The 72,089-nt window shown below is 37.0% G+C and overlaps 2 protein-coding genes across 2 annotated transcripts; both read right to left on the reverse strand.

The window, feature by feature from the left end:
- Positions 1 to 20,019: 20,019 nt before the first annotated feature.
- LOC107780108 (pyrophosphate--fructose 6-phosphate 1-phosphotransferase subunit beta) lies at positions 20,020 to 28,476 on the reverse strand. Its single transcript, XM_016600630.2, has 16 exons — positions 28,132 to 28,476; positions 25,014 to 25,175; positions 24,808 to 24,929; positions 24,625 to 24,678; positions 23,944 to 24,050; positions 23,722 to 23,827; positions 23,078 to 23,141; positions 22,475 to 22,563; positions 21,842 to 21,973; positions 21,527 to 21,697; positions 21,335 to 21,450; positions 21,112 to 21,223; positions 20,914 to 20,998; positions 20,776 to 20,820; positions 20,554 to 20,622; positions 20,020 to 20,377 (listed from the first exon to the last, which is right to left on the reverse strand). The coding sequence occupies exons 1-16, from the start codon at positions 28,328 to 28,330 to the stop codon at positions 20,301 to 20,303; spliced, it is 1,710 nt and encodes a 569-aa protein (XP_016456116.1). The 5' UTR covers positions 28,331 to 28,476; the 3' UTR covers positions 20,020 to 20,300.
- A 4,242-nt stretch (positions 28,477 to 32,718) lies between these two features.
- On the reverse strand, positions 32,719 to 35,315 carry LOC107800124 (light-induced protein, chloroplastic). Its single transcript, XM_075250380.1, has 3 exons — positions 34,746 to 35,315; positions 33,361 to 33,556; positions 32,719 to 33,265 (listed from the first exon to the last, which is right to left on the reverse strand). Exons 1-3 carry the CDS (start codon positions 35,198 to 35,200, stop codon positions 32,951 to 32,953), a joined length of 966 nt encoding a protein of 321 aa, XP_075106481.1. The 5' UTR covers positions 35,201 to 35,315; the 3' UTR covers positions 32,719 to 32,950.
- Positions 35,316 to 72,089: the final 36,774 nt, after the last annotated feature.

Consider the following 72,089-nt stretch of genomic DNA (forward strand, 5'->3'; position numbering starts at 1 on the left):
TCCGGAAGTTCAACATCTGGTTGAATGCAGAGGTCCTCATAATTCAACCCCTCTATACCTTTGTTTCCTTCCATGCCCTGGACTCAGCTGGTCAATTTTTTGAGTTCTGCTGCCAAGTTTCTAATAAGAGAGTCCTTGTCATCAGACTCAGGTGCACTTGAGATTGGTTGAGTGTAGTGGGGTATGGTATCTACGTAGATGGGAGCGTTGTGGAGGTGGTCGTTTGTGGTGTTCAGTGGTTCAGGAATGAGTAATGGAGTGTGGTATGTGTTGCAATGTTGAGCATAGGTGGGTTGCATCTGTGGTTGCGGGGTGTTCTGTGGAGGTGCGGGATTTTGAGCATTTGGGAAGCTGACATCAGGAGCAGTGAGAGTGAATGATAAATTTGCCAAGTTCCGAACTTGATCCAGTTCTTCTTGGAACTTCAACAGTTTCTGCTCAAGTTGGGCAGCAGTTTCCTTAGCATCCGGGGTACCCTGAGGAATCTCAATTCTTTCAATTTCCTTTCTGGCACTTGAATCTCCCATTCTACCTTTGCTCTTTTTCCTGATAGGACTCGGAGGAGGAGGAGGTGGAGGGCCCTTGGATCTCGTACTGTATGATGATGGTGCCAGAATGTACGAACTAACCTTTGGGGAGGGGAATAAAAATAAAGAAAAACAAAAAGGTAACAAGTTAGTGCAGGTTATGAGAAGAAAATGTTGCAATATTTAAACACATTGTGCAAGAATATAAATCGCGTCCTAATTTAGGTGCCTCGTTGTGCCTGAGGTAGGCCTAGCAACAAATTAACTTGGAGAACTTATAATGCTAAATGCCTCATTTTATTGATAAGAAATAAGACGAATCCAAAGCGACGCTAAATAACGGAAAATAAAATGTCACTAGTGGCCATCGGCCTTATTACATCATTAGAACAAAATAAAAGACTCCTAACTACTTGGTCCCAGACGGACCTTCCCCAGATTCGGTATCCCCCTCGAACAGATTCACCAGCTCGCACAGTCCTAGCAACACATAAGCTAGCGCCAAATGTCCACCTGCATTCCCTTTAGCGTTTCGACAATCTTCAATCCTCTTGAGGAACTTTCCTTCTAGCTCCACTAGACCTCGCTCCAAATACCCTAGTCGCTTGTTGGCGCTGACAGCCATATCCTTCCATTCCTCGATCAATTTCTGATGGGCTTCTTGTATTTCCCGATGCTCACTTTCACACTCTCGAATCCTCTTGCGCAGTTGATTGTACTTAACCCGTGCTTCAGCTTTCTCGTCAATGATTCTGTGTTCGTGAATGAACCCGGGCTGACCCATACCATTGTGATTATCTTCCAACCAACCCGAATAGTGCGGCAGGCAACCAGCGTGATATCTGTCTGGCTCAATAGATTCTTTCCCCAAAACGAGCTTGCAATGCCACATGTGTTGAGCTTGGCATTTGTGAGGGCTATCATCGTCCTGGAAATCGTCCCTAAAGTGACTCATTTTATCGACCCTTGGTATGATTTGCTTTCTTCCAGCCTGCCTCATGGCTCGGAGGGGAACTTAAAGATAAGTTCCTCTTAGACCAATGAGTATGAGAAATGGTGCGTCTCGGGATCGAACAATGAATTCTTCCGTAGGGAACCATTCGACCATCCACTGTACCTAGTCTTCTTTTAGATTCTCAAATAGCTCCACCCATCTTCCAGCGTCCTCTGGCTGAGCGAACATGTTAGGCATATAATTTATACGCCTTGGCTGGTGGAAGGCAATGTGATCATCCCAGTCTCTACGTAAGATCTCTTGTCGGTATTCTCCTTTCTGAAGGTGCTCCATGAGCCAGAGCTGAAGTAATAAATTGCATCCCTCAAAATGACTGGCCTGTCGCTGACAGTTGTCCAGAGCCCGGTATATCTCAGCAACAATCATGGGCACTATGCTGAAAGGCTGTTCGCCGATTCCTTCCATTAGAGTCTTGGTTACCATGGCCAATCTGGTGTGGATCCTAGCCTTCTTCATAGGGAACATTATCATCCCCAGGAAACAAAACATGAATACGAAGACCCTTCTGTGAATATGCCCAAGTAAGGTGAGGGAAAATTCATCTGAGTAGGTGCGGTATGACTTGCTATGGCCGTACCTCTCGTACAGATGTAGGAGTCTTTCAAACAGGTCAAGTCTGGGTTCTTCTTCAGTCTCATCATCTTAAGGAAACCCCTACCCTTACGATTCTCTAACATAAGCAAACCCGGAGTCTCCCAAGGAATACCAGCTAAGCCTCCTATTTCTTCGAGCAAATGAGTCATTTCAAGGTTCCCGAAGCGGAATATGGACCTGTCACTATCCAGAACAGAGTTGCAGCCTCTATGATTTTGTTGTCAGGCTGGATTTCTAAAAGAGAAGGCAGATTCCCTAAGTATTTGCGGACGAGTGTCTGATCACTGGAGTGGAGATCTTCCCACCAATTCAGCAGCCTTGGATGAATGTTGGTTACCATGCCAAATCTGGGGACTTCGTACCTCATTTTCTGCAAAACAGAGTGTTAGACCCTTACCCCACCAAACTCGACTATTTAAACCAATAATTATCATAGCAAGCATTTAGTTCTCCAAATAAATGCATAGAACATGTAGGTGTCCGTTTGGGTTTCAGGGAAACCCGATGGACTTTGGACAAGGCTATCTTAATGAGTCATTATGTGGATAACATAACTGACTCGGCTAGGTTTGACCATGATGCATGCACAGTTAGACAGAGTAAGGTTTCTATTGGGGTATTAGACAGGTACCCTTGAGTGGACAACTCAAGAGGGAAAGGCACGGAACTGTCGACTGCACCGCTGATCGACTGGTTTTACCGCAAATACGCCTTTGCCAAATTTAAAGGGTAATAATATTGGAAGAGCGCAACCACTCATTATAAGCGTTGCTATGGTGTTTGTTTGGCACAAGTGGAATATGATGTTGAAGATGCAATTTACAAGAATGAAACAAATTGACATGTATTTTCACGTTCATAAGATAAATGATTACAATAATTGCGGTAATTACAACAACATTGAAATAAAGTAGTAAAGGAAAGCAGCTAAAGGAAAGAAAAGACATGAAGAGCCAAGTCAGTTTCGTAGTGAAAGAATAAAAGACAGTAAATAAAGCAATTAATGAGATAATAAAGTCACAAACAACATGCATGGTAAAAACCTAAAGAAACTCCCAGCAGAGTCGCCATGCTGTCGATGCCCCGTTTTTCTCTAACCATGGGCTCAGAAATCGGGTATACAACATTGGGAAGACAACTCTATTCCCTTTCGAGAATTGGGTGAAGTTGAAGAGTCACCACCTAATGATTATAGTGCATTAGGACACTGTAAGAAGGGTTTGAGATGAAGAGACCAGAGATTAGGGTAAGGGCTAGAAATTATCCCGAGGGGAAGGTGTTAGGCATCCCTCAAGATCCACTAGTGTGGTTCCCGGCCATGTTGCAATTGTGACTTTACAAGTAAACAATCAAGGCTCAAATAAGGATTTGCACATAACATTGCGACCAAGTTGAAAATTTTCGAAGGTAAGTAGAGAGGGTAGAAATTCATGAAAAAGAGATTTGAACAGTTTTACAAGAAGAGATGAAAGCAAATAAAGGGAGGGGAGTCCTAAGTTTATAATTAATATGGATCACTTCAATGCAATACCCAACGATCACTCCTCAGAAGAGGGGTCGCACGTGATATTAGCGCATCGGTCATCATATCCATATTCTACCCTTCCCACCCCGTTAAGGTATTTAAACGCGATCAGTCTCGTTTACTTATTGCATGCTAGTACCCGTCCCAACCTATCAGTCCCGGGGTATCAGGACTTCTAATCCTAAAGGGGAAGGAAAGGGGTATAGGCATATATGGAGTTCAAAGGTTAAAATTCTAATTGCGACATACAAAACAAGTAACAAATATAAGGATGAACAAAACAAATAGGTAAGGCTCAAGTAAACCCCTTAATCAAACAAACACTTAGTTTAGCATGTCTTGGTACATACTGATTTGGTCTTTAAATTAAACTTAAACAGCGAACGGACGGGTTCAACCCATATGTTTAGATAGAAAGTCTGCATTAGGAAACTTGGATCCAATTGTCAGAAATTAAGGTATTTCAAGCGAGTGATTTAAAAGGTACTGGTTACAGGAAAAAGTAGTCTAATGCAGAGGAGTTTTGAAAAGAAAGTATAGACTGCAGTAAAAATAAAACACAGAAATGGTTGTGAAAGAGTTTCAGAGATAGAAATATCTAAGGAAAGGGTAAGTTGCAACTGTTTTAAATGACAATTTCAGGGTCTGAGTAAAATGTTTAGGCAGAATGTTTAGAAAGAAACTGTTTCAGAAAAAGATACCGATTTGAGGGATTTAAAAGCATACTGAGTCAAGAGAGTTTTTGCCAAAGAATTAAGACTTCTGAAATCGTTGCTGTATTAAGACGTTAAGGACCAGTTAATAGATCATTATTACTTTAAGCGAATCAGACGAGTTTGATGCAAATCCTGTAGGCATGATATCTATTTTGATTTTTAAAACATGTTATTGAACTTGTAAAAGATGATTATGTTAATTAACCCTACAGTTTGCCAATGCATATGCATTCCTTATAGGCATGATCTCTATATGCATTGATTACATGAACGTTAAGTCCTATAGGCATGATTTCTATGTGATTTGTAGCACAATGAAGCGTTGACCCTATAGGCATGGTCTCTAGGTGATGTGGAATCAGAAACATTGAACAATCCTATAGGCAGGATTTCTAAAAAAAAAATTAAAATCCTAAAGCATGGTTTCTACCCTTACTGATGCAAGAATGTAAAACCCCTCCCACACCCTTTTACCATATTCCCCAAATTCTTTATACAAATTATTACAGACCAAAAGAAAGAAAATAAATACATTAAAAACTAACAGCTAGATCCAAGCAGCCTAATTCAATCTTAATGTCCAATAACATGTGATTAACCAATTCTGGATTTCCAAAGCCTTCTCTTTATCCAAAGTGTTTCAAAGTTCCAAGGATTTTCAAGGATTCCCGGCATTGCTTACACTCAGGATACCATTTAGAATTAGAATAGTGCAGTGCGGAATAGCCAGCCCTCAGGCATCCAAGTTCAATGGGAGCTCAAGGGTCCCAAAGCATGGCTTGCAGGAGAGGGGCAGAACTTAGAGCTAGGAGTAAGTGCAAAGTGAAAAGGAATTGGGGAGCCATAACAAATGGTGGTCATACCCAGCCACAGGTGCAAACTGGCACACCCCTGACCATTTGTTTGGTCAAACAAGTTAGGAGCAGACCCTTGAGGGTCAAACCTAGGTCTGGATGGTGATTAGGACACCACCAGACTCAGGTCCAGGCTCAAGCACATAAAGGGGAGAAGGGAGTGGGAATTGATTTAGTTAGGAGGTTCAAAGAACCCAGTTCAGAGTCATAGACAGCAATATCAAAGTGTTGTTATGGCTGGAACTATACTCACATACAAAGGGGAAAAGGGAAAGGGGGTTCACATAAGAAAAGCACAACAGGGTTGAGACTAGGAAGTAAACACATAATGAAGAAGCATTATTCAACTAAGAATAACGTACCAGTTGCAAAGTAAGAACAAGCAGAACAATAGAGCAATCGCGACAAGTAAACACAGCAGGAGCAGACTTAAGTTCAGCAGAACACTTGAGAGTTTTAGAGAGAAGGCTCAAAATTGTTTCAGAAAGCACGAAGTAGAAGAAGAGAGTAGAATTTTTTTTGTGAAAGAGCTCAGTATTCGAATGTGTAAAAGCCTGTGTTTTTGTGCAGAAAAGTCTGTGAAAGCATGTGAAAACCCCTCTTTAGTGCAAAAGAGCAGTCTCTTTTATAGTGCAGAAGGTGAGTAAAAAGGGTAAGAGAATAGTTTTGAAATCAATCACAAGTTGTTTCTTTGGTTAAGGGATTTGATTCAAACGGGCAAAATAAATAAGAAAAGGATTTGTTTTAAACAATCTTTTCTGAGGCAGTATAACAGGGGAAAATACACAGAAACCTATTTAAGGGAACAGTTTAGTAGTACACGGTTTAGGTCAAACAAGGAAAGACAATCAATCAACCAGCCAGTAAAATCAGGATTCGAATCTTAGTGTGAATGAATCCAACCAGAAAAAGGTAAGAAGGGTTTAATTTAAAGAAAATCAACAACACACAATCAAACCTTTTAAAAAAGGAACTCGGAATCAATCACAAGCTGGCCAAAGGCCTTTTGAAAGAAGAGAATTTGTCATATAAAAAGCATACAGACATGTGAGACAAGAGAGAGTTGTTGTAAAACTAGCAAGAAATCAGAGTACCCAAGAAGGTTAGGTTCACAGACTCAGAATGAGTCTGAAAGAGAGTCAGGGTTCTGAATGGAACCCTAGTCCAAACACAAAGTCAAGCTTGCCAAAAAACCCCCAAATACTAGGGTTTCTGACTCGAATCAGATGCATAGATGAGAAAACAACAAATAGAACAGGCTCAGTAGTCTCTTTCAGAGACTTATGAGAAACAAACAAAGAGAACAACAAGTTTGAAACACAGGGAATACATTTAGGCAAAGCTTGTCACTCAAACAAATTCAGAAAAGAAAAAGCGATACAGGTTTAGGAAAATAGTAGATGAAACATGCTTAGGGTTCAAACAAAGTCCAGTAAAGGCAAGCAAGGAGCAAAAGCTCAGTAAAAAATACAGTAGAGGAACATACGAGATAGACATGTAAAGCATGCTTATAGAACCCAGTAGAGGGAAAAACAGAACACAAAAATAGAAGAACATACATCGTATAGCAAACATAAGAACACAAGAGAAAAACTCATAAGAACGTGGTACAGACAAATTCACACAAAGAAAAGAAGAAGAAGAATAAGAGTTAGAAGTTATTTTGAGATTTTTTCGAAAATCCTAAATTGAAAGCGAACTAATTTTGAAAAGAAAATTGGGGAAAAGCTTTAAAACGTTGAATATAGCACGGATTCACCACAGATCTAAGTAAATAAAAGAGGAAGGAACCTCGAATAGCTTTAAGGTTTCTCTGAAACCTTAGAAATGAGAAGGCTTGGAAGAGGTCTGGTCTTGAGTCGGAGATGGCCATGGCTAGGCTTCTAAAGCTCGAATACGTCGGAGCAAGGTCGGAGAGGCCATAGAAACACAGATCTAAGAAGATCTGAACGAACGCCGTTGAGGTCAAACCTCGAAATCTCGAACACCCATGGCTTAGGAGTGAAGGAAGGTGAGCACGGGTCGTCCATGGCCTGAAAAGCCATGGACTCTGGCGAAATAATGGTCGGAGAAGACGAGGGAGGCGATTAGGGTTTCGAGTGCTTGAGAGCGTTTTGAGAGAGAAGAGGTTTCAGAGGCGGCTGTCTAAGAGAAATGAGGGTTAGGGTTGGGGGGTTGATAGAATTAAAAAGGAAAGGGTCGTTTGTTTTGATCAACGGCCTGGATTAAAAGAATTTCCGAGCGGGTTGGATTAAATGGGTCAAGGGGCTGGGTTTGAATGAATTGGGCTGGTCCAATTAAGTTCGAAATTGGGCTGATTTCAGGCTGAAATTGAAATGGAATTTCGGTTATAATTGAAATGAATTGAGGCTACAATTGAAATAGCCAATTTTTCCTTTTATTATTTTATAAAAATAGTAAAAATGTTTTAAAAGTAAATTAAATGCACTGAGTCAACTAATAATATATAAATATTAATTCAAAAATATTGGGATCAATTTTGTAATTATAAAATGCTATTAAATCTTAAAGAGGCTAGTATTGCAATTATATGCAATTTGGCTTTAAAAATACCAAGCGAATTTGCAAAAAATGTGCAAAAATCATGCTGGATATATTTTGGTGTAAATATGAGAATAAAATAATTATTCTCCAAAATGGCAAGCTTTGGGAATAATTATTGGATTTTATGGTGTAAAAATAGGCCATAAATTGGTTTAAAAATCATTAAAATGCCAAAACCTTTTGGTGTGTTTATATATGCACATATATGTTATTTTGGAAGTATTTTGGGTATAAAAATACATAGGGAAAAATTGGATATCAACAGTTAGGGAGTGCCATGGCAGGCTGGTGGTCATGCCTAGCCATAGGATAGGCTGGCACACCCCTGACCAGGCCTGTTCAGCCAACACAGAAGAGCACAGACCTATTGAAGGTCAGACTATGGTTTGGATAGTGATTAGGACACTGCCATACCAAAGTCTCAGGCTCAGAATACACATAAAGGGAAAGGGGAATGGGAATTGAAAGAGTTTAGGACTCAGGGAGTCCAGTCCATATACATGAATAACAATGTCAAGGGTTGTCATGTTTTCTGAACCATAACTCAGCATACAAAGGGTTTAGGGATGGGGATTCATATAGGAGCAGGAATAAACAAACTTGCAAAAAGCAGTAAAATAAACAAAGAGAAGACTGAAGCATAAACACATAAGAGAGAGGCAGAATTTAAACAAGAAGAGACATACCAGTTGCAGAAAAGTAAGCAGGAAGAAAAGCAGAATACTTGCAGCCAAAGCACAATCAGAGAAGAGGACTCTAGCTTATGAGTTCAGAGAAAAACTCGAATGCTTTTAAGAAAAACTAAGAGTATTTGAGAGAAGAAGTAGTGACTTATGTTGTGTGTGTTCGTGTCTTTGAAAGAGAAGAGTATAGGTATTTATAGTTTTGAAAACGAGTAAAGAATAAGGTAACAAGTATAGCTTTAACACAAATATGGGCATGATCACAATCAGAATCAATTAACACAAGACTTCCCTTTAATCAAGGGATTATTGTTCAAACGGATACTAACAGGATCAAAATAAGGAAAGAAAATCAGTCTGTAAGCAAAATGGTTGTTGCCATAAAAGGAGCAGTAAAATCATACAATAGGTATTTAAGTCCAAGTACAGGATTGTATTTATTTTTGGAAAGGGTTTAGTAAGGCCAAACCAAGAAAGAGAATCAATTAACCCTTAACAGGCGAGTAAGAGGGAAAAGTTTTGAAATCAGTTATGAGTTTGAAAATCAATCACAAAAGGGACTCAGTATATAAAGGAATGCACAAGTAATAGACATGTGAGGACAAGCTATGACAAAAGAAACAACATACAGTAGTAGCATAGCGCAATCATTCGAAGCATGATAGTCAGGTTTCAGTGGTTTAGTAATAGAGAAAAGGATCAGAGGCATGCAAAGAGTCGAGTGAAAATCATAGTCGAGTTTGACAGGTAGCAAGAACTCAGAACCAAAAGAGTCACATAAAGAAAAAGAGAGTTGAAGTAAAGGAATCATATTGAGCAATTTCAACAGACGAAGAACTTCATGAACTCAAATAGACCCCTAAAGAACTAGGGTTTTCAAAATTAGTCAGGTTTAGAGGCGATAAACAAGTGAAACAAGCAAACAAATTCAGAATCTCGAATAAACCCCAAAAATTAGGGTTTTCAACATGCTAACTCAGATAGAAAAACAAGGTAAACGAATGTTAACAAACAGACTAAGAAACTCAAACAAAATCTCAAGAATTAGGGTTTTAAACATGCTAACTCAGATAGAAAACAACACAAGTAAAACACAGTAAAACATGTCGAGAATCAGAGAAGAGATTCAAAATACCTTAACATAAAACCCTAATTAAAGAATAAAGAGTTTTGAAAGCAAAAAATTAAAGAAACTTTAAGAAAGATGCTTAGAAAGTTCAAACACATATAGATATGGGGCAGATCTGAAATAAAATCGAAGGAACCTTAGAGATTAGGATTTCGTAAGAAACCCAGGAGATGAGAAAGGCTTTGAAAACCATCGATCTAAGCAGGAAAGTCGAAGATCGAACTCGAAAAGCCATGGATGGCCTGGACAAAGGTTGAAGACGACCGGGGAACAGTCATCAAGCAAAGGCTTGGTCGAAACCCCTTCAAGATCTGGTCATAGGACCTCAAAGACGAGCACGTAGAGGCCATGAGAGGCTGGTACGGGTCTCCGATGAGTCTGGGAAGCCATGGATTAGGGTTTCAGTGAGAGGCGGTGGCTAGGGTTTAAGGTGGGTTAAGAGAGAGTTGAGAGAAATAAGGGATTCAAAGGCGGCGTCTCTGAAGGAATGGGGTAGGTTTAGGGGTCGTTTGAAATTAAAAAGGAAAGAATCAATGGTGGTCGTTGATCTAAGTGATCAATAGCCGAGATTGAACGGGGTTATGGGCTAGGTCGGTTGAGTAGGTGCTGGGTCGGGTTAAAGGGGTGCCAAATTGGCTGAAATTGAAATACAATTGAGGCTAGATTGTAAATAGCCACTTTTCCCATTTTATTTTATAAAAAATAGCAATAACGATTTTAAGAACAAATTAAAAGTACTGGGTAAACAAATATCATACAAATATTAATTAAAAAATACTAGGGTTAATCTTATAATTATAAGACGCTATCAATTACAAAATAGGCTATAATTGCAATTATATGCAATTTAGCTTTTAAAAATGCCAAATAAAATTGTAAAAATGTGCAAAAATTGCCTTAATTGTATTTTGGTGTATAAAATAAGTTATTCACCAAAAATAATAATTTTGGGAACAATTATTGTATTTATGGTATTAAAATAGGCAATAACTTGGTTTTAAAAATCATTAAAAATACCAAAACTCTTGGGTGTGCTGATATATGCACATATATGCTATTTTGAAAATATATTGGGTATAAAATTACCTAGGGAAAAATTGGGTATCAACAGCCAGAAGGTAAAATTGCCATAGGGTGCAAATGGATATACAAAATCAAATATAAGGCTATAGGAGAGATAGAAAGATTCAAAGCTAGACTTGTAGCTAAAGGCTACAGTCAAAGAGAAGGTATAGATTATCAAGAAACCTTCTCTCCAGTTGTTAAAATGGTAACAGTCAGAACTGTGTTAGCAATTGCAGCCTCTAGAAAATGGCATGTACATCAGATGGATGTCTATAATGCATTTTTACAGGGTGATATTCATGATGAGATTTACATGGATCTTCCACAAGTATTTAAGAGTCAGGGGGAGTATAAACCTGTGTACTGACTCAAAAAATCCTTGTATGGACTTAAACAAGCACCAAGGCAGTGGAACTCAAAGCTGACAGAAGCTTTATTGAAATTTCAATTCAAGCAGAGCCCATATGATCATTCTTTATTTGTTAAGAAAACTGAAAGTGGAACCATTGTTGTGTTAGTATATGCAGATTATATGCTTCTAGCAGGAGACAATCTGAAACTGATACAAGATACAAAAGAAGCTCTTCAACAGACTTTCATAATGAAGGATCTAGGAGAACAAAAGTATTTTCTTGGAATAGAATTTGCAAGGTCAAAACAAGGAATTCTGATGCATCAGAGAAAGTATTCTTTGGAACTAATATCTGAACTTGGATTAGCAGCATCTAAACCTGCTAGCACACCTATGGACACAAACATAGAACTCACTACAAGAGAATTTGATGAACACTTTTGTCAAGACAAACTAGCAGAGGATGATATACTAGCAGATCACGGCAGCTATCAAAGACTCATAGGTAAACTATTATACTTAGCTATTACTAGACCTGATATATCCTATAGTGTTCAAACACTCAGTCAGTATCTACAACGGCCAAAAAGGTCTCACATGGAACTTGCATTACGAATTGTGAAATATATCAAAAGCCAACCAGGACAAGGTACTAGCAACAACAATGAAACAATCACAGCCTATTGTGATGCTGATTGGGAAGCATGTTCACACTCCAGAAAATCAGTTACTGGCTATTTAATCAAGCTAGGAGAATCACCGATTTCATGAAAATCTAAGAAACAAACTACAATTTCAAGAAGTTCTACTGAAGCAGAATACAGAAGTCTAGAATCTACTGTTGCTGAATTAACACGATTACTAGGATTACTGAAGGAGATTGATGTGAAAAATGATCAACCAGTTACCATTTTTTGTGATAGTAAAGCTACCATTCAAATAGCAGCTAACCCAGTCTATCATGAAAGAACAAAACACATTGAGATAGACTGTCACTTTATAAGGGAAAAGATTCAACAAGGCATGGTCAAAACTGAGTATATTTCTACAAAGGAACAACCTGCAGATATATTCACAGAAGGACTGAGCAAATTTCAGCATCAATATCTGATTTCCAAGCTAGGGACATTTTATGTTTTTATGCCCTCTAGCTTGAGGGGGAGTGTTAAGAAAATATAGCTCAAAGCTCATAAGGGCAATCTTGTAATTTCACCATGTTAGTTAGTTATTCTGTTAAGTCATTGTTAACAGAATTAGTTAGCTAATTGATTAAGGTTAGTTAGCTTAAGCTAGTGATCTAGTATAATAATGTTGTAATCTTTTATTCAAATTAAGTTCAATAATACAGAATCAATACTTCTCTCTCTACACTCTTCTCTCTCGTTTTCTTCTTTCTACTCTACAATATCTTCTTCTCTTAAGTCACTAATTTTGTGACTATCATTTCTTCAATCAATTAAGTTCACATTTACTTGGACTAGGAGAAGATATCCTATTTATATTATGCGTATCGATTAATAGTTACTGGAACTTAAATGAGAAGATTTAAATCTCAAGGGGTTGTGTATAAGCAAGCGTAAACTTGTATATATGTTTCGTTTATATTCTTACGGAATCAATTTTTTCCAGTTGGTATTACCAGTTTCGTGCTAAGCTTGCGAGAAAGAACTTCTTACCAACTTGAAACATTGAATGAATTAAAAATCTCCGATGAGTATACCAAAATTAATCTATAATTTTCATATTTGACCATAAGAAGAAAGAGAACAAAATTGATCAGCCAACAATAAAACAAAAGATCGGAGGAGTAAAGAAAGTAAAAGAATTATTAAATTTCTTATTGACTTACTTTTTTATACTGCGTGTGAAAATACCAGAATCACATCGTTCTTAAAAATCTGAAAAAGAATTAAGACTTCAAATATTGCAACAAGAACCTTAAAACTTACGGCAAGTATTTGTTAAGAAAAAAATAAACAATCTAGTAATTTAAAAGTGGGAAGTTCTAAACCAAGAAGTTAAAAGATGAAAATATACTTGTCTTTCATTAAAAGGTGTGGTAGAAATTTTTTAACTCCTTATAAATATTAAATTATTAAGCAATTTCTAGCACTTCAAACTTTCAATTCCAACGTCAAAAAGTTTTAAGCGCTTAGAGAAATTTCAACACTAGAAAATTCCAACGAATATTAACATTGTGATAAGAATGGACCTTGGGCCTAACTTAATCCCAAAAGCTAGCTTGTGAGGTGAGGCTGCACAAGACCATATAAGGAGACCAAGATACTCATAACCCACAGACGCGGGACACAACTCAACACACTAAAGTTTGAATTGAAGAGATTTTTATTTTCCGGTCCAAGTGACTCGCTCAAAGCAAGATACACTTCGAACCGTATGAGTTTATTTAAGCAAAAGAATTACCGTTCGATTGCCAATTTTGTTTATCTTTTCATAAACATACTACTAATATATTTTGCAAGGTAACTATTACTTATTCAAGGAAGCTTTTAACAAGTAACCTAGATTATTTTGTTGGTGTAAAATAGTGTGGTTAAAATTTTATTTTGACCTCCCAATACTATATAAAATAATATAACTAGTTTAGTGTACGTGCGGTGCATGTGTGCCTCGTGTCAAGTAAATATATGCGCAAGAACAATATGTTTGACTACAGATACTTCATCCCAATTTTTTTTTTTTATCAATTTAGCATTGATATATTTGTGATAATTTTCATATACACTTACCTTAGTTTGTATTACATTTTCAATTGTTGTAATTTCAAGGGGGCAAAAATTTAGAAAATAATATAAAAAATTAGAGTTTTTGAATAAGAAAAATGAATCTAGTCATCTAAAAAAAATTAGGGTTATTCTCACCATTTCAATCCCTTATTATTTCCTTCTTTTGAGTCGTGCCTTATTCTGATCTCAAAAAAGTTTATATAACCAAATTTGGCATGAGAGCAATATATAAATAAATATAAAATATGTGAATAAAGTTACAGACGAACATATATAAAAAATATTAAGCAATACATGGCACATTAATAGGTAATTTGTCCTGGTGACTTCAAATTGTAATTCTACGGGTACTCAATATGTACCTATTGTATTTTTTTTCTCCAACTTGTCGGTCAAATAAAATTTACTATATTGGAATGTTAGAAATTACAATTATACCAACATATTTTCTTAAGAAAATCAATTCAAATCATTCGATCTTGATAAATAGTGGGATTAAATTTACATTCAGTTTTCCTTCTTTGTCCATGAATTAGAGCTTTGTGTAGTTGCTATTTATGTATTTTCGTAAGAATATCTTTTAAATAGGTTTACCACTTTCTGAATTGTGAATGAATAGACTTACCACTGAATAGTAAATATTTTGTGAAAGGATAGCCGTTCAAATGCCTACCACAAAGTGCTAAGGAGTTTCGTATCTAATGTATAAATCAACACTTATTTAAATAATTTAACTAAGAAAGAGTTTTGTATTAACAAAATTTTAGTTAATTTTAAATTTTTAAAATTTTTAGAATTCGTACATAGTTCAGATAAGAAAAAATTTATAGCCAAAAATTTGGTTGACTCTAAGGTCCTAAATATTAGGATATAACTTAAATTACAGTTTTGTCTAGTATGATCTCTATTTTTAAAGGGTAAAAAAGACAAACGATATTTCGCTAACGCTTTTATACTTTTAAATAGTACTAGTTTCTATGTACATGCGTTGCATGTATATTTCTCTCTAATTATTAAAAGATAAGGTAAAAAATGTTGTCTTCCTCCAGCTTTATATTAAAGATCAACCTTTTGCTCTAACTTTAAATAATATACAAAGTTCACGTCATGTATCAAAATTGTGTTAATTATGATGACTTTAGAAAGACATCGTAATTGTCAATCAAGCGATGATTTTAGATAGACAATGTCATTTTGCTCTTCTTTGTCAAGTCTTCTTCTATGTCAAATTTCTTTTTTATGATATTTTTATTTGTCTTTCTGAATAAAAGCAGAAAAATCGAAGTTTATATTAAAAAAACAACTTAATTACTATCTAACTTTAAACAATATATAAGCGTTTTTTCATGGCATGTATCAAAATATGCCAATTAAGCATTGATCTTAGAAAGGTGGTCATGTCACTTTACCCTTTTGATTATTAAGTTATTCTCTCATATGTCTGATGTATATATATATATAGCGAGCCAAAAGTTCAATTTCATACAACTTATGTTAGTTGCGAACGTATACTATTTGAGAGATTGCGACAAAAAGTGAGGAAAGAGACGATTTAAATGTATATAGAATTCTAAACTTATCGAAAATTTAAAAAGAAAGAAGAACTATGAATCCAATATAAAACATTTGACCTTATATATCAAGTGAGAAAATATTCATAACCTTAAGAATAAAAGGAAAAAAAAGTAAGAAAATCAAACAAAAGAAAGTTCGACAGTCTGACACATTTACTAAGTTGAAGTAAGCTTCATACACAGTTGATAAGAGCACGAATGCTCTTACCTTGAGAATTATCCTGTGGTCCAAACAAGTTAAAAGGTTTTAGAAAATCACGTTCTCTTGTATAAATTACGAAGCAAAATTTAATAAACTCATACTTAAGTGATAAATATAACTTAAAGCTTCTCCTTAGAATTTAATTGGGCCAATAAATATACTCACGAGACAATGCTATGAATTCCTATCCAAATTGAGAGTCATTAGCAAAAAGTTTCCTTTGCAAACAATAAAAAGAAAGTAGAATATATAACAGCTCATAAGGATATGATGTGAGAATAAACGATGTTGGAATCCAATTCATGTCTTATATTAGTAAAATTTTACTAATAGAGACATTCATATAGTTACCAATTAACGAAATATTGTGCTAAAACACAAGGTGTATATCAAGAACCAATACAATATAAATAAATAACATCAATAATCTATAAAAGAGAATTTATCATACTTTTCATACTTCTGAGTACCCTTAACTGCATGCTCTCAATAACCTATAGATTTTAAGAAGTTGAGATAGTCCAAAATTGTTATCTTAACGGACATTATTTGGAAAGAAATTGCTATAATTTGGGAGTATGCAAATACAGTGACAATATAAAAAATATCAGCAAACTTTGATTCAGACATATCCTGCACCGATAAAAAAGAAGAAGAAACTTATATAATGACACACATTTTCTTATATTCTAAAGATTTAAAACATAAATACTTTTAAAAGAAAGTTTAAGGGTCCTACCTTCATTGAGATTCAAGAAGATGAAAAAAAAGTTTGGTTTCTGCATTTGTTCAAGCTGGGAAGGCCTAGAATTCTCTCATACGCTTTATAGTCAAATACACAGTTAATTGATCAATTACGCATATTTAATTCATATTACAATTAGAACTAAAGCAACTTCGTAGGAGTTTAAGCATTTTTGTATGTTTACGGCCTTGCTATTTAACTCATCTTACAATTAGAACTAATATTGTAGTTTAACCGAAAAAGAATTTTGGGTAATATTATTTTGAATATTTACAATTACATCTACCTTTAACTTGCTTCATTATACAAATATTTTAGGGTATAAAAGTCAAACAATATTTTAGGAATATTTTTATCGTTAAACATTTAACATAAATTATTCGTGCTTTTATAATAATATAGATAGATATAGATAATAACTGTATGGCAACTCAAGTTTGTTCAGACATACTTAAAAAATATGCGCTCTTATCAGTAAATGTGTGATATTTATCATCCATGAGTGCAAAATATTATTTTCGATGTATTGATCATAATATAACTATATATTTTATATTCATTAAAAATAGATATAGCTTTTGTTATTGCAGTTATAATCGGTGAAATTTTAGATTTACCATTCCATGATGTCATGGTTGTGATAAAAAAAAAGATTTAAAAAAACAGTTGTATCTTCTTAGAGCTACAGCTTGTGACATTTATAGCTTGTTTGGCCAAGTTTTTTTTTTGGTCAAAAATGTTTTTTTTTCGCCAAAAGTACTTTTGTCCAAAAATTGAGGTGTTTGGCCAAGCTCTTGGAAGAAAAAAAAAAGTATTTTTTAGGAGAAGCAGAAGTATTTTTGGAGAAGCAGAAAAAAGTAGTTTCTCTCCAAAAGCACTTTTTTGAGAAGCACTTTTGAGAAAAATACACTTAGAAGCAGTTTTTTAAAGCTTGGCCAAACACTAATTGCTTCTCAAAAGTGTTTTTCAAACTAATTAGCCAAACACAAACGGCAAGTACTTTTGAGAAAAACACTTTTGAAAAAAAATACTTCTCAAAATAAGCTGATTTTTGAATCTTGGCCAAACGGGCTATTAACTTAGCATTTTCAAGTTCACTAAAAAGGTGTAAATATCATAAATTGAAGGGGCTAAATACTAATGCAATAAGTGTGAATACAAGTCAATACATAGTTCTACTCTTTGGGAACCGTTCTTTTTTGGTGTTGGGTATTCTATTAAGTTAGCTAAATATGATCAACATTCATTATTTTTAAGATTATATATTTTTTTCTTTAATTAATTTTTTTACTCAAACATATTTTTAAAAGATATATAAATTTTATTAATATGGGATATACGCGCAATGCATTAAAAAATTTGGGCATCAGAGGTAACTGTTGCGCTTTTAAAAGCTGTAGCAAAGCATGGTTCAAAATGGAAAGTTATGTTCAAGGATCATAAAAGTGAACATAGTGCAAAATGATGGAATAAAAAGGGTTGATTGCTAATGAGGTTGAGAGAGATGTACCAGCTGGTATTGAAGTTGAAGGAGATGTAGGTGTTTCAGGTGATTCCGAGCGTAAACCTCCTCTTTGGTCACAGCTGCGGAGATTAACAAAAAGTTTAACACATTTGAAGATCAAAAGTACAGAGCAATCCAGCAAAAGCCTTAAAGTTGTTGTCCAAGTATATGGTAGTTGTAATGATGTTCATGTGGTGTGAGCTGCTGAAAGAGTTGTTTTGGAGTTTGTAGCAAAGGCAGAGGTGGTGGGGAATCTTTTCATTGAAGTTGCAACGGCTGTTGTGAATCGTCGAAAGTAATTCTGCATAGTGAGCTTCTTGTTGGACAACATCTCTAATTCCTACGAATAATACTCTTTATCAATTATGATTTTTCAATATTGTGAAATGCTCATTTCAAATTTGCCACTAATTTTTTCTTATTGTTGCAATTTTATGAAACATGGGATCTGATTGATTTCTGGACACTTTTTGCCTTCTATATTGTTGGAGCACAACTAGTATAGTAAAATGTGACGAAAGCTCCTCCTAGTAGTAGATCAACTGAATTTAGTATATACACTTATGAGCTTTTTCTTTTCCTTGTTTTAAAGATATGGATAGATATTGAAATATATCCGGATTAAAAGAAATGACTATCGAAGATTCATATACCGAGTTTGAATTAAAAGTGCAGTCGACATTTATATTGATTGATATAAGGATGCTTATATAACCAATCCGATTGCTCAAAGATAAAATCGTGGGAAAAGGGATGTCTATTTAATTGAAACTTAACCAGAGAATGTTATTATCTGTATTAACGTTGTGAAAGGGACATAAGACAAAGAAAGAAAAGCAAGGATTTAAGTTATGTATATTGACAATATAAAGAATTTTAAATAATATATACTCCTATCATATTTCTAGGATTCCACTAATTAAAATAGGTTACTTACTTTATTTTTAAAACTATCATATAAATTTCATTATAAACTATTGGCCGACCCTAATTTATTTGAAATTAATGCGTAACAGATGGTATCAATAGTTGTTATAGATCACTTTAATTTGACAGTGTAAAAACATGGCCGTGCACATAAATTAAGCTCGGCAAAGGAGAAATTGACGGAAAAGTGAAAGAAGTGAAGTGAGTAGAGCATGTGGATCTTAGGAATTCTGATGTAAAGTAGAGCCTTTTTGCATGGATTCTGCTGAAAGATGATACAAAGATGATAAAGGTTAGATCACTTTTTGGCATTCTTATAAGCACTGTCTAATACTAAACTAGAACAATTGACTCTCTGTGTGCTTATAAAGTTCTGATTCGTGTGTTTTTAGCACAATCTCATGCCAAATATGGTTGGCCAAAAACCATCCAAATTTACTAATAGCCACAAATATTTGAAACACTAAAATTATTTCAAAATGCAATGAAACATAGTACTCCATCCGTTTTAATATATGAGAAGCAATTTGACTGTACATAAGATTTGAAAACAAAATGAAAATTTTGAAACTTATAATCTTAGACATGATATAACATTCGAGTGAACGTAAAATAAGAAACTTATGGCTTCAAACTATGCCATCACTCCTTTTTGAAAGGGACTAAAAAGAAACCAAGGGGAGTAATAAGATAATTAGACGAAACGAATTTATGTGAATATGTAAACCAAAATAGATAAAGTTGAAAATGCCAATGCTAAAAGCATCTAGTTTAGGTATCAAGCTTCTTTTCCTTTTTTTTTTTTTTTTTTTTTTGAGCAAAAGGGTTCAAACATCAATTACTTAGTATTTTCAAATACAATTTATGTATTTAAACTTTCATAACAATACCTAAGTTAAAAATTCTTTATTTCTAAAATGTTTGAAATAACCACACTCAGAAGAACAAATTTTTATCAGCAAATTATAAATTCTTGATCCAAACACAAATCAATTGACAGGTGGGTGCAAGATTCGTCAAACGAAATCCATTAACGAAAAACAAAAGACCCTATGGAGATTATACTGTGAGCCTGTGACTCGTCTACTTAATAAAACGACTAATATTTTGTGTTCGTTTATCTTACAACTATTTTGCTCGAACTCTCTAAAAAGGACACTCCAACTGAGGGGCATCCTTAAAAAAAAACTATTTTTGAGAATTACATGGATGCAGTAGTATTTTTGAAGGATCTAAGCAACATAAATATTCTGGAAAAAAAGAAGAGAGCTTTGCCCTCAAAGAACACATCTCAATTTCGTAAGACCAATAAAACCTGACCCCCAAAAGAAGAGGTTATATTATTCAAATTGCACACAAAATTGATATCTATAATCAAGTATATGTTAAATCAAAGATAAAAACAACTACCATGATAGGCTGCAACAATAAGTGCAAGCTACCAATTCTTTCTCAACTCAACCTGCCTACCACAAAGATAATCCGCGGAGTAAAACTCAAACATAAGCGCTAATTGCTTACGTAAAAATAACCACAGTACAAGAACTAGAATTCACAATGATTCATATCTCTTCTCTTAAGCATCTATTCCCAACTCCAGAAGTAAAGTGTGGTTTAGTTTATTAGCCACCGGACCAACAAATTGAATGGGACCTGTAATCACAAACCACTAGAGATGGTGAGATAGAATGCTCCAATTTTCCCTAAACTTGTGTAGTATTAGGTGGAGCAAGTTATTGATGATAACCACTAAATCATGCTTCATAAACTACATTCATAAGACCATAACAAAACCAGTTAAGCAAAAGTAGTTGTTACAAAGAATATACCTGGGTTAATGTATCGGTTGTTAAGAGCCCACTCTTCCCGCTTTGAAGCAAATTTCTTGAATGGAGCACCTGAATGTACATTCCAAATTAGTCCTCAACTTGGTTGCACATGAGTACGGTTGCATTCAGTAAGAGAAACAGTTTTGATAACTTTAGCATTGTAATAAAACATAGTAATTAGTTTCCCTGAGAAAGGAGGAAACAAATCTGCCAAGTTCTAACCTTCAAGCTCCACCATAGCCTTCTTGATCACCGGCTTGAACTTGCCTGTAGAATTGAATGCATTTTCAGCATTAAGAGGAAAATTTTGAAATGTTATATCAGGGTGAAAATTGATGAAGGGAAGAACAAGAATTGTACCATGTCTCCTCTCTACATCCATCAATGCAGTAAGTGCTGTTCCACCAACGGTCCATTCTTCAACTGGAGCAGCCAAGTTGCCGACCTGATACAAGGATAATTAAGAGCAACTCCAATATAATAGCTGATGTGTGAATTACAGGATATTCTAAAATGAGTCGCATAGGTACACATTTAAATAGTACAAGAAGCACACACCGATGATATCAACCCTGTCTTCCCACTTTGCAGCAGCGCTCCTGCACCGTATCCCAACGCATAACAGTATGTGGAATCAAAATTGGATGGCAAACCACACCTTCCTTCATAACTGGGAAGTGGGACCAATTGTCAATCCTAAGACCTCATTTTGTATAATCTGATGTTCATGGAATGACGTAGACAGAAAGTAAAGCATTGAAATCACATGCAGAAAGTGTACCCGAAAAAGTGGGATTGTCCTTTAAATTGAGCATTATATCCACCCTTCTGCTTCCTCTGACCCAATTCAGTTTCAACCATTTGAATAAGCATTTTCTCAGTTTCAATTTTAGCTACCTGCAGAAGTACCACTTAGATTTTACCACATTGTGTAACACAGAGTAGAATGACTTTAACCATGATGAATAAATACCTGGACATTTCCGTGTGGATCTCTTTCAAGCAACAGTTGTTCCTGAATTGCTAGGGGCAGCAACTCAAAGAGCTCAAGACACTGGGGAGTAAGCTTCTTTTTCCAAACACCAGCTTCATCCACAACATCATGTGCCAATATTTCGTTTAGTTCCGCAATGAGTTGCTGAATCTGCACAGCGCCACTAGAATGTCAGAACACATACGATCTGTTTCCAAAAGGTTTACAGTACAAGGAAATAGAATACTTTGACCAGGAAACGTTAGAGAAAAACTTCAATTTGATGAGATTAGGTTTGCTTATATGCTGTTTTACCTCAGGAATGAAATCTATAAGTCCTTCAGGAATGAGGATCACTCCATAATTGTAACCTGACTCTGCACGCTTGCAGATCACATCAGCAATGTAGTCCGTAACATTCTTAAGAGTCAGTTTCTTTGCAAATACCTGCCAAATATGACAAGTTTGAAATATAGCTGCTTTGGAAGTTTGTTAAACTAACAGAACGTGATATAAGTATTGTATAACTACAAATTAGTGATCAAAGATTTCTTCACTTTCTCAAGGATGCATGCCAAAACAATTAGACTGTATTGACTGGCTTCACGTGCACCTTAAATAACCTTGGTTCCTTTAAAGTAAAAGAGTAGACCAAAATCCCCCTTAACCCCCCACCCTCCCCCCCCCTAAAAAAACAGATCTTTTCTCTACAATAATTAGCTTCAATTGTGCACTCTTGGATCGAGAATGTATTTGAAAGCAAAGTGTAAACCTTTACAAATCAGACCAAGTTAATTAAATATACAACGTAGAGCAACACTTCCTATAAGGTGATCCCATTTTTATTCGAGATAAACAGTCATATTTTGCTTATTGACAAGAAACAAAGGTTTATATTTTCTCCAGCGATATTGGTGTGGCACAAGAGTGTTAAATTAAGAAAGATACCTCTTCTCCAATCAAAGTAATGTTTGGATGAGTTTGCAAAGCACACTCTAGAGTAATGTGTGAAGCAGCACGCCCCATGAGCCGCACAACTGTTACGAGTAAAGGGACAATGTTATGATATTTGAGATGTATGCAAAAGCAAATAGAGATAAATGAGCAGACAATGCTATTTCCTGCACGGGGTTAACTAGTTCAAAATGTGCGAATTTATCATGGTGCAGGAAGGTATGCTTTTATCACTGTTCAGGCTAGTTTATTTTTTTCTTTTTTTTTGTTGGTTGTGGTGGTGGGGGGGGGGGGGAGGATAAAAATGGGTAACCAATTTCTAAGGCTGTTTTGGAAGAATGGAGCACATGGGTCAACACAATGCAGTCTAAACTCAAGTAGACTAGAAACGAACATGGCTTATGTGATTCAATTTCTTAGGGAAGCATATAGTTTGAAAAAGATTGATTTCCAAAAGAATTGTGATGTCGGTAGGAGAAAGTATAGTGCTTTTTCAGTTATTGATTACACAAGTATCCTATCCTGGAATAAGGAGACATGTGATAAGAAGTGCTACATGGAGTTCATCCTTCCATATGATAGGGTTAGTGAGCTTACAATGATAGTATTTTCCTGTTGATCGAGCATCTATCATGACATTTCCAATCATTTCGGCATATATCTGTAGATTAAAATTGGATTTAGTACATGTGAACCTTCACAGGATAATATGCGACTATAAGATAATGAAATATTAGGTTTAAAACTTCGAGCAGAATAATGAGGAAATCAGACTATATGGAATATTATTGCTTAAACAAATTCAAAAAAGGTAGCATTTAGAAACAAAGTGCTGAAGTTTTTCAAAATTCCTAGTACTGAGCTTGTTACGCAATGAGAAAATTGTTCTTCAAAGAGAAACTGATCTTCTGTTGGCCAACCAAAATCAAATATATAACAAATATGAGGAAAATGGTCATGCCAACCACCAGAAGAAAAAGCATCAGGTACATGCCCAACAGCAAGGTTTCAGTTCACAAGTATATTGTGTTCAAGAGTCTAATATTCTTTTTTTAGAGAGTCTAGTACATATAAATTAGTCTACGTGACTGTACAACTAAGACTAGTTGATAGTAAGACTGAATTCTGAAATATTAATGTCATAGTCCAGATCATATTCCATGCAGCTTCACTTTCTCTACTTTGTTAGGCCTTCCTTTAATACAGATGGAAAGAAAAAAGTGCCACTCGGAGAGAATTACCTTGCATGCCGTATCAAAGCCAAAACTTGTGGGAACCTCTTTGGATTTCAAGTCACCATCTATGGTTTTTGGGCATCCAATGACCCGAGTTTTCAAATTTTTACTTCTGAAAAACACAACTACTTATTTAGCCACAGCAATAGGACTGATTAAAACATAAAAGTATGATCATTTCACCAGCTAAATTTTTATTTTTCATTTTATTTTGGGCACAAATGTTACCTGAAGTTCTCAGCGAGAAGACAAGCATTTGTATTGGAGTCATCTCCACCAATTACGACAAGCCCATCTAAGTCGAGCTTCTTTGCTGTTTCTTCAGCTTGCTTAAACTGAAATAATGATATGATGAAATTGGTCATCGACTAAAATTGGTCATCGAGAAGAAGTAGAGAGCGGCCTAAGAAGTATTGGGGCGAAGTGATCAGACAGGACATGGCGCGGCTCCAGATTGGAAGGTGTGGAGGTCAAGCATTCGGGTTGTAAGTTAAAGGGTAGTCGAGCGGTTTTCTTCTTTGTCCCGGTTTCCCTCTTTGTACCGACGAGTATGATAGTGTTTTGTCTAGCACTACTAGTAATTTATGTTGTGTTTCACACTTTTGCATAATATTTGTGTTACTGCTTTTCCATTTATTTGTTGTCTCTCACGTTGCTGATATTATTTTTCGGGTTTTGTTGTCACAGATCTATTGTCTCTGGACCGAGGGTCTCTCGGAAACAGCCTCTCTACCCCTCTCTGGGATAAGGGTAAGGTCTGGGTACACTCTACCCTCCCCAGACCCCACTGGTGGGCTGTTTCTTCAGCTTGCTTAAACTAAAAAAAATGATTTGGAATTGGTCATCGATGTAATATTCATAGCTAGAAAGATCATAGAAGGTACAAAAATTATAGAATCTGGCAAGTACCTGCTCTGGAGTCTCAATCTTGTCCCTGCCACTGCAGATCATATCAAATCCACCCTGGAAGAAAAATATGTAAACTCTTACTGACTTACTGTTACTCCTGAATAATGTGACCGATGTAACTGCGAAAAAGCATTGAAGTTCTAGAATGTCTTGTTAGCAGAAAAAAGTTACAAGGAAACATACCTGGTTTCTGTATGGGTAAATATACTCTGGGGTCAACACCACATACTTGCACTTCATGATCCCAGCTGGTCCACCCCTGAATCCATACAATGTGCTTCCCTTGCAATGAGTCTGCAAGAAATCTACCAACCGAATATACAAAATTGATTAAAAACGAAAAATCCGCAAGAATTAAACTGACATAAATTTCTTTAGAGTGATCTAACCAAATATTCCTGAAATAACATTATGCCCTCCGGGAGCTTGGCCTCCAGATAACACCACCCCAATTTTCAAACTCTGATTCATCGCAACATCCCCAGAATCATCGGGCACCAATGATACAGATGGTTGTCCGAATAGGGAAGGAAAAAGCTTTCCAATCTCCTCTGCAATAACCAAATCATATTCAAATTTGTCATACACACCACTTTCCCATTCGACAAGCCAAAAAGTATACAGAGTCCTCCGACAGTTCTCAGTTATAAATCGATAATTAATCGCAAAACATTTACAAAAATATCAAATATTTGACATTAATAATCATTGTACACCATTTAAGCTGACTACAAAAAGTCATAAACAACATCATGCTCCCAAAGAAGGCTCTATAAAGCTTATTCAGTGAAAGGGTGCAGGAAGACTTGCAACATTAAACTTCTAGCTTTATAATTTATAAACTTCCTAAATCTAACTTTTTCAAGATTCGCTCCTCCTTAGTTGGTGTTTGCATAGTATTTGGTTGAAGTTGAAAAAGGAGTATTTGTAAGTTGAAGTAATGTTTGGACATGCAGTTGAAAATCGCAATGGAGACCATTACTTGACTTGAAATACTTCTCAGACCAATATTTTGGATAATTCTGAAATTCAATATTTGGAAACATTGTTGGTTAAACTACTAGTATTTTTATTTCTTCCACAAACTGAGAAATCTCCAAGGGCCGGTGACGCACGGTTCAAAACTCATGCAGCCATGCAATGAGCACAGAGCGAACTATTCTTTCACCTTTTACTGAAGTTCAGTATTTGATATTCTGAAAAGAAATTTGAAGCTCACACAGGCCCTTAATAATCTTAAACTATGCATTCAACTCCCAAACACAACACAGGGATCCAACATGATGCTAAGTTCTTGATCTCTCAAAAAATTGAACAACATGTTCGCTCTAATCCCAATCTAGTTAGGGTATCCATCCTATTCTATTTAGACCCATACGCATAGGCGGACCCAGAATTTTAGCACGACGAGGGCACCACTGTATGCTAATCACTAGCAATAAAATTCGGCGTGTAACTCTTTGAAAACTTAACGATTATGATGATTTATCATCCAAGTATAAACAAAAAGAAGTTCTAAAGAAAAAGAAAGCATCAAACAGAGAGAGATATTTCTTCGCAAAATGGGTGCTATGTGAAGGGAAGGTGTTTGATTAAGCATGGTTCACACTTTAAAATTTCTGAGTTTTCAATTAAAAAAGGGGTCAGCGATCAAAAGGACGTTCAAACTTTAAATTATCAAAAACTTACTAAAGAAATCAAGATCAAGGGTATGTTGATAGTCAAAGAATTAGTTGTTAGTGTGTCAAAGTAAGGTTGTTGCAGAAAGATTTGTTTTTTTCTATTTGCAGAGCGATAAGTTGCAATTTGAGACTTTTAATTTTAAAGAGATATTTGAAAAAGAATAAAACAAAGTTGACTATTATGTATTAGTGCTAAACTATAACTGAAATTAGAAATGAAGAAGATAAAAGTAAAAAGTAAAGCAATTTGCTATTAAGTATAAATTACGTTATATAAAAATAAAACGAAGAGAACAACTAAAATCAAAAAGGAGGAGCACAAGCTGAAGAGGGGTTCGAACCTACATCTTCCGACAAAGGAGGGATTTCGAGCGACTAAAGCAACCATCTCTTCTTTCTGATCTTTTGTGTTTGGGGTCACAAGTAAAATATTTAAGGGGTCTCATATATGTGTACAAATATATATAACATATATATATACATGGTTTTTGCCGAGGCTAACGGGGTCCCGTGACCCCTCCACCAACGACAAGGTCCGCTTCTACCCATACGTCCTAATAATCATGTGTTATGCATTTTTTCATCTCTAAGACACACAAAGTATTATGTATATGTTTTATTCAAATACAGGTGCAAACATTTCAGTTTAACAACTGATGAATCGATTATACAGACAAGAGATCATGCAGTACATCATAGTAACTTGATCTATGACACAAATACTGCAACTCAAGAATTTACACTGCCAGATGTGTAGAGATCCCGTGCTTTTTGCAGAAAAAAGACATACCTTCAGTTTTTTTATAAGATAAGTGAAGATAAAGACACAAACTTTCAGTATAATAACTGATGAATTGAACTCAAAGACTACAGATCACGTAAAACACCATAGTAACTCCCTCTATCAAGGAAAAACATTGTTTACCAGGAATATACAGTTTAAGAAAAATACAGAACAGTACCGTAACATGATGAATTGCAGTAAAAACATGGTTATTCAACAATACACAGGAAAAAACAGAATATGAAACTGTATATAACTTAACATTTTCTTTTTAAGAAGAAAAAGATATTATTAAATATGCAAAATAGAGCACTGTGTACGTCCTAATACAAAAGAGAGCTTGCTAGCTCTGTTACAAATAATCCTATGCTAAGGATAGGGAGCTAACAAAATCCAAGAACAGCAAGATAAAGGCGCAAACTTCCAGTTGAATAACTGAGATTCGAACAAAAAGACAACAGATCATGCAAATCAAATTACACAAAATCAATGTAACCAACAAACATACAGTTAAAACGACTGCAGAACAGTACAGTAACTTGATCTACTACAATACAAGCATTGTCATATAGGAACATACTTTAAAAAGCCGCAAAAACAGCAAAGTAAATTGATCTTATTACAGTAAAAACATTATTACCCAATAATAGACAACTACAACAATAACAACCTAGTATAATCCCACGTGTGGGGTGTGGGGAGTATAGTGTGTACGCAGACCTTACCCCTACCTCAGGGGTAGAGAGGCTGATTCCAAAAGACCTTCCCCAGTAGCTTTATAGTAGCTTGATCTATTACGGTTAAAAAATTGTAAACTAAAAGTATACATATAAAAAGAATGCAGAACAGCACACTAACTTGATCTATTACAGTAAAAATACTGTTACCCAAGAACATACACTCTAAAAAGAATGTAGAACAGTACAGTAACTTGATCTAAGAATATACAGTCAAAACGAATGCAGAACAGTACAGCAACTTGATTTATTAAGGTAAAAAGAACTTGATCTATAACTGTAAAAAAAGATGTAGAAAGATTACCGGGGTGGCCGGCGGCAGAAGAAGGAGGGCCATCAACGACTTTGAAAGGACTACCGAGGACAGAAGGGAGAGGGAGAGGGTGATCTAAACGGCTATTTTGAACTTCACTATAAACGGAAGCATAACGGCCGGTACCCTGAGACTTGACGGAAGAAGCTAAATCCCCGTTGAAAAGTAAAGAAATTGTGGCGGCGGCCATTGATTTCGCCGGAAAAAAAATAGTAGTTGTTGGGGTTAGGGAGTGAGCAGTAGTGAAGAAGTTGAGAGGCAAATATCAGATCTTTCGGAGCTTCCTATTTTATTGCTCTTCTGTCCCTATTTGAACTGCCAAAGGGCAAAATTGTCCTTGGAAACTCCGTCCACTGAGTAGGACAGGGGTATTTTAGTATATTGGCTTACAATACTCACGTGCCCACCATGCGACTTCATAAGGGATTTACCAAACCAAGTGCAGTATTATTTTTTTTTTCCTTTTTTTTTTTTAGTTTTTAGGTGGAAGTGGTTGGTGGAAAGGTGAAAAAGCATATTCCGCTATTTTGTGATTTTATTCGAGATATATTTGGCACTTTGTTATTTCTTTTATTGAATGGGGTGAGGGGTTATTACCTTGGAGGCTTTTGGGCAATAATGAATTGTGCTTTTCTTTTATTGAATGGGGTGATGGGTTATTACCTTAGTAGATTTTGGGCGATAATGAATTGTAATTTCGACCACAAGGGTGTGTACAGTACAAATGATTGAAATCACTTTTTCTTACCTTCTTACTAGTATTAGCACCCGCACGGATGCGCGGACATTAATCATATCAAATATTTAAATTATTTGGATTGTATGTAAATAATTTTAAAATGTACACTTTCTCAGTAAATATAGATAATCATTGAATATTAACTACATGAAAAAAGTTAACCATTTCTTCTATTTTTCTTTTTTGATATCATTCTTGCCGGTGTCATTGGATCCTAAAAATAGTCAGGAAGCAAAATAGTAACTCATTATGACAAAACAATCAAATGTTGAGACAATGAATGACTCTTTGGATAAGACTTAACTCTTTTACTACTACTTGAACTCTTATTTGGTGTGTTGATATCTCTTAAAAAATATTTCTGTCTTAAAATTTCAGTTTCTAAAACATTATTTTTCAATAAAAAATATTTTTATAATAATATTATTAAAAATATTATTCTTAATTCAAAACTCATTTTAGTTGGCTATCTAAAAATATAAAAAATTCTTTAGCTAGTGAATTTTCTTTTACTCCATTTTGATATTTGACATTAACTATGTTAAATATCTGAGTTATTCAAATTATATGTAAATAACCTTAACATTTAAACCTTATAAATAATTATAGATAAACGTCAAATATTACTTAAGAAACACCACGTGAAAAAAAGACTAACATTTTCTCAATTCTCGTAGTGATAATTTTATTTTTGCACTATTCTCATATGTGTTATTGGAACCTAAAAATATCCACAAAGTGAAATAATAACTCATATTTATGGCAATGCACAAAGGTTGACAAGATATAAATGATTATTTGATTACGACGTGACTCTTATACTACGACTTGAACTCTTATTTGGTATGATTTTATCTTTCAAAAATATTTCTATTTTGAAATTTCAATTTCTAAAACTTTATATATATTATAATAATGATTATCTTTATAATGATGCGAGTGAAGATATTATCCTGAATTTGAAATTCACTTTAATCGGCTATTTAAAAATTTAAATAATTCTTTGGCCGGATTTATTTCAGTATGACTCCACTTTAATTTTATCGATATCTCTAGCCCCATAATTTGAATTTTTAATAGCCTATACATACAAATATTTTGTTCTTTGAATCATCAAATTTAAATTAGTTTATTATTATTATAAAACATTGCATATATTGTCTTAAAATTGTCAAGTAGTTTATGTTTTGACACTATACTTGGCTTAACCTCAATGCAAACTACTCAAATTGCATTCCAATTCAAATTCGAATATCATATCAGTTTGTTGGTAATAGTGATTTTTTAAAAACGACACATAATGTAAATTAAAAAAAAATTCGAAGATATCCTTATCTTATAATCTATGTATTTGAGTTGAAAAAAATAATATTTGAAATCGATGAGATTAACTTTCAAATTTTTATACTCAACAAAGATGAAACATAAGAAGAAATTTGTTGTCATCTTTTATTTTTTGTTTTTAGATCTTTCTAACTTTTTTCAATATTTATTTTCTTTTATCTTATTTTTATGTCATTATTTGTTTTGTTACAAAAAATAAATTTATTTCACTATAAAAGGATTAGTTTTAATAAAACTCGTGTACATATGAACTTTAATTATATTTTTAGTCTTTGATTGAAATTATTTCATATTTTTTTTGGCTTTATCTAATCAGCCTAAATAGGTGCTCACTCGACCACTTAAATTAAAGAATTGAATGATGTATAATTTATATATAATCCATATATAATATGTGTATAAAGTTTCCGGTATATCGTCTATTTATATTAGCTACAAAAAGTAAATAATAAATATGGAAGGATATTATGTAAATATTCCATAAGATTTCGGTTTTTTGAGTTTATCCATGATATAACTTCTATTATAATAATTTTAAAACTCCCTATTAATGTTCAAAAATATCTTATTTGTGAATTGAAAAAAAAAAGTAAAGAGTTTTTTCGAAATAATTTGTTTAGATTTTTAAAAAAATTCACGTCATACCAATTGTTTCTTTAAATGTACTCTTTTTTTACACTTAAAAACCTCTATAGAAACTATTAATTAGAAACCAATTTATCTCTTGTTGAGTTTGAAAAAAAAACCTTTCATATAATCTAATGACTCAAAATTAATATTCTTCAATGAAAAAAATATTATACCCTTGCAATATTGGCTTGACTACAACTAAATGAAGAGGTTTCAGCTTATACCCTTCAATTCCTTAAATGTGCTAAATTAAAATTAATGATAACAATTGTATAGCCAAAGTTTGTTATTTGGTTGATGTCCATTTGTGCAAATTGACTCTTCAAACAAATATTCTTCAATAAGAAAAAGAAACAACCTTTTTTTCTTTTTAATTATTGACTGATTTTGTGATGTTTCTTTCTCCAACATGTATGTTTACTTTATTATATATGTAAGTAAACTTTTATTTAATTTTGTAAACTCTTTTTGTTATTTAGATACACATAGACGTGTACCCTATATATTACATTTATTTTAAAAGAATTACTTTTTATTCAAATCTAGCTACAGTGTTTCAAAGAACTATACTTATAGAATTTTAAAAAGAATTTTATAGTTATATGGAGTAGTTTTTTTTTTTGCTAGAGGCGAAGTAGTATTTAAATAATTATAAAAAATAACAAAAGTTCCTAACATGATTGTACATGATCATTAACCAAATTAAGTATGATAACAAGATAAAATTATATTATATTATATTATATTATATTATATTATATTATATTATATTATATTATATTATATTATATTATATTATATTATATTATATTATATTATATTATATTATATTATATTATATTATATTATATTATATTATATTATATTATATTATATTATATTATATTATATTATATTATATTATATTATATTATATTATATATATAGATTGAACTTACTTGATAAAAATTCACATTTTTGTTAATTAAGCTATTTTTTATTAATTTTCCATGGGACATCCCGAAGCGATTCGTTTTTGCTTAATCAATTTTTAAAATTTAAATACTATGATGTGGTTCTCACAAACAATATTAACTTTTTCAAGCATAATAATATATGTTTTTCAACTCCACTTCTAAGGTTCTTCTAAGGTTAATACTTAATAAAAAAAATTAACCATGCATTGAAAAGATTGGAAACATCTCTCCCGAACAAATTCTACTCGCTTCAACTTTAAGTCTTCCAACATGCTAATATAACAACAACAACATGCTAATATAAGAGTTACCAAAAAAAATGCTAGTATAATCTTCCAACATTCTATTCTTTCTATTAAAATATCAACATTTTGTTTGTGACAGAATTTAAACTCCTATGTCTTAACTCTCACATAACGTGTTACATTCTTATAAGTACACTCTTACCACTATACTAATAGCATATTTTGCAAAACTTCTAAAATCCGCTTATATTAAAAAGTGTTTTTCTCAAAAGTATCTTTCATAAAAGTGTTTTTGGTGAGAAACAGCTTATGTTTGGCTTATTAATTTGAAAAACAATTTTTAGCAGTAATTAGAATTTGACCAAGCTTTTAAAAACTGCTTCTAAGTATATTTTTCTCAAAAGTGTTTCTCAAAAGAGTGTTCTTGAAGAGAAACTACTTTTTTCTGCTTCTTCTAAAAAACACTTTTTTCCTTCTAAAAGCTTGGCCAAACACCTCAATTTTAGGAAAAAAAATACTTTTGACCCAAATAAGTACTTGTGGCCAAAAAAAAGCTTGGCCAAACAGGCTATATAATCCTTTAAGGCCCCAAACCAACTTTGGAATTCAATCAACTATTTTAATGGTTCACTCAAAGTAAATCGCCATAAAAAGGCTTCCAAAGTTGATTGAATTCCAGCGTAGTTCATATGCTAATTCTTTCAAGCCATATATTTCCAATATTTGATACACCAGGAAACCTCAATAGTTACAAATCATGAGGTCAAGCAGATCTATAGATTTATCTTTCAATGTAAATACATATTTTTAGTTTACATCATCTTTTATTTTTTCCTTTCTATATTTTGCTCTTCTATACTAGCTAGCATCATACACAACTTCAAGAAAATGTCTTTTTAAGGCTTCAAGAGGGGACTGCCTTCCTTGATCAACACAAATACACTGCCTCCATCTCCTCTGGAAATCCTAAGCTCATCATCCAGGTATGTTGTCAGCAGCCAAGATTGTGCATTGCTGTTGGAAATAGGAAACTTAATTGGTGGTTGACTGGAAATAGACTTGGCTACTGAAGAAGCTGTGTCTTGGACTGAATTAATCAAGCCTTTGAAAGGGCTTAGATCAATTTTTTGTCCCAAGAATTCGACGTTCTCAGGCAGCTCAATAGAATCCGTCAACTGGGGTGTTCCAATTATGCCTTCATCAAATTTAATCTGAACCACGAAACACAGTATAACATGAGACCAAAATGATGATCAAGTATGAGGGATGATGACTAGACTAGAAAAATGTGGAAGAAGAAAATGACCTGGACACGCTTAGGACTTCTGACTTCGAATTTGGCGTTGGTAGTAATGGAAGTTGTAGCTAAAGGTCCAGCAAAGACGACACAGTTCTGAACAGCGAAAGTCTCAGAATCGATGGTCTGGGAAATCTCCTCGATGCGAACCAGAGGCAGTGTGCCCCTTGACAACAAGGGGAACAGACCAGAAAAAGATGTGTACCTGCAGTTTTTCAGTATACAATTCCAAGTGTTCATGCCAACAAGCGCGAGTATATTACATTTACAATGAAGAAAGAACATTTAACATTCTTAGTGCACTAAAGAATGTTCATCAAAAGATAATGATTAGCTACAAATCAACAAGCCAGCAGTGATGGTGGTGAAAAGATCCACCCTTAGAAAGTGATTCTCAAAGAAAATTAGTCTCTTCACATCAAACTATTATAATCTCCTTCAACTTTGCTGCATCTCAAAAACACTCTAAAATTAGGGGTGGATGTATGTTTGATTTGATGTATGGTCATGGCAACAAATATGGTCGCAGTAATATCTTTAGTAGGTATATTTAGCCGGTGGTATTTAGCACCCATAAATCAAAAACTTCTAAGTAACCTTTGTCGAACAAGGCAGTGAAGGGATATCACTAAAATCGTGATATGTATTAGGGATACTTCTAGTTTTCTGGTGCACAAAGCATCCCGCGTTCAGCAGGGACCGGTGAAGGGCTGCACCCCGAGGGGGTGTATGTAGGCAGTTTATCCTGATGCAAGCATCAAACACTAATTCCATGGCTCGAACCCATGACCTGTAGGTCACGCGGAGACAACTTGACTGTTTCTCTAAGGCTCCGGATACTTCTAGTTTTCAAGGTACCAAAACCTTTTATTATCTTTCCTTTGTGTTCCAGATAGGCAGATAGGCAGACAGGCAGGAATGTTAACTCAAATTCCATTGCTGAATAAATGAACTATGATAGTTTTTATTTAACAAAAGAATCCGATTGCTTAGAGCACAATAATCAACATACACAACATGTAATAACTAAAAAAAAATTGCAAGCTAGTGAAACAGTTAGTCATGTGAGTCAATCCTTACTACTAAAGTAATTCATCCAAAAGATTCATCAGCCTTAAACTACCCCTTCATTTAAGCGAGAATTTTTCATAAAATCAACAAAAGTTGATAAAAAAGTTATTCTCCGTTTTCCCAAAAGAATTACAGATTTCAGCTTAACAAAGAAAAAAGAAATTAATTTTTGGTATCAATTCGGAATATTAATTCATTTCTTTCTGACAATATTGTAGTTTGAGAAATTATTTTTGTTCATTTCACACATAGCAATATGGACCACATAAATAAATGGAAAAAAAAGTATATTTTTCATGGTGCAGGTGAAAACAGGAACTTACGCAAGAATCCATTTTCCATTGAGAAGAGGCAACGCCTCGGTAGGAGCAGGAGTTGGGTTCATGGATTCAAGCTTAGTGATGAGTTCCACGATCTCAGCACGAGTTTCACTGCTAGCACTCAAACCCCTATTGGTTCCATAAAATGAATCAACCAACTGTTTCTTCAGCAATTCGATTTCGCTCGGCTCCTTTGGTGGTTCTTCCTCTGCTACCGCTACTCCTCCTCCACTTGGCTTTATTTGCTCCACTTCTGGACCCCACTCGTCGTCCTTGTCGTAGTTCTTGGCTTGTGCTGTGAATTTTGGTTTTGGGTTTGTGAATTCTTTGACTGAAATTGATGGGAAATTTGTGGAGGTGATGGGAAAAGTTGAGATTTTTGAGGTGGGTTTTGAATATTGGGATGTAATTTGCAGAGTTTTGCAAGGAATTTGATTTAGAGAAGAGATGGAAGCCATTATTTTGAGGAAAATTGAGAGAACAAATGAGTGATGAAAACAGGGGAAGGTCGATGGAAAGAGTGTTACTTTAGCTACTGTATGATGCGGTTTATATCAGTCTCGGGCCTTTGGTTATGCTGTTGTGAAGAGACGTATCTGCCCTCCTTAAATAATTTTATTTTGTTTTACACTTTCTCAGCCAGTGTAAAATTAATTGAGATATATTTGTGTTTTTTCACTCTGATATCTGTTTCGTAAATAAGTATTGTGTAAATTTTAGACTCTGTTAATATGACAAGTTTTTAGTATTAGTTCAGACAGAAGTACAGTACAAAAAAAGAATATCCATATAGGTTTTGAAAGACATTAGGTGCCAATCTCAAATTGTATATACTTAGATAATTCTCCCAAAAAAATTTGTAACTAAATTATTTTATTCATCACCAAAGAGAGAATTACAAAACTGTAGCTAGATCATATCTCAGTCCGATGTTACCTCTAAACAATCACAGAACCTCATACTAACAAAAGACGGACTTACTTGGTACTTAATGTGCAAACCAAATTTGGTAAATATAATATTAAGGGTCAATAATAAATAATTAAAAGAATATCTTTATAGGTAATATAAACCTTTAAAATAATTACATTACTCCATCCATATCAATTTAAGAAATACAATTCAAACTTTGAGAGTCAAGATTTTAGTTTTAACTGTGAATTCGAACATAGAATTCTTAAGTTTTTAAAGTAAAATTTATATATTTGAAAACTACATAAAAATACTTTAAATTATATTAATTAATAATTTAAAAATATTGAATGACAGATTAAAGAATTATGATCAAAGAAAAACTCATTTGACTCTCGAAATTTGAACTACATTACACAAATAGGGACAACTAAAGTATTTTATATGTTATTCTTTCACATCACATTTATAAGATTAAGATTTTACATGTATTTCTTTTATTGATGGTGAACTCATACTCTAAATAATATTTTAAAGTATTTGATTCCGATAATAATTTATATATTATTCTATCATTATTAAATCATAATTTCTTTGTGAAAAAAAATATTATATGCATTTATTAGTTTGGTATGATTGTGGTAATTTTTCCTAGTTTTAATATTCTGAATCTCTGATATTATCAAGCGATGTATTTTAGGGTTCCAAGACAACAAGGTGATGGAATGATAGTTAGACACGTAACTGTGCTCTTCTAGAGTCAGATGAAAACAGTTTTCTGTGTGTTTGGCAGAAATGCGAGCATGAAAATAACAAGTAAAGCGATGTGAGCAAGATGGAAATTTTGTCTAATGGCAGCAAACCAAACATTGATATCCAACAAAAAAGAAAATACTAGAAGTTTCTCTTCTTTTATTTTCCTCTCCTTTATTTTTTTCAATAATTTATTTTACTTTTATGTCTCTCAATTTGGCCTCTTCTTATTTTATTTAATTTTGGTTTTATTTATCCCATAAAGTTGGACATTTTAGGTGGCGGAGAAGATGAATTGCACAGGATATTTTAACTCATGTGGTGGCCGAAAATCTTATTAATAGCATGACAGGATTTAGGATTTAAGAGTATAATTTTTTCTCGTAATATGAATGCAAACGACATATTAATATAGCGTTTAAATTACATCATGAAAGTGTAAAATATACATTATTAATGTAAAACAACCGGTATCTATATTTCAAAACTATCAAACTATTAAGTATGATTCAAATATAAGATACTGAATGGCAATCATTCATTGTAATAGTTCGAACCGTCTAAGTGAATTAACAATCACGTGATGCATGATCATTGATTTACTAGATATGGAGTTAATTCCTCTTAATCCACTTAGGGCGTTTATAATAAATAAATAAAAAACGAGAGAGGGGGGGGCATGATTGAAACGCTTGTTAAAATTCCGTTTTTATCCTTTCAAACAAGCAACTCAAGTTCCATGTTCCAACATTTTTAATATCTTGAAAGCTTAAGAAATTAAAACCCCATGCATCCTCCTTATTCATCCTCACGCCATGAATATAATCCTTGAGGATATGTTTAATATTTATCAATATCCCTTGTAGTTGGATATACTTTGTTGAATCTCTTATTTTGATTATATTCTTGTAATTGGTGTCACTGGAGGCCTATGTTTAGAGATGATAAAACTTGTATAATATATCAGAGAGAAAATACATAAAGACCCCATTAAACTTGTTCGGAAAAATCATTTACACACATTAACTTTACGGGTGTCCTAACACCCCACTATTCTTATCTAAATTAAATTTATACCTCCTTCAAAATACCAAACCAGTCTTGTGGTGGGTTGTGTTAACACGCGCTATGGATCAAATACTGCACTATTTTCTTTTTTTATTTTTACTTTTTCTTTCCTTTTTCCACTCTTTTTTTCATTTCATCTTCTCCAGCTTCCTTCATCATTATTTTCGCACCCAACCACCATGGAAGGCAGTCACATCCATAACCTTCCTTAAACCCATTAATTCTATCTCTGAAAAATCAGAACCACCTCCCCTACCACTGCACTTTAGCACCTTTAATTTGACCATTTTTCCTTCATATCAATCTCACAAAAGAATACCCACACATCCAGATCTAAGAGAAAAAAAAAAAGAAAATTTCTTGTATGAAAAATGATATTTCAAGCTCTCCAATCAAGTATTAAAATTATTCCAACTTAAATCCATGACTCAATTTCTAAATCCACATCCCAAATATTATATAGTAAAAAAAAGATGGGAGAAAAAGAAAAATGTGTGGAGAATAGGTAATCAAAAAAGAGAAAATGGATCGCCACTCATCAATAATTACCATTAACCAAATCACCACAGGGATCTTCCGTGTACGGCGATTCCGAAATTTTTTTCCGTTATCTCCTTCTATCTCTGTATTTATATAAAATTAACCACAATATATAACATTCTTCTTTATCTTCTTCAAATACTATTTAAAAAAATTCTAATCCCTATTATTGCATAGCAGTTAATTTTCTGAACCGGAATGTGTCAGATTTGTGCGCAGGGAAGCCGATGTTAAGGCCAGTACTAGCGGTAGCCACCGAAGCGCAGGTAGGTGAATATGGCGGAGGAAACAAAGGAGTGGGAATAGTGATTCAACAAGGAAAAAAAAAAGAGCAACAAAAAATAAATCATGACTTATTTTCAAAAAATGGGGAGGAAGAGGGTGACGATGGTTCTGTTAAAATGAAGAAAGAGAAAAAGAAACAAAAAAGAAAAGAAAAATGAATAAGAAAAGAGAAAAAATTAATATGAAGTTTAATTAGTTAGAGTATCTAATAGGAAAGTGACACCTCGACAAGTAAATTAGTTTTCAGCTATTTGTTTTGCCTCACGCGCATCTACGAAATGAACTACACTTTTCATGATAGGTCATCACTCAATGGGGTATTAAATTTAGTATAGATAAGAATAGTAGATGTTAGGAAACTCGTAAAGTTTTGGTGTGTAAATGATTTTTCCTGACAAGTTTAATGAGTACTTTATGCATTTCTCTAATTAAAAAATAAAAATATACCTATACAAGATGCATATTTTGCATTCGTGCTTTGCCGTAAACACCGACTAATTTTTTACCTCCAACTAGAAAGAGCCATGCAACAAATGTGGATAATAAAGTTCCGTGAGAATTGCCATTTATAACTTGTTTCTAGTATTTCTAACGCAACTTAGAGAAATATATATAAACAGAAAAACTACTAACTCAGAGACGTAAAACTCCACTCAATGCACAAACTCTATTTAATAACTTGTTAGACACTCATCTTAAAAATTAAAATATAAAATAATTTTGTGATTGTTTCTTTTAATAATATCAACCAAAAAATACCCAAAAGAAAGGAAAAAAGAAGAAGAAAGTAAAACCAAACCTTAGCACTCTGTGCCTGGAATATATTTGGAAGCATAGACTTCAATGTGGTATACAACCTACAATACAATGGGAAAGTAAAAATAGCACGATATAGCCAGTTTTCGAACTAGTCATTCAAAAATAGTCAACGTTTACGAAGTCAATGAAAAATAGTCACTATTTTGCTGCAACAGAGACCGGTCCAGCATAATATACTGGAGTTCGGTGCACCTGTGTATGAACTCCAGCATATTATGTTGGACCGGTATACTTTGCTGACTCTAGTATAATATACTGGAGACTGGAGCACCGGTGCTCCAGACTCCAGTATATTATACTGGACAATTATACTTGCTGGAACTCCAGTATATTATGCTGGAGTTCTGGTGTACTTATGCTGGAACTCCATCATATTATGCTGGAGTTCCAACATACTGTAACGACCCGATCGGTCGTTTTGAGCTCCGGCGCGTCATTCAGTAGTTTGAGGCCATGATCAGCTTCATCTCAGGTATATTGACTTGTGTGTATGGTCAAAATTAAAATTCAGGAAGTTTGGAGTCAAATCTAAATGGAAATTTTCATTTTGAAAGCTTAAAATTGAAGAAATGAACTAGGATTGGAATTTTGAGTAAACGACCTCGGAATTGGGATCCGAAGGTTCCAGCAGGTTCGTATGATGATTTCGGACTTGGGCGTATGCCCGGATCGGGTTTTGGATAACCCGGGAGCATTTTGGCGCCTATTGTGGAAGATAGCATTTTAGAAGAAATTGCATCAGTTTGGCTTAAAATGCATTTCAGTGTTATTGATGTCCGTTTGGAATTCCGAGACTGGGAGTAGCTATGTATGGTGATTCTGGATTTGGGAGCGCGATCGGAAGTGAATTCGGAGGTCATTTTGGAGCCGTTTGGCTAAATATAGAAATTTGAAGGTTTTTGAGAAAATTCGACCGGAAATGGAAATTTTGATATCGGGGTCGGAATGCGATTCCGAAAGTTGGGGCAAGTCCGTAATGTCGAATGTGACTTGTGTGCAAAATTTGAAGTCATTCCTGAATGATTTTGGTAAGGTTTGAGACACTTAGTCTCTTTTAAGGAAGCTTAAGTTGGAAAAGTCAACCAGATATTGACTTATGTGTTAGAGCGTTCGAAATGCAAATTTTATGGTCCGGATAGCCTTGTTAGGTGATTTGGGACTTAGGAGTGTGTCCGAAATATTTTTGTGATGACCGGTGTAGAATTAAGCTTGAATCGGCAAAGTTAGTATTTTGGCGAATTCCGGTTAATAGGTAAGATTTTGATCCGAGGCTTGGAATGGAATTCCGAGAGTTTCTGTAGCTTTGTTATGTCATTTTGGACTTGTCTGCAAAATTTGAGATCATTCGGACTAGTTTTGATGTGTTTCGACATCGGATGTGAAAATTAGAAGTTTCAAAGTTCATAGGCTTGAATCCGAGGTGAATTTAGTATTTTTGCGTTGTTTTTGGTGATTCGAAGAAACAACTAAGTTTGTGTCATATTATGGGACTTGTTAGTATACTTTGTTGGGATCCCATGAGGCTCGGACAAATTTTGGAGGAGTTTTTGGAAGATTTTTGCCGTTTTGAGCATAAATGTAATGATCTAAAGGTTCATTTTTAGTTCTAGAGATCCAAATTTGATTCCGAGACTTCCAAAATTTTGATAATGAATTATAGGACTGATCTGGAAATTTTGGTCTAATTTCATCAAGTCGCAATTGGATTTTTGACGCGAAATATGAGTAATTATTTAACGAGCGAAATGGATATCGCACTGGACAAATGAGCTCTGAATTGGGTTTCGATTGAAGGTTTGTGTAAGTATTATTATTTGTGACTCATAGGAATAAGAATCGTCTAATTCCAAGTTCGTATGAAGGAGTTAGAGCCTTTTTAGTGAAATTAAAGAGTGCTGGTGCATCAGGTCTGGTGTGGCACTTTTAGCGACCAGATTAGCACCTTTAGCAACCAGATTTGGGTCTTTAGTAACTAGATTTGCTTATTAAAAGCTGCTGCATTTCTGCTCGTTTTTTTTACCTATTTTCTTGCAAAATAACACGGTTTGGGGCGATTTTTGATCAAGAAATCATGAGAAATCTTGAGGTAAGTCACTTGTGATTATTTTTACTCCATAATATTGAATTATCATCGAATAATCCGACTAGATTACATGTTTTTGAGGTGTAAATTGGAGATTTTGGACCTAGGGATTTGAAAATAAGATTTGAAGATTTGAGGGGTCATTTGAACTCCGATTTTGGTAAATTTTATATGTACGGACTCATGGTGAGACGAGGAATCCGGTGATGTGACTTTCGTAATTTTTCGAGAAGTGAGCCCGGGGCTCGGGTTTTGCCAACTTCGTGATTTTAGCATTTTTCGAGTATTTTCGATTGGGTATTGTTCCCTTAGCATATTGTGATGTATTCGCTCTGATTTTGGTTAGATTCGACGCACGTGGAGGCCGATTTGAGGGGCAAAGGCGTCGCAAGCTATAGATTTTACCGGTTCGAGGTGAGTAATAATTTTAAATGATGCACTGAGGGTTTGAAACCCCGGATTGCACAACATACTGCTATGTTGAGATGAGACACGCGTTGTATGACGAGCGCGGGGTCATTTACTATTGGGGATTGTGACTTGGTCCATTCCAGTTGATATTTTTACCGCGTAATTGATAAAGATTTATTGTTTTTCACTATGATTGGGCTTATTGCCATATTTGGGCTTCGTGCCAATTATCTGAAATCTTTTGTGAATTTACATCACTATTTTCCTCATGAATTGAAATATTATTTGAACTCAGTCCAATTGAATTATATTATTTTGTGAACTCAGCTACATTTATACTCAACTCGAGATTTAATGATATTTATAATGCTGTTGAGCTGAGCACTATTGTTTTACTGATGCCCAAGAGGCTTATGATTATTTTCTGGACTGATTGAGGCCGAGGGCCATACGTGAGGATATGGTTAGTGATGTGAGGAGACTTTCAGGCCTCGAGTGTTATATGAGGAGGTTTTCAGGCCTCGTGTGTGATGTGTGAAGGCTTTCAGGCCTATTGATATTGTGCTTGGGCTATAGGAGCCCCTCCGGAGTCTATACACACCCCCAGTGAGCGCAGGGTACCCAGGTGAGTTGGGAGTGGGCCCGAGAGGCCGTTGCTTGTGTGTGGTGAGTTGGGAATGTAACGACCCGAACCGTCGTTTCCTGTAGTTACGTCCCGTATTCCCCGTTAAATGCTTATTCATGTTTCAATATGTGTACTTGGTGAATTTGAGTCAATTCGGATCGAGTTTGGTATGAAATGGGACAATTAGTCTCTTTAAGGAAGAATTAGTTTGGAAAAGTCAACCGGACGTTGACTTGTGAGTTAGAGGGCTCGGAATTGAATTCCGATGATTCGGTTAGTTTCGGGGGATGATTTAAGGCCTAGGAGCGTAATCGGAATTAATTTTGGAGGTCCGGTGAAGAAATTAGCTCATTTTGGCGAAGTTAGTATTTTGGCGATTTCCGATTGATAGGTAAAATTTTGATCCGACGGTCGGAATGGAGTTCCGAGAATTTCTGTAGCTTCGTTATGCCATTTTGGATATGTGTGCAAAATTTCAAGTCATTCAGACATGTTTTGGTTGAGTTTTGATCGAAAGCGCGTTTTGGAAGTTTTAAAGGAACTTAGACTTGAATTCGGTGTAATTCGATAATTTTGGTATTAGTCGAGGTCTTTTGATAATTGGAACAAGTTTGAATAATATTATAAGATTTATTGGTATTTTTGGTTGAGGTCCCGAGGACCTCGGGATGATTTCGGATGGCTAACGGGAACTTTTGAAGTTGGAAATTTCATAATAGACGAAAGTTGTAAATGAGTGCGCACAAGGCCTCACTTTGAACGATAATATCTCTCGTTATATAAGGAGTTGTGTGAGATACAACCTATTAAATTAAATCCCTTTGAGTCTAGTTTCCAACGCAACAAACTGTTCGTCATTTGGAAGTGTATACAGGAAGTTATGACCATTTCACGGGTCAGGTGTCAGAGCGCGCGAAGTATCACGCGAAGTCGCGCATTTCGCGCGTCTGAGGCAGAATGTTCAGCAAAATGCGTGAACAAACGCGCGAACAACGCGCGAACTACGCGACTGAAGGTTTTTAAGTACTCTAAAGACCGGAAATGAGAGGAATTGAGTCATTCTCAAGCCTAGGGCTTCCCCAACACCCCCAATTCGACCAAGGCACCCAATTGCACTCCTAAGGTAAGATTTTTGAAGTATTTTGAGTTGATTACTACTCCCAAACACTTATATTAACATGGATTGATCTTAAAAATCCTTAGATTTTCAAGAAATTCCTTCAAGAACTCAAAGAAGGGTTTTGCAAGATTTCTTCCAAAAGGTAAATCCTACACCTTAGACTCACATATATGGATATATTATGGAAATATGAGTATGAGTCAAGTATTACAACTTATTGTATGGTGGTTGGAAGCCATAAATTCCCTATTTAAATTCATGAACATGGTAGGGATTTAGAGGTGTTTATTTGATGGAATTTTGTTGGTTTGGGTGTGAATGGTTGATCACACATGTGATGTTAGGAGTATAAATTGTTAAAGAATAATAGTGTGATGAATTGTTGGTTAATGGTGATAGTTGGAGAAACCAATGCTATAGTTAAGAGGTGTAAATATTTATACCTACAAATGTTTGATAATATGCCTAAATGGCATAATTTATGGGATCTAGTACTAATATTGTCCATATTGAGTGTTATATTGTAGATTGAAGTTACATAACTGTATGGGATCATTATAGTATCATTAAGGGGCGAATTTCAGATATGTATGGTTAAAACCCCGTCTTTTAGAAATCGAACTTCATCGAGGTTTGTGTGATTTTTGGCAGATTCGTCACACGAGGAGGCCAATTAGAGAGGCAAGGGCATAGCGAGCTAGAGGTGAGTAATAGATGTAAATGCTGTTCTGAGGGTTTGAAACCTCGGACTTTCACATCGTAACGCTATATTGAGGCGTGACACGGACTCCATGGCGAGTGCGGGGTCGGATACTACTGGGGATTGTGACTTGGTCCACCCTGTGTGATGTTTATACTATACTGGTGATTGATACACATGCTTCATTGATATTACTGGGCTTGATGCCATGTTTGGGGGCCTTGTGCCGATTTGTAAAATCCTTCGAGGATTGATATTACTGCTTAGCATGATTTGCATATCATTTAATTTCAGTCCAAGGTTTTAAATGCTGTTTTGCAAGCTCAGCCATAATTCTAAGTGTTGAAAACTTAAATGATATTTTTAAATGTATTCCGGGCTGGGAAATTCTATTTTGTAAATGCCCAAGGGGCTTATTATATTATTTTCTGGACTGATTATAAAGTGACTTGAAACAGTGGTAACAATGACACTGTGTGATATACTTGAAACAGTGGTAACAATGACACTGTGTGATATACTTGAAATAGTGGTAACAATGACACTGGATGATATACTTGAATAGTGGTAACAATGGCACTGTATGATATAAATTGGTCAGGTAACAATGGCTGACCGGTCAGGTAACAATGACTGACCAAGATATTGCGCTTGGGCTGTAGGAGCCCCTCCGGAGTCTGTACACACCCCCAGTGAGCGCCGTCGACGATAAATAAATATGGATGGCTCGGGCTGCACGCCGCAGTGGGTACTGGAATGTACCATCATATGCATTGCATTGCATTCATGTATTTGTATTTATACTGTTGTTTAGCTGTTCAGTTCCATATGTTGCTGTATATTTAGATTTTAGCTTACCTTGTGTATTTACTGGATTTTCTTATCTTCGGACTTTAGTTATTTTTATTACTCACTGAGTTGGAGTACTCACATTACTCCCTGCACCATGTGTGCAGGTACAGGTATTCCTGAGGCATAGAGCGAGTTTTCTACTGTTCAATTTTCATCGGAGTTATCGAGGTAGCTGCATGGCATTCGCAGCCCCATTTTCTCCCTTATCTTTGTTATTTATGATAATTCTAGACTTTGTAAAATATTAGTAAACTCTGTAGTAGCTCATTACTTGTTACACTCCGATTTCGGGCTGAGTTGGGATGGTTTTCCTTGTTCTATCACGTTTATTTCGCATTTAAGATTATATTGCCCATGATTTAGACTTATTCTTGCTAAGTAATTATAAAGAGATGTACTGTTTTGTTGATTGGCTGGCCTTGTCCTCACGAGAGGCGCCATCACGACCGGGTTGGGATTTTGGGTCGTGACAAGTTGGTATTAGAGCCTAGGTTACTTGGTCTCGCGAGTCATGAGCCGGTTTAGTAGAGTCTCGCGGATCGGTACGGAGACGTCTGTATTTATCCTCGAAAGGCTGCAGAACCTTTAGGAAAACTTCACATTCTTGAATTCTTATCGTGCTCCCTTGATTCATCTTGAAAAGAAACTTTTGAAATTCCTTTCACGTGTTCGCATGCACACATGAGCGCTCAGTATCAGATGTGCCTCGATCGCTTTTGATTCCCCGATCGAGGGACAAGGTGTAATCTCTGTGAGTTTGAAGTTAGGTCAGTCTGGAGGACTTGAGGCTGAATCTTTGCCAATGGCTTGAGCACCGAGGTGCTGATTTTGTGAGCAAGTGCTTTGAACTCATATGTTCATTATTGTCCTTATTAGCCGGAATGACAGTTGGATATCCCCGTCATGAGTAATGTGTATGGTAGTGGAAGGTATACCAAAAAGAGTAACTAAAGGTAAAGCTAATGGGTAATTGGCTTATGAGGGAAATCTATTTGTCATACTAGTTAGATAAGTCTGGAAGCTGGGATCGCTCCTGTAAATGTATTATGATGAAATAGTTGAGTCAAGGAGACCACCTTGAAGGTCGAAAACATTTAAAGAAAGAATATGTTCTTACTCGGTTGAATAGCCAATAATGGGGGATTGAAAGGTATTTTCTATGTGTTATGATTCAAATAGGTGCAACGCATGTCCATGTATCAATTTTGATAGTATAGTACATGTAGTATTGAGATTTATGTAATTGATATGCATTGTGATGATTTGTCAAGTTGTGGATGTGTTGTTAGGATGGTTTTGGTGATTCTCTGGCAAATGGATAGGCCCAATTACAAAGAAGACTCTGCCGAAATTTTGAAAAATTTGGGACTTAGTAAAAATTTGGTCGCCTAGAGAGTGGGCTTAACTGTTGTGTGAGTAAATGCAAAAAATTGCAGAAGAGTTAAAATTCCAGATGATTTGTGTTCCCACGAGCTTATGAAGGAGTGAGTTTAATCTCACTATAGTATTACAGCAGTAATAGAATACATGCGTTGTGATTTATTGAGTGCGTTGTGATCTATGGCTTTGAGCCAAGTTGGGGAGTTGCTATTAAATAGGTCGATTACACGATTATATGCTATATTGGTTCGAGTTTCGATGTTTACGGTAAGTTGGTATTGTCTTCAGCGTCACCTAAGATCGGTGTTTTGTAAAAAAGAAAGGGTTTTGCGTCCTGGTTAATGATTCTTGATCGCTCTTCAGCATTAGTGCGACCGATGATTTGGAGGTACACTCCAGATATTGTTATGGTAGGTTGTGGGAGTGTGTCCCACGGGAAGATTATATAAGTGTGGCATATAATCACTTGATTGATTAAAGATGTAAACCAAGTATGAAGTTTGTGATGGTGTCGTTAAATTAAAGATTCATGCCTGGAGGGCACTTGGCATATTGGGTTGTGAACTGGGGAGGATTACTCCGATTGTGATGGTTGTTCTTGTGTTTTATGAAGAAAATGGAAGTTATTATGGACCTTTGAAAAGTTATCAGACTAGTTCAGTGTGATCAGAATCAGCTTGAAGTCGGTGAGTGAATTTTATGTGAATAATGGCTCTATATCAGGCCAGATGTGTTCATTTTTTTGTAATGCGGTCCTCATGAAGGAGTAGTTAGGTTGATGCTTCCTGTCAGATATTTCGCACAGTGATGCATTGCGTTGTGTGAGTTGTGAGACGACTTGAGAAATTTCTATGTGTTGAGAATCCGCGTAGGAATGACGTTATATGAGCATCTTGGCTCTTGAAATTCAGATTGTACATCGCACCTCAGTTGTGCTTGAGTTTTGTTGCTTATAACGCTATATATCCCTCAGAGATATTATTATGAACTTAGCATGCTTATGAGCGATACTCGGTATTTTGTTGTAATGAGCAAATTTGGCTTGATGTGCATCTCCTTATGTGAGATATATGCGTGGATCGGGTGGAATGCCGCCATGGGTATGTTATCTGGATTGGGTTGCACGCCGCAACAGTGTGATTTTGAGTATAGTTTTTTATATGCTATTTTGTATGCCTTGCTTCCTGTTTTCTAAGGAAAGTCCGTAGTAGTGCGATTGGTAATTCCTTCCCGAGTTTGCTTTCCTTTTGTACCGCATTCGAATTGGTAGCCTATTGGTATATTGAGGCATCATATGCGACTTTTGATTATGTTTATTGGCTGAGCAGTTCGTAATGGGTGAGACGAGATCATTGAATTCGAGATCAGTGCAATCTGAGTATATGAAGTAAATTAAGGGGCTAAGACCATTAATTGGTTCAGAATGAGGTGATAGTTCTTGCCAGAAGTGTAGACCCAATGAATATTTGATTCGGCGGTGTTATGAATTTATACAGACCTCATCCATCGTGTCGGTATTGTAAAATAACAAGAACTATGTATGTCCTGCAGAGCATGGGATATGTAATAATTTTTCTTCTAGATGGGATCAATAGAAGTTCTTGACTAATTGAGTACGTAAACGTTCATGGTTCGGAAGGGAGGCGAAGTCCTCATGTTACCTTAGGATGATATGGTATATACGACATGTTGTGAATGATTGAGATTTGCGTGTGTAAGGTTATAGTTCAGTTCTGAATGGAAATTCATAACATTCTTAGGCAGTACGGGCAGCTTTAGGTGATTAGAGGAATGAGCTTCAGATGATTAGGGTGAATGATCTTCAGATGATTAAGGAAATTGTATTTCTAATCATAGTGATTTGTAGAGGTTATATGTTTCAGAAAAAGGCCAATGTAGTGGCCGATGCGTTGAGGCGAAAGGCAGTCAGTATGGGGAGTTTGGCTTACATCCCAGTTGGGGAGAGGCCTCTTGCAGTTGATGTTCAGACCTTGGCCAATCAGTTGGTACGGTTAGATATTTCTGAGCCTAGCCGGGTATTGGCTAGTGTGGTTTCTCGATCTTCCTTATATGATCGCATCAGAGAGCACCAGTATGATGATCCGCATTTTGCTTGTCCTTAAGGACAGAGTTCATCATGATAATGCCAAAGATGTGACTATAGGTGATGATGGCGTATTGAGGATGCAGGGCCGTATTTGTGTGCCCGATGTTGAAGGGCTTAGAGATTTGATTCTTGAGGAGGCCCACAGTTCGCGGTATTCCATCCATCCGGATGTTGCGAAGATGTATCAGGACTTGAGACAACATTACTGTTGGAGGAGAATGAGGAAAGACATTGTGGGATATGTGGCTCGGTGTCTCAACTGTCAGCAGGTGAAATATGAGCATCAGAGACCGGGCGGTTTGCTTCAGCAGATGATTATTCCTGAGTGGAAATGGGAGAGAGTTACTATGGATTTCGTGAGTGGCCTTCCTCGGACTTTGAAGAATTTTGATTCGATTTGGGTCGTTGGGGATAGGCTGACCAAGTCAGCGCATTTCATTCCGGTGTGTACCACATATTCTGCGGAGCGGCTGGCTAGGATCTTTATTCAGGAGATTGTGCGGTTGCATGGTGTTCCAGTTGCTATTATTTCGGATAGAGGTACTCAGTTCACTTCTCAGTTTTGGAGGACTTTTCAGCACGAGTTGGGCACTCAGGTGGAGTTGAGTTCAGCATTTCATCCTCAGACAGACGGACAGTCCGAGCGTACTATTCAGATATTGGAGGATATGTTGCGTGCCTGCGTGATTGATTTTGGAGGTTCTTGGGTTAAATTTTTACCACTTGCAGAGTTTGCCTACAACAACAGCTATCAGTCCAGTATTCAGATGGCACCGTATGAGGCCTTATATGGGAGGCGGTGTAGAACTCCAGTGGGTTGGTTTGAGCCCGGTGAGGCTAGGTTGTTGGGGACAGATTTGGTCCAGGATGCCTTAGAAAAGGTGAAGGTGATTAAGGGAAGAATTCGCACAGCTCAGTCGCGTCAGAAGAGTTATGCGGACCGGAAGGTCCGGGATGTGTCATTCATGGCGGGTGAGAAGGTTTTGCTGAAGGTTTCACCCATGAAGGGTGTTATGAGATTTGGAAAGAAAGGAAAGCTAAGTCCGCGATTTATTGGACCTTTTGAAGTACTTAGGAAGGTTGGAGAGGTGGCCTATATGCTTGCCTTGCCACCTAGTTTGTCGGGTGTTCACCCGGTATTCCATGTTTCTATGCTCCGAAAGTATGTTGGGGACCCATCTCATATATTGGATTTCAGTACAGTACCATTAGATGAAAATTTGACTTATAATGTGGAGCCAGTGGCTATTTTGAGTCGACAGGTTCAAAAATTGAGATCAAAAGATATAACATCAGTAAAAGTACAGTGGAGAGGTCGTCCCGTGGAGGAGGCTACTTGGGAGACCGAGCAGGAGATGCGGAGCAGGTACCCGCACCTATTTGAAACTCCAGGTATATTTCTTAACTCGCTCGAGGACGAGCATTTGTTTTAGTTGGGGAGAATGTAACGACCCGAACCGTCGTTTCCTGTATTTATGTCCCGTATTCCCCGTTAAATGCTTATTCATGTTTCAATATGTGTACTTGGTGAATTTGAGTCAATTCGGATCGAATTTGGTATGAAATGGGACAATTAGTCTCTTTAAGGAAGAATTAGTTTGGAAAAGTCAATCAGACATTGACTTGTGAGTTAGAGGGCTCGGAATAGAATTCCGATGATTCGGTTAGTTTCGGGGGATGATTCAAGGCCTAGGAGCGCAATCGGAATTAATTTTGGAGGTCCGGTGAAGAAATTAGCTCATTTTGGCGAAGTTAGTATTTTGGCGATTTCCGGTTGATAGGTGAAATTTTGATCCGATGGTCGGAATGGAGTTCCGAGAATTTCTGTAGCTTCGTTATGCCATTTTGGATATGTGTGAAAAATTTCAAGTCATTCGGACATGTTTTGATCGAGTTTTGATAGAAAGCGCGTTTTGGAAGTTTTAAAGGAACTTAGACTTGAATTCGGTGTAATTCGATAATTTTGGTATTAGTCAAGGTGTTTTGATAATTGGAACAAATTTGAATAATATTATAAGATGTATTGGTATTTTTGGTTGAGGTCCCGAGGACCTCGGGATGATTTCGGATGGCTAACGGGAACTTTTGAAGTTGGAAATTTCATAATAGACGAAAGTTGTAAATGAGTGTGCACAAGGCCTCACTTTGAACGATAATATCTCTCGTCATATAAGGAGTTGTGTGAGCTACAACCTATTAAATTAAAGCCCTTTGAGTCTAGTTTCCAACGCAACAAACCGTTTGTCATTTGAAAGTGTATATAGGAAGTTATGACCATTTCACGAGTCAGGTGTCAGAGCGCGCGAAGATTCGCGCGAAGTCGCGCATTTCGCGCGTCTGAGGCAGAATGCTCAGCAAAACGCGCGAACAAATGCGCGAACAACGCGCGAACTACGCGACTGAAGGTTTTTAAGTACTCTAAAGACCAGAAATGAGAGGAATTGAGTCATTCTCAAGCCTAGGGCTTCCCCAACACCCCCAATTCGACTAAGGCACTCAATTTCACTCCTAAGGTAAGATTTTTGGAGTATTTTGAGTTGATTACTACTCCCAAACACTTATATTAACATGGATTGATCTTAAAAATCCTTAGATTTTCAAGAAATTCCTTCAAAAACTCAAAGAAGGGTTTTGCAAGATTTCTTCCAAAAGGTAAATCCTACACCTTAGACTCACATATATGGATATATTATGGAAATATGAGTATGAGTCAAGTATTACAACTTATTATATGGTGGTTGGAAGCCATAAATTCCCTATTTAAATACATGAACATGGTAGGGATTTAGAGGTGTTTATTTGATGGAATTTTTGTTGGTTTGGGTGTGAATGGTTGATCACACATGTGATGTTAGGAGTATAAATTGTTAAAGAATAATAGTGTGATGAATTGTTGGTTAATGGTGATAGTTGGAGGAACCAATGCTATAGTTAAGGGGTGTAAATATTTATACCTACAAGATGTTTGATAATATGCCTAAATGGCATAATTTATGGGATCTAGTACTAATATTGGCCATATTGAGTGTTATATTGTAGATTGAAGTTACATAACTGTATGAGATCATTATAGTGTCATTAAGGGGCGAATTTCAGATATGTATGGTTAAAACCCCGTCTTTTAGAAATCGAACTTCATCGAGGTTTGTGTGATTTTTGGTAGATTCGTCACACGAGGAGGCCAATTAGAGAGGCAAGGGCATAGCGAGCTAGAGGTGAGTAATAGATGTAAATGTTGTTATGAGGGTTTGAAACCCTGGACTTTCACATCGTAACGCTATATTGAGGCGTGACACGCATTCCATGGTGAGTGCGGGGTGGGATACTACTGGGGATTGTGACTTGGTCCACCCCGTGTGATGTTTATACTATACTGGTGATTGATACACATACTTCATTGATATTACTGGGCTTGATGCCATGTTTGGGGCCTTGTGCCGATTTGTAAAATCCTTCGAGGATTGATATTACTGCTTAGCATGATTTGCATATCATTTAATTTCAGTCCAAGGTTTTAAATGCTGTTTTGCAAACTCGGCCATAATTCTAAGTGTTGAAAACTTAAATGATATTTTTAAATGTATTCCGGGCTGGGAACTTCTGTTTTGTAAATGCCCAAGGGGCTTATTATATTATTTTCTGGACTGATTATAAAGTGACTTGAAATAGTGGTAACAATGACACTGTGTGATATACTTGAAATAGTGGTAACAATGACACTGTGTGATATACTTGAAATAGTGGTAACAATGACACTGGATGATATACTTGAACAGTGGTAACAATGGCACTGTATGATATAAATTGGTCAGGTAACAATGGCTGACCGGTCAGGTATTAATGACTGACCAAGATATTGCGCTTGGGCTGTAGGAGCCCCTCCGGAGTCTGTACACACCCCAAGTGAGAGCCGTCGACGATAAATAAATATGGATGGCTCGGGCTGCACGCCGCAATGGGTACTGGAATGTACCATCATATGCATTGCATTGCATTCATGTATTTGCCTTTATACTGTTGTTTAGCTGTTCAGTTCCATATGTTGCTGTATATTTAGATTTTAGCTTACCTTGTGTATTTACTGGATTTTCTTATCTTCGGACTGTAGTTATTTTTATTACTCACTGAGTTGGAGTACTCACATTACTCCCTGCACCATGTGTGCAGGTACAGATATTCCTGAGGCATAGAGCGAGTGTTCTACTGTTCAGTTTTCATCGGAGTTATCGAGGTAGCTGTATGACATTCGCAACCCTATTTTCTCCCTTATCTTTGTTATTTATGATAGTTCCAGACTTTGTAAAATATTAGTAAACTCTGTAGTAGCTCATTACTTGTGACACCCCGATTTTGGGCTGAGTTGGGATGGGTTTCCTTGTTCTATCACGTTTATTTCGCATTTAAGATTATATTGCCCATGATTTAGACTTATTCTTGCTAAGTAATTATAAAGAGATGTACTGTTTTGTTGATTGGCTGGCCTTGTCCTCACGAGAGGCGTCATCACGACCGGGTTGGGATTTTGGGTCATGACAGGGAGTGAGCCTGAGGGGCTGATGTTGTGTGCTGGTGAGTTGGGAGTTAGCCCGAGGGGCTGATGTTGTGTGCTGGTGAGTTGGGAGTGAGCCCGAGGGGCTGATACTATACTGAGATTTACATATTGAGCCCTAGGGGCAAGCTTTTGATTTATCCTTACTGTGGAAATTATTTGTCTTTACTGTTTTAAAAGAAGAATTATCTGATACTCACTGTTTTACTGTATAACTGATTTTACTGCTTGGGATAGCGCTATATTGTGCCGTTATGAGATTTCATGTTTTCAGTCATTATTTATTTTTATTACTCACTGGGTCGAAGTACTCACATTACTCCCTACACCATATGTGCAGATACAGGCAGAGCTGAGTTCGCTCCTGAGCGCTGATTCTTTCCAGGCCAGGCGGTGACTAGGAGTAACGAGGTAGCTGTTGACGTCTGCAACCCCGTTTTCTACCTTATCTTTTTTATTTATGATAATTCCAGACTTTGTAAAATATTAGTAAACTCTGTAGTAGCTCATGACTTGTGACACCCCGATTTCGGGCTGAGTTGGGATGGTTTTCCTTGTTCTATCATGTTTATTTCGCATTTAAGATTATATTGGCCATGATTTAGACTTATTCCTGCTAAGTAATTATAAAGAGATGTACTGTTTTGTTGATTGGCTGGCCTTGTCCTCACGAGAGGCGCCATCACGACCGGGTTGGGATTTTGGGTTGTGACAAGTTGGTATCAGAGCCTAGGTTACTAGGTCTTGCGAGTCATGAGCTGGTTTAGTAGAGTCTCGCGGATCGGTACGGAGACGTCTGTACTTATCCTCGGGAGGCTGCAGAACCTTTAGGAAAAACTTCATATTCTTGAATTCTTTATCGTGCCTCCTTGATTCAGCTTGAAAAAGTAACTTTTACAGTTCCTTCCACATATTCGTATGCGCGAAAGAATGCTCAGTATTAGATGTGCCTTGATGGCTTGTAATTCCCCGATAGATGGGCGAGGTGTAATCTCTGTGAGTTTGATGTTAGGCCAGTCGGGAGGACTTGCGGCCGGATCATTGCCTATGGCTTGAGCACTAGGGTACTGATTATATGAGCAAGTGTTTTGAACTTATATGTTTGGTATTGTCCCTATTAGTGGAAATGATGGATGGATAGCTACATGATGAGTATGTTACAACTGCGAGATGTATCTATATGACTTGGAAGTGATGATGGAGACCTGTTGGATGATAGGTGGACTATTAAGTGTTTGATTTTTCATTGTGATGCTTTGTCAAGTTGTGGATGTGTTGTTAGGATGGTTTTGGTGATTCTCTGGCAGGTGGATAGGCCCAATTACAAAGGAAACTCTGCCGAAATTTTTGAAAAATTTGGGACTTAGTAAAAAAACAATTGTCACCTAATAGCGGGCTTAACTGTTGTGTGAGTGAATGAAGGAGTGAGTTTAATCTCACCATGGTATTACGGAAGAAATAGTGTATATGTGTTGTGATCTATGGCTTCAAGCCAAGTTGGGGAGTTTGCTATTGATTAGATAATTGTGCGGTCATGTGCTATGTTGGTTCCGGTTCGAGGCATGCTGGCGAATCAGCTCTAGTTACGGAAATTGGTCCGAAGATGACACGAGTGAGGGAAAACTTGGACAAAGGCTACATGGTGCTTTATAGATGTGTGAGAATCACAGTATGTCTTAAGCTGTCATTGGTAAAGAATGCTCGGTGCATGGAGCAGGAAGATGTTTGGTTGTACTGGAATGAGGTCATACCTTGCGGTGTCAGAGTGCTAATGAGGCACGTGTGGTTATGTTCCTTGGATCAGGTGAATTGCATTTTGAATAAGAGTAAATGACTTGAGAGAATGGTTCTAATGTGTTCGAAAGTCGTGTAATAGTGGCTTTGAGCTAAGTGGGAGAGTCCCACCGCTTACGATTGGGTTGCATGGTTAATTACCTGCGTGAATTCTGGTTATTAGCGTATTGATGGGTTATTGCGGCTATGGAAAAGGACCATGAGTGGTAATTTAAGTAAATGAATTGTTGAATGCATGTTATGGTTAGCCTTATTGGCTCATGTTCAGACTTGAGGGAAGATTCATGATTTATGCCTCGTATAGGTGCAGGCTTCGAGGGAAGTGATCCCGCTGGGTGCTTCATAGAGAGGGTATTCATATGTTATAAAATTCAGTGGAGTGGTTGCATTCGGGGCCAAGTCGGAGCGGGTGGCTCTCAGTAACGGTCCTCATGAATTCAAAGGGCAAAGTGTGGTGCCTAATGATGTCGACATTATAGATACAGATAAGAATCAAGCTTTGTAGCAGCTTATGAGAAGGTGCCCAAAATGTTCTATAATATTTTGACTTGCGGTGTAGCATTTGGGAGATATGAAATGGTTCGTGGGATTTGAGACAGCATGGTCTCGTGATTCAAGGTCACTCTGGAGGAGTGCAGATGGAGTATGTTATGTGTTGAATGGAGAAGTATTATTTCCAAGGCAATTAAGGGTAAATTGGAAGGAGGTAGGTTGATTAGCCATAGTTGAATTGGCATATTGGTGTCAGTGATCAGTTCCTTCAGCGTGAGCAAGTTATGCAAGTGATTTGTGGCGGTACGTGTGAGGCTTGTCGGCCACCGTAATTGATTTTTGTTCAGAAGCATTCTTCTGTTATGGCTTGTTATGTGGAGGCAAATCCCGGAAGGGTTATGGTGGCTTGGACCACTACTTAGATATTGGCATATTCGACGGTTATGAGAATTCGCCTGTATGTTGCTATAGTTCTCCCGAAGTAAGTTAAATGGAAAGTCTTATGTGATGAAATATTAGCCTATCGGCGGTTCCAGAGTTGTGATGGAAATCATGTCTATCGTATATCGGCGCGTGAGGTGCAGTGAGTGGTATGGAATTTGAAGTAAGTACCAAGGTCGCAGTTTGGTCAATGACTGTGATGTCACAAGGTCGGATGAGCAGGAAAGGAGTTCCAGTGTTTTGAGTAAGATGGGTATTGATGTCAGTATCACCTGAGACTGGTGTTCTGTGAGAAAGGCTTTGCATCCTGGTTAGGGATTCTTGATCACTTTTCAGCGTTAGTGCAGCCGGTGGTTTGAATGTGCGAACCCGTTAATTATTTCGGAAGATGGTGGGAGCTTGTCCCACAGGAAGATTGTATAAGTGTGACATGTAGTCACTTGATTAATTAGAAATTTAAACCAAGTATGAGGATTTTGGCAATATCATCCATTTGAGAATTTATGCCTGGAGGGCACTCTGCTTATTGGGTTATAGACCTGTGAAATATTATTGGCCTAGCTTGGCACGATCAGGATCGACTTGAGGTCGGGGGATAGATTTAAATGTGGAAGTGAGCCTTACGCCAGGCCAGTTGTGTTTATTTTAGCAATGCGCTCTTTATGGAAGGATAGTCGCGGTCTTATTTCGTGGTCAGATAATTCTTGTAAAGATATATTGCGATGTATGAGTTGTGAGACGACTTGGTAAATTCCTTATGTGTTGAGGTTTCGCTCAGCGGTGATGTTATATGAGCAGGATGGCTCTTGAGACTTAGATCATGTATCGCACCTCAGTTGTGCTTGAGTTGTAGCCTATAACGTTATATGTTTCCTTGGGAATGGTATTATGCACCTTAGTGTGTTTATGACCGATATTCGGTATTTGGATGTGGTGAGCTATTCAGCTCGACGTGTATCTCCTTATGTGAGTTTTATATGTGGATCAGGTGGCACGCCGCCATGGGTATGTTGTTTGGATCGGGTTGCGCGCCGCAACAGTGTGATGTTTAGTTCAGTGCCCATATTTGCTTTTATGTGTTCTGTTTCCCTGTCTTCCGAGGAAGTCTATGTTAGTGTGCGAGTTGAGTAGTTCCTCCCAGAGTTCACCTTCCTTTTGTATCACGTTCGAATTGGTAGCCCACTGGCACATTGTGGCATCTTGTGGGATTTTTGATTATGTCCGAGGTGACTTATTGCTTGAGCAGTTCATACTGGGTGAGACGAGGTTACTAGATTTGGGGTCAGTGCAAACTGATTATATGAAGTATATTATAGAGCAAAGATCATTCTTTGGTTTGAGACAAGGTAATGGAACTTGTCAGGAATATAGATCCAATGAATTGTTGATTCAACAGCTGATTATGAATTTCGGCACATCTCTTCAGTCGTATCGGTGTTGTAAAAACTAGAGCAAGACCTATGTAGGTCATGAGATGCAATGGGAGCATAAAATTTGTGGAATTTTGACTATTATGTTTAAAGAATGTTATTGTGGTCCTATGAGTAAAGTGATGCAAAGTGTGAATTCAGCAAAGTTATGCAACCATGTTTGGGTACAGCGTGTGGAGATTGATATGGTGGTTGTATGATGGAAACAGGCTTGGCAGGAAATTCAGGATGTTGGAATTAGACCTAACGGCTTATTTGCTTGAATAAGGGAGTATATCTATAGAGTTATCGAGCTAATGTGCTCAACTGAGTGGTGGTAGCACGGGAAGGTGCATGAGGTGTTAAACAAGTGATTTCAGACTACTTCAGTGTAGTTCTCAGCACGTTCGAGGACGACGTATGTTTAAGTGGGGGAGATTGTAACGACCCGATCGGTCGTTTTGAGCTCCGGCGCGTCATTCAGGAGTTTGAGGCCATGAGCAACTTCATCTCAGGTATATTGACTTGTGTGTATGGTCAGAATTAAAATTCAGGAAGTTTGGAGACAAATCTAAATGGAAATTCTCATTTTGAAAGCTTAAAATTGAAGAAATGATCTAGGATTGGAATTTTGAATAAACGACCTCGGAATTGGGATCCGAAGGTTCCAGCAGGTTCGTATGATGATTTCGGACTTGGGCGTATGCCCGGATCGAGTTTTGGATAACCCGGGAGCGTTTTGGCGCCTATTGTGGAAGATAGCATTTTAGAAAAAATTGCATCAGTTTGGCTTAAAATGCATTTTAGTGTTATTGATGTCTGTTTGGAATTCCGAGACTGGGAGTAGCTCCGTATGGTGATTCTGGATTTGGGAGCGCGATCGGAAGTGAATTCGGAGGTCCGTAGGTCATTTTGGAGCCGTTTGGCTAAATATAGAAATTTGAAGGTTTTTGAGAAAATTTGACCGGAATTGGAAATTTTGATATCGGGGTCGGAATGCGATTCCGAAAGTTGGGGCAAGTCCGTAATGTCGAATGTGACTTGTGTGCAAAATTTGAAGTCATTCCTGAATGATTTTGGTAAGGTTTGAGACACTTAGTCTCTTTTAAGGAACTTAAGTTGGAAAAGTCAACCAGATATTGACTTATGTGTTAGAGCGTTCGAAATGTGAATTTTATGGTTCGGATAGCCTTGTTAGGTGATTTGGAACTTAGGAGTGTGTCCGAAATATTTTTGTGATGACCGGTGTAGAATTAAGCTTGAATCGGCAAAGTTAGTATTTTGGCGAATTCCGGTTGATAGGTAAGATTTTGATTCGAGGCTCGGAATGGAATTCCGAGAGTTGTTGTAGCTTTGTTATGTCATTTTGGACTTGTCTGCAAAATTTGAGATCATTCAGACGGGTTTTGACGTGTTTCGACATCGGATGTGAAAATTAGAAGTTTCAAAGTTCATAGGCTTGAATCCGAGGTGAATTTAGTATTTTTGCGTTGTTTTTGGTGATTCGAAGAAACAACTAAGTTTGTGTCATATTATGGGACTTGTTAGTATACTTTGTTGGGATCCCATAAGGCTCGGACAAATTTTGGAAGAGTTTTTGGAAGATTTTTGCCGTTTTGAGCATAAATGTAATGATCTAAAGGTTCATTTTTAGTTCTAGAGATCCAAATTTGATTCCGAGACTTCCAAAATTTTGATAATGAATTATAGGACTGATATGGAAATTTTGGTGTAATTTCATCAAGTCGCGATTAGGTTTTTGACGCGAAACATGAGTAATTATTTAACGAGCGAAATAGATATCGCACTGGGCAAATGAGCTCCGAATTGAGTTTCGATTAAAGGGTTGTGTTTGTATTATTATTTGTGACTCATAGGAACAAGAATCGTCTAATTCCAAGTTCGTATGAAGGAGTTAGAGCCTTTTTAGTGAAATTAAAGAGTGCTGGTGCATCAAGTCTGGTGTGGCACTTTTAGCGACCAGATTAGCACCTTTAGCGACCAGATTTGGGTCTTTAGCGACCAGATTTGCTTATTAAAAGCTGCTGCGTTTCTGCTCGTTTTTTTACCTATTTTCTTGCAAAATAACACGGTTTGGGGCGATTTTTGATCAAGAAATCATGAGAAATCTTGAGGTAAGACACTTGTGATTATTTCTACTCCATAATATTGAATTATCATCGAATAATCCGACTAAATTACATGTTTTTGAGGTGTAAATTGGGGATTTTGGACCTAGGGATTTGAAAATAAGATTTGAAGATTTGAGGGGTCATTTGAACTCCGATTTTGGTAAATTTTATATGTACGGACTCGTGGCGAGACGAGGAATCCGGTGATGTGACTTTCGTAATTTTTCGAGAAGTGAGCCCGGGGCTCAGGTTTTGCCAACTTCGTGATTTTTAGCGTTTTTCGAGTATTTTCGATTGGGTATTGTTCCCTTAGCATATTGTGATGTATTCGCTCTGATTATGGTTAGATTCGACGCGCGTGGAGGCCGATTTGAGGGGCAAAGGCATCGCAAGCTATAGATTTCACCAGTTCGAGGTGAGTAATGATTTTAAATGATGCACTGAGGGTTTGAAACCCCGGATTGCACAACATACTGCTATGTTGAGATGAGACACGCGTTGTATGACGAGCACGAGGTCATTTACTATTGGGGATTGTGACTTGGTCCATCCCAGTTGATATTTTTACCGCGTAATTAATAAAGATTTATTGTTTTTCACTATGATTGGGGCTTATTGTCATATTTGGGCTTCGTGCCAATTATCTGAAATCTTTTGTGAATTTACATCACTATTTTCCTCATGAAATGAAATATTATTTGAACTCAGTCCAATTGAATTATATTATTTTGTGAACTCAGCTACATTTATACTCAACTCGAGATTTAATGATATTTATAATGCTGTTGAGCTGAGCACTATTATTTTACTGATGCCCAAGAGGCTTATGATTATTTTCTGGACTGATTGAGGCCGAGGGCCATACGTGAGGATATGTTGAGTGATGTGAGGAGGCTTTCATGCCTCGTGTGTTATATGAGGAGGTTTTCAGGCCTCGTGTGTGATGTGTGAAGGCTTTCAGGCCTATTGATATTGCGCTTGGGCTGTAGGAGCCCCTCCGGAGTCTGTACACATCCCCAGTGAGCGCAGGGTACCCAGGTGAGTTGGGAGTGGGACCGAGAGGCCGTTGCTTGTGTGTGGTGAGTTGGGAGTGAGCCCGAGGGGCTGATGTTGTGTGCTGGTGAGTTGGGAGTGAGCCCGAGGGGCTAATGTTGTGTGCTGGTGAGTTGGGAGTGAGCCCGAGGGGCTGATACTATACTGAGATTTACATATTGAGCCCGAGGGGCAAGCTTTTGATTTATCCTTACTATGGAAATTATTTGTCTTTACTGTTTTAAAAGAAGAATTATCTGATACTCACTATTTTACTGTATAACTAATTTTACTGCTTGGGATAGCGCTATATTGTGCCGTTATGAGATTTCATGTTTTCAGTCATTATTTATTTTTATTACTCACTGGGTCGGAGTACTCACATTACTCCCTGCACCATATGTGCAGATACAGGTAGAGCTGAGTTCGCTCCTGAGCGCTGATTCTTTCCAGGCCAGGCGGTGACTAGGAGTAACGAGGTAGCTGTTGACGTCCGCAACCCCGTTTTCTCCCTTATCTTTGTTTATGATAATTCCAGACTTTGTAAAATATTAGTAAACTCTGTAGTAGCTCATGACTTGTGACACCCCGATTTCGGGCTGAGTTGGGATGGTTTTCCTTGTTCTATCACGTTTATTTAGCATTTAAGATTATATTGCCCATGATTTAGACTTATTCCTGCTAAGTAATTATAAAGAGATGTACTGTTTTGTTGATTGACTGGCCTTGTGCTCACGAGAGGCGCCATCACGACCAGGTTGGGATTTTGGGTCGTGACACATACTTATCCTGGAACTCCAGTATAATATGCTGGAGTTCAAGCATACTTATGCTAGAACTCTAGTATAATATACTGGTGTATTTTTCGGGTTTTGAACAATGTTTTCGCTCAGATTTATCTTTACATGAAAAGTGACTAAATTTCGATTACTTTTGAAACTGGGCTATTTTTGAACGACCAGTTGTAAATCTGGCTATTTTTGAATTTCTCCCCAATGGGAAGGGCTGAGAGCTGATGGACGGCTCAGACTTCAGGGAGAAATTCAAAAATAGCCAGATTTACAAGTGGTCATTAAAAAATAGGCACAATTTCAAAAGTAATCAAAATTTAGTTACTTTCGGTATAAAGATAAATCTGAACGAAAACCTGTTCAAAATCCAGAAAATATTCCAGCATAATACACAAGAGTAGCAATATATTATACTGCAAGTTCCAATATAATATACTAAACTTCCAGTATAATATACTGGAGTTTCAGTATAATATACCGGTCCAACATAATATGCTGAAAGTTCATACACAGGTGTTCCAATCTCCAGTATATTATGCTGGAATTTTCTGCGTATTGGAGTTCCAACATAATATGCTGGAAGTTCATACACAGGTGCACCAATCTCCAGTATATTATACTGGAACTTTCCGTGTTGCAGCAAAATAGTGGCTATTTTCAAAGACTTTGCAAACGCTGGTTATTTTTCAATTACCAGTCCGAAAACTAGCTAGCTCATGTTATTTTTACCTGACTTTGTGTATGAGGTACTTAAAAGCACTGGCGGGCTGAATTTCATCCCTTTGTAATGGGGAAAAGACATGAGTACCTATAAAAGTGAAACTATTTACCTTTCTCTACCCATAAAAAAATTCTACCCACAAAAAAATTACAATCCTCCACCCATTTAATAAACAAACGGGTATCTCAAAATAATTACCCACGCTTCTGCTGGTGTATTATAGCGAACTAATAATGCACCTCCTACTACAAATGGCAGTAGGAGTAGGAACTAACAGTGCTGCTGTAACAGCCATGTTCTGCACTAATGGCTTGACTTCAAGTGTTGACAAAATTCTGTCTCCGAAAGGCACCCATAATAAACCAATAACTTTATGGAAGAAGCCTAAGAAAAGCCTAATAAAACAAAGTGAAGATAAATTCCAACATTAAAAGAGTTATAGCAACATATAGTACTATTACAATTGTATTCGTTAAAAACACTTTTAAAAGCTAGCATTTTTACAATATAATAATGCAAAATCATACTTCACCAAAAACTATTAAAATCCTGCAAATTTTTCATGCTACAATTAACTAAAACCATAAAGACACCTATACTACTTCTTGCATTTCTTTCTACGAGTCTTTTTTGTTGCTACTGGAGCCTCAAATTTACTTGATTCGCCGTGCAACTTCTTGTTCCTCCCATAGTGCCACAACATTATACCAAACCTAGCTCGAAGACCATCCACATCAAAATTGGCAACAGGGATTGGAAGATCTTCAATAATATACTTAGCAAAGCATGCAACATATACTCCACAATCTCTGAAATAAAATAAATGAATAGAATATAAAAATCGATTAGTAGTGAAAAATGTTAATATGAATGAGGAAAGCAAAGTAAAAAAAAAAAGTAACTATTCTTACGAATTTTGCTGTGTTGGAAGATTTGTAATCAGTTCAATCTCAAAAGGATCAGTCAACTCCTTACCCATGTGCGGACCATTTTGTACTACAATGTCACTTCTTTGGTTATAAAATTCAATGCTATGTAGAAACAGAGGGATCAACACATCATATGCCTCTGCCACCTTTTGAATAACTTTTTTGTGCTTTCGGCTACGTAGCGAGTCATATATGTAAAAACATCTCTTGTGGAATGATACACACCCCAATATCTAATGCCAATTTTCTGCCAAATTAATTGGAAAGAGGACATGATCAACCTGGTGCCATGGAGTGTTAAAATACATCCTAAATCCTTACATGTACTCCATGATATCGTCTTATCTATCAATCAAATGATCTTGTTTCCCATCTTTTATGAATTTGGTGAAAACCCTTTGAATGACTATTATTAAAAAGAGTATTTGTAATTGTGACTTTGATTGGCAGATTAATTCCATATTTCGCCTTCTTCCTAAGATAGTAAAATATAATATTCAAGTACTGCAAAAAAGAGAGAAAGAAAATATGACTAACACTAACAATATTATGAAATACTACAACAACAAAAATAAAAAGCAATACACATACCGAACTAGACAGCGGCCTGCCGGAATAGCTTAATGTATGAAAAAATATCTTATTATCAATCTGTTTAACTTCAAAGTCAAAATAAGGGTCCAACTTTTGATCACCAGGTAAATGCACTTCCCTATTTTGTATAAAAGAAGATATGGATAAGAAATATATCATCAAAATTTAAGAAAACATGAAAACAAAAGTACATGAAAATGAATAGGCACTCTTCCAATTGCATGTCTGCTTCAACAAAGTTTGAGAATGCAGTCGTAAGCTTATAATCAACAACCACTGAAATATCATTTACAAATAAAAATCTTCCTTTGATAACCTTCGAGGATCCCCCAACTGCACTAACACCAGATTGTCAGTCATTCCTATGACGGTTGTTTTACAGTTGCAGGGCGCCTTCTCTATGTGAAAACTGCAGGAGTTGTGACAATAGTTCTTGATACCGACTGATCAGGTTTAGACTTATTTACATCACGAGTTGTCAGTTTATTTCTAGATTGATTAACATTACATCTCCCTCTTTGTGTAATGGCAGCAATTAGATCAAGTTGAGAATAAGTATATTTAAAATCAGAATCCAAGTCAAGATCACCTCCGTGTCAACATGAAGCTTAAATTAGATAATGCTAGTGAATCAACAAATATAGAAAGTTAAGAATTTTTTTAAAAAAAAAATGAAAAGTTATATATATAAGATATTACCAGAAGGCAAATTCACATTACTACCACCAGCATCCACTTGACCAACACCATTAACCCGAGATGCTGAATACATAAAAGCATTATCTGCATCACTATTTAAATAAAAAACTATCAAAATCTCTCATTTACATACTAACTTCAGAATTAGAAACATCAACAATCGTACCCTGTGGAGCAGTATTAGACTCAATAACAACATCTGGTCGTGTCTGTGCAGGGATTTTTGATGGAAGCAAAGCAAGTCCAAACTTTTTAACATCATGAGATGGGTGCTTATATTTTGCTTGTTGTGTAATGGCAGTGATTTGATCAATTGCAAATGCAGACAATTCAAAGTTGGAATCCAAGCCAAGATCATGCTCATTTACGAAGGGGGCTGAAAAAAGTTTAAAAAGGTTAGTGAACGCACAAATACATAGAGTTAAATAAATAAAAAAAGAATTAAAAAATTACATATACAACATTTTACCAGAATGCAAATCATCATTAACTACGTCATGCCTTGCTGTGACGTTCTTCACATTGACACCACTGGCACCTCCATCTCGACCAACCCCACCAAAACCAGACACTAAACATATAAAAGTATAAGCAAGAGTACTATTTTCAAAAAACAACAACAAAAAAAATCAAATTTGTAATTTACATACTAGAAGGCACTTTGGGCGTGCTATCTCCAATAACTACAAGATCATTCCCACCGTGGCCCCTTTCAAACTGGTCATAATCATTATGCATCTCACGAAAGTAAGGATCATTATCCTGTTGCTTATGCTGAAAATGAGAAAATACCAATTTTATTATTATGTATATTACAAGAATACTATGTGCACTAAAAGTAAAGAATGAAATAGTATCCTATAAGCATATCTTGCATCTTTAAACAATATACTATAGCATTATATTATATAAAAGATTAATACCGCTGAATTTTCCTCTGGTTTCATTGACTGCCTACCAATAGCTGCAAGCACCTCCTCAAACCTGGTCTCTACAAAAAGCTTCAAAACTTATAACTCCTTCATTACCTCAGCATTGGTAGTTTCAGAATCACCTCTAGTACTTTTATGCATACTTTGTGTCTTTGGCAATTGAGTGCCAAAAACCTGAAAGCTATCAGGCGTTGTTAGTGCAATCAACTTCAATTTCAAAGTTTAGACCACACACATCAAATAGTTGCTTCTCAGCTTCAGTCCGGTGATGTTCTTTAGCTGCAATTATTAAACACACTAGTTAGAAATAGAAATGATTATAAAGTATGGAAAGATAAAAGATCCCTATTACCATATGATACCAATATGGTATACATGTATACCAACAAAGTATATCACTGATCTGGGATATTGCAACAACTAACTGTGACTAAACTACTGTACCAAAAATATTAAAAGATGTAATAAAAGTATGAGAAAATGAAAAGTATAAGTACCAATAAAACTATAAGTAGAAGAAAAGATCCATATTACCATATGATACTGTCACGACCCGGATTTCCCACCCTCGGGGTCGTGATGGCGCCTACTAATATGAGCTAGGCAAGCCAACTTAAATTACATTCCGTTTAACACACATTCTTTTCCATAATTATCAACATGTAATAAAGGCAACATAATTAAAAATTTCAAGCGGAAGTCTTAACTTATATAAAAACTGAATAGAAATGCGAAAAGTTTAACATAATCCTCTCCCCAAGATTGGTGTCACAATGCTCACGAACTTCTAAGATTTACTAAATACAATCGCCTGAAAGAAAATTTTAAACTATTTGTTTCGGCACAAAAGATAACAAACTGAATAAAGAGAGAGAGACTCCGGGCCTGCGGACATCAGCAAGGCTACCTCGGTGTCTCTGGACTGAAGTCAGCTCCCGATCGAATCCTACTGTTGAGGTCCAAAAGCTGCTCCTGGATCTGTGCAAAAAGATGCACAGAGTGTAGCATCAGCACAACCGACCCCATGTGCTGGTAAGTGCCTGGCCTAACCCCGGCGAAGTAGTGACGAGGCTAGACAGGACCTACCAAAAACAACCTGTGCAGATATATGCAATAAAAGGAAATATACAGAATTTAAACAGCTAAGAGGGGGGAGCATGCATGCTATGGGGAGCTAACAGTTTCAAATAGAAATCCTCAATAACAGAAAGAAGTAACAAAGCCAGAATGTCAACAAGAATAAAAAAAAATCAACAATTTGCACGACATCACCCTTCGTGCTTTTACTTTCGTCCTCACCAAAATAATACACGGCATCACCCTTCATGCCTTACGCTCTTCCTCACCCAAACAACAATCACAAGGCAAATAGAGTAAGGAAATCTATAACCTCGAAGTAAATCAAATAAGAACAAGTAATGAAAGAAACAACATAACTCGGATATCAACAAAGAATCAGAAAGCAACAAATACACGACATCACCCTTCGTGTTTTTACTCTCGTCCTCACCAAAGCTATCATATAAATGAAATATGCATGGCATCACCCTTCATGCTTTTACTCTCTTTCCTCACCATATAATCAATAAAATCGGCACGGAATGGTACATCGTGCGGCATGACATCACCCTTCGTGCTTTACACTCTTTCCTCACAATAGCAAACAATGCACGGCATCACCCTTCGTGATTTATCACTCTTCCTCACCCAAGCAACAATCACAAACAAGGGGCAAGGGAGTAGACAAATAATGATAGAAATCACCAGAAAGGGAATAAAAATAAACAGCTAACTCCCGGCAAGGGAGCACAATTAAGCAGTTAAAAACCCGGCAAGGGAACAATATCAATAATCTCAGCATCCCGGCAAGGGAGATAGTCAACAAAGCAACAAACATCCTGGCAAGGGAGCAATTCAATAATTCTTTCTTTTTCCTTCACTTTTACCTCTTATCTCACTTTACCACCTGAGCCAACGCTCCAAAGGGGTTCAATCATTTCATATACTTTCACGCTTTATGATATACTCGAGCCAATGCTCCAAGAATGTACAAATCATAATTCTTCCTCAAACTCTTCACATTATATGAAATTTTTCAATTTAACAAGGAAGAGGTATCACAAAATCCGAATAAACACAAATAAGACTCACGGTCATGCTAGACTCCGGTGTATAAATACTCGTCACCATGCCTATACACCGTACTCAACAATTAGCAAATAGCAAACAACACTCTAATCCTATTCCCTCAAGCCAAAGTTAGAACAAACACTTACCTCGGTCCAAAGAATAGCAATCAACCCTCAAATACCGCCTTTTCTTTATAATCCGACTCCGAAACAACGATATCTAAGCATAATTAATTCAATAATATCAATAAAGACTCGATAACAAAATCCCATAGCTTAGACATGAAGTTTCATGCATTCTTCCAAAAATACCAAAATTTGACCTCGGGCCCACATGGTCCAAACACGAGGCTCAGACCAAAACCCGATTACCCATAACTCCACGAGTTCAAATATATAATTTATTTTAAGATCGGACCCCAAATTGAGGTTGAATCACTCAAAATTCCCAAAAACCTAACTATACCCAAAACCCCTAATTTCTACTTTGATTTCAGGATTTAGGTTTAGAAACTCACTAATTAATGAAGGAAGATGAAGGAAATGAGTGGGAATTTGCTTACCCAAGAAGCTTTGGTGAAGAAGTGCTCAAAAATTCGCTCAAGAGCTGCGGAGAAGAAGAACTCGTGTGAAATATGGACTAAACCTCGTCACTGTTCTGTTTTAGGTATTTAAAATCGCTGGGCAAAAATGCCCTATGCGATCGCGAAGAAGGTAATGCGATCTCATAGGGTAAGGGAAAGCTGGTCATTGCGATCGCGGAAGGGCTGATGTGAACGCATAGAAGAAAAGGCTGTGCATTCCAGGTTTGGACTTAATGAAATGCGAACGCGGATTAAAGGTTGCGTTCGCATTGAAGGATCTGGCTAAGCTATGCGATCGCATAGAACAAATGCGGGGCACCTGAAGGATTACTCTATGCGATCGCAATGCTACCTATGCGATCGCATAGAACTAGATACCAGAACACCAGAACTGAAACTTCTGCAACTTTTCTAAGGCCAAAACCACTCCGAAACACTTCCGAAACACCCCCGAGCCCTTGGGGCTCCTAACCAAACACAAACACTAACTCAACAACATCTTACGAACTGAACCATGCGATTAAATCGCCAAAATAACATCATAAACGAGGAATCAAACCTCAAAATCATCACTTTTTCATCAAACTTCATAAACTTTCAAACTTAGAGTTTTAGGTCCGAAACACGTCAAATGACGTCCGATTTCAACCAAATTTCATAGGAATCGCTCAAACCACATATAAGACCTGTACCGGGCGCCGGAACCAAAATACGGGCCTGATACCAACGCTTTCTAATCCATTTTATTTCAAATTTCCAAATAAATTTCAGAAAAACAATTTCTTTTAAAAATTCATTTCTCGGGCTCGGGACCTCGGATTTCGATTCCGGGCATACGCCCGAGTCCCATATTTTTCTACGGACCCTCCGGGACTGTCAAATCATGGGTCCGGGTACGTTTACCCAAAATATTGACCAAAGTCAACTTTAACCATTTTAAAGCTACAATTTATCAAATTTCACATAATTTAACACATAAGCTTTTTCCGGCTACGCGTCCGGGCTGCGTACCCAAATCGAAGCAACTAAAGGTGAGATTTTCAAGGCCTCAGAAGCACGGAAAAAGGGAGAAAACCGGTGATGACCCTTTGGGTCGTCACATTCTCCACCTCTAAAACAACCATTCGTCCTCGAACGGACATAAGAAGGAAGTACCTGAGTCAGGGAAAAGGTGAGGATAACGGTCCCGCATATAGGACTCGGACTCCCAGGTCGATGCCTCAGGAGGCTGACCTCTCCACTGAACACAAACCGAAGGAAAACTCTTCGACCTCAACTGGCAAACCTGCCAGTCTAGAATAGCTACAGGCTCCTCCTTATAAGATAAGTCCTTGTCCAACTAGACAGTGCTGAAATCTAACACGTGGGATGGATCGCCGTGATATTTCCGAAGCATGGACACATGAAACACTGGATGTACGGCTGATAAGCTCGGTGGCAATACAAGTCTATAAGCCACCTCTCCCACTCGATCAAGAATCTCAAATGGACCAATGAACTTAGGGCTAAGCTTGTCCTTCTTCCCAAATCTCATCACGCCCTTCATAGGAGACACCCGGAGCAATACCCTTTCACCCACCATGAAAGCCACATCTCGAACCTTACGATTTACATAGCTCTTTTGCTTGGACTGTGCTGTACGAAGCCTATCCTGAATGACCCTGACCTTGTCCAAGGCCTCCTAGACCAGATCAGTACCCAACAACCGAGCCTCCCCCGGCTCAAACCATCCAACCGGAGATCGACATCGCCTACCATACAAAGCCTCATAAGGAGCCATCTGGATACTCGATTGGTAGCTGTTGTTGTAGGCAAACTCTGCTAAAGGCAAGAACTGATCCCACGAACCTCCAAAGTCAATGACACAAGCTCGGAGCATATCCTCCAATATCTGAATAGTCCGCTCAGACTGCCCGTCCGTCTGAGGATGAAATGATGTACTCAACTCAACCTGGGTGCCTAACTCTCGCTGGACAGCTTTCCAGAAACGCAAGGTAAACTGCGTACCTCGGTCCGAGATGATAGATACCGGCATACCATGAAGGCGAACAATCTCCCGGATATAGATCTCAGCTAACCTCTCGGATGAATAGGAGACTACCACATGAATGAAATGCGCTGACTTGGTCAGCCTATCAACAATGACCCAAACTGCGTCGAACTTCCTCCAAGTCCGCGGGAGCCAAACAACGAAGTCCATAGTGATCCGCTCCCACTTCCACTCGGGAAGCTCAATCCTCTAAAATAAACCACCAGGCCTCTAATGCTCATACTTAACCTGCTGACAATTCAAACACCGAGCCACATAGGCAACGATATCCTTCTTCATTCTACGCCACCAATAATGCTGTTGCAAGTCCTGATACATCTTCGCAGCGCTCGGATGAATAGAGTACCGGGAGCTATGGGCCTCCTCTAAAATCAACTCTCGAAGCCCATCCACATTAGGCACACAAATTTGACCTTGCAATATCAAAACTCCATCATTACCTAAGGTAACCTGCTTGGCACCTCCACGTTGCACCGTGTCTCTAAGGACACACAAATGGGGATCATCAATCTTCCGATCACGGATATGCTCTAATAACGAAGAACGAACGACCGTGCAAGCTAATACTCTACTAGGCTCAGAAATATCCAACCTCACTAACTGATTGGCCAAATCCTGAACGTCCAAAGCAAGCGGTCTCTCGCCGACCGGAATATAAGCAAGACTGCCTATATTGGCTGACTTCCTACTCAAGGCATCGGCCACCACATTGGCCTTTCCCGGGTGATATAGGATAGTGATGTCATAATCTTTCAACAACTCCAACCACCTCCTCTACCTCAAATTCATCTCTTTTTGCTTGAACAAATACTGAAGACTCTTATGATTCGTGAACACCTCATACGCCACGCCATACAGATAGTGCCTCCAAATCTTCAATGCGTGAACAATGGTTGCCAACTCCAAATCATGCACTGGATAGTTCTTCTCATGAACCTTCAACTGCCTTGAAGCATAAGCAATGACCTTGCCATCCTGCATCAACACTGTACCAAGTCCAATACGAGATGCATCATAATAGACTGTATAAGGCCCTGAACCTGTGGGCAAAACCAATACCGGTGCCGTAGTCAGAGCTATCTTGAGCTTCTAAAAGCTCGTCTCACACTCGTCTGACCATCTGAACTGGGCTCCCTTCTGGGTCAACTTGGTCATCGGGGCTGCAATAGATGAGAACCCCTCCACGAACCGACGATAGTAACCTGCTAACCCCAAGAAACTCCGAATCTCTATGGCTGATGCTGGTCTAGGCCAGTTCTTGACTGCCTCAATCTTCTTTGGATCCACCTGAATACCCTCTGCTGATACAACATGACCCAAAAATGCAACTGAGCTCAACCAGAACTCGTAATTCGAGAACTTAGCATATAACTGACTATCCCTCAAGGTCTGAAGAACCCCTCTAAGATGTTGCTCATGCTCCTCCCGGTTGCGGGAATATATCAAAATATCATCAATGAAGACTATCACGAATGAGTCCAAATAAGGCCTGAACACTCGGTTCATCAAATCCATAAAGGCTGATGGGGCATTGGTCAACCCAAATGACATAACCAAGAACTCATAATGCCCGTACCGAGTGCAGAATGCTGTCTTAGGGACATCAGATGCCCTAATCCTCAACTGATGGTAGCCGGATCTCAAGTCAATCTTTGAAAATACCTTGGCACCCTGAAGCTGATCAAACAAATCATCAATCCTTGGCAGTGGATACTTATTCTTAATTGTAACATTGTTCAATTACCGGTAATCAATGCACATTCTCATCGAGCCATCTTTTTTCTTTACAAACAGAACCGACGCACCCCAAGGCGATACGCTGGGTCTAATGAAACCCTTCTCAAGCAAGTTTTGCAACTGCTCTTTCAACTTGGCGGGGCCATGCGATATGGCAGAATAGAAATGGGCTGAGTGCTCGGAGCCAAATCGATGTGAAAATCAATATCCCTATCGGGTGGCATCCTTGGCAAGTGTGATGGGAAAACCTTAGGAAACTCACGAACCACGAGCACAAAATCTATAGAGGGAATCTCAGCACTGGAATAACGAACATAAGCCAAGTAGGCCAAACACCCCTTCTCGACCATACGTCGAGCCTTCACATACAAAATAACACTACGGGTAGAATGACCAGGAGTCCCTCTCCACTCTAAACGGGGCAAATCCGGTAAGGCTAAAGTCATAGTCTTGGCATGACAATCCAAGATCGCATGATACGGGGACAACCAATCCATCCCTAATATAACGTCGAAATCCACCATATCTAAGAGCAACAAATCAACACAGGTCTCAAGTCCCCTAAACACCACAACACAGGAACAATGAACCTGATCAACCACTATAGAATCACCCACTGGTGTAGATATATACACAGGAATACTCAAGGCTTCACTAGGCATAACCAGGTAGGGTGC

The sequence above is a fragment of the Nicotiana tabacum genome, chromosome 3 (assembly GCF_000715075.1).
Source record: "Nicotiana tabacum cultivar K326 chromosome 3, ASM71507v2, whole genome shotgun sequence".
Classification (NCBI taxonomy): Eukaryota; Viridiplantae; Streptophyta; class Magnoliopsida; order Solanales; family Solanaceae; genus Nicotiana; species Nicotiana tabacum.

What these genes read in the sequence shown, in the direction of transcription:
- LOC107780108 (XM_016600630.2), bottom strand. Translation starts at nt 28,330, where the DNA reads ATGGCCGCCGCCACAATTTCTTTACTTTTCAACGGGGATTTAGCTTCT. An exon ending in GCTTTGATACGGCATGCAAG is followed by an intron (nt 23,142 to 23,721) that starts GTAATTCTCTCC and finishes TTTAATCTACAG; the next exon opens with ATATATGCCGAAATGATTGG. An exon ending in CAACCGATACATTAACCCAG is followed by an intron (nt 20,378 to 20,553) that starts GTATATTCTTTG and finishes TTGTGATTACAG; the next exon opens with GTCCCATTCAATTTGTTGGT.
- LOC107800124 (XM_075250380.1), bottom strand. Translation starts at nt 35,200, where the DNA reads ATGGCTTCCATCTCTTCTCTAAATCAAATTCCTTGCAAAACTCTGCAA. An exon ending in AATGGAAAATGGATTCTTGC is followed by an intron (nt 33,557 to 34,745) that starts GTAAGTTCCTGT and finishes GAAAAACTGCAG; the next exon opens with GTACACATCTTTTTCTGGTC. An exon ending in GAAGTCCTAAGCGTGTCCAG is followed by an intron (nt 33,266 to 33,360) that starts GTCATTTTCTTC and finishes TTCGTGGTTCAG; the next exon opens with ATTAAATTTGATGAAGGCAT.